Source organism: Microtus oregoni, unplaced genomic scaffold, assembly GCF_018167655.1.
Source record: "Microtus oregoni isolate MIOR12 unplaced genomic scaffold, Mior012 000021F_ref0000039, whole genome shotgun sequence".
Classification (NCBI taxonomy): domain Eukaryota; kingdom Metazoa; phylum Chordata; class Mammalia; order Rodentia; family Cricetidae; genus Microtus; species Microtus oregoni.
The window spans coordinates 31,176,098-31,248,186 of NW_024543080.1; positions in this window are offsets into that span (position 1 = coordinate 31,176,098).

Sequence of the window (72,089 nt, forward strand, 5' to 3'; positions counted from 1 at the left end):
GTAGAAAGAAGGAGCTGCTAAGTATTGATATGCAGGAAACAGGAAGTAGACTGTGACACTGGAGTAGCTTGAACATACAATCCTTATGTAAGACCAAAGATAAGTCCCAGCATCCATGCAAGATTGCTTACACTTGTCTGCACCTTGAGGGATATTTGATGACTTCAGACTCTATGGGTATTTGCACTCATGTACACATACCCACAGACAGACAGACAGGCAGACATGCAGGTAAGTGCGTGCACACACACAGACACAGACACATACACACACACACACACACTGAGGAAATAAGAGTATATTTTCCTATTTTTCAGATCTATTTATTGTGTTTTTAATGTATGTTTGTTTTTGCCTGAGTATAAATATGTGTACCATGTATGTGTTTAGTGCCTGCAGAGATCAGAAGAAATTGTCTGATCCTCTGAAAATGTAGTTACAGATCACTGTGAGTCATCACGTGGGTTTTGGAATGTAAATTTGGGTCCTCAGCAAGAGTAGCAATTGCTTTCAAACATTGAGCCATCTCTCCAGTCCCACAAAAATGAAACCTAAAAATAATCATTTATCACTTAGAGTTTTTAAATTAACTATGTATGTTGTTATTTTACAAAAGTATAAGAATACAGATCATAAATATTTTTCTTTTTACCTACTATAATCTATTGCTTACTTTAGATTGGTGAGTTTTGTGACATTATGAAATTGTTAAACCAAACTTGATAAATTAAGACTAGACGAATTGAAAATGTTCCCTACGAGATTTCCAGAGGGCATAAATGTCCCTTCTTGTACTATAGCACTCAGTGTGAACAATTGAAAAGAATATACAATTAGTGTTAATTACCACTGGGATAATAATATAGTTTTTGACAGAATATGTACATGAGAGAAATCTGGACTAATTCACAGAAAGTTGCTTTCTGTCACTAACTTTATGGAAATCCAGAAAAAATATATAAGACAGATTGAATAATTATCAGAGGTACAATTTACTTATATGTGTCAGACAAAATAAAATATTTAAATAATGTCTGTTAATTATTACTGAACAATGCCATAATTATAATTTTAGGAAATATGTAGAATCAACCATGATTAACCTGTATAAGTGTGTTCAAATCATGTATTAAACTCTGTATCTGGAGTAAGAAGCATGATTGGCTCATCAATAATGAAAATAATCAACTACTCTACACACTATACTTCATCAATAAGCTTCTTAGTACTCCAAGCTACTTAAAATAAAGAACCTGCCCCCCACACATACACACCATACACATACAAAAAGAACTAGCAAAGAAGATTTGCTGGCCAATCAAAGCAAACACTTCAAGAAACTTTTTTTTCTGAGAAACACATGAAATGCTTTTAATTTGACATTATTTATCTTTCAGTGATTGCAAATTTCCTATAATCTTTATAGCTAACAATTCTGGTTTTATAAATACATTGTTTAGTTTTAACTACTTTATGAAAGTCTCAAGAAGCAAGGTGAGCATTATAGCTGTTGTTGAAGGCCAGGAGTCAGGTGAGAGAAGGGAAAATGTTCTAAGGAAAGGATAAATTGGTAAAATTGTACAGAGAGCTTACTGGTGGAGGAAGGCAGAAAAATGAAACTATTGGAAAGACTGTTTAATTTGGAATTGGACTTTTGTATGCATTACAAATATGAACAAAATGTAGGAAGACTTAACTCCACATGGGAAAAACACAATATTTTATTATATAAGCAAACGATTTAGTAGTATATGAGTAACCAATCATATTTTTTCAGTAATTTAAAGTGTGTTTAAAGTTCCATAGCACAATAGTAGAAGAAATAGATGAGTGAGCCATCTATAGCTGCTGTGGGAGCACATTCTGCTCCTTTAGCCAATAGCCTTTAAGATACCATGCCCAAGTTGACCGGTATTTTAGCATATGTTCCTTCCTTAATATTGTATATGATGCTTGTAATTCTAATTAAACTTGATATCTGTTCCTGTATATATAGTTTCGTATTGAGTTTGGAACTCTCTTATTTAAAAAAAAGGGCAAGGTGCTCCTTCAGCCAATAGCCTTTAAGATATAACTACTGCTGAAACAGCATCTTCACTGTCATCTTCCCTATATCTACTGAATATTTGCAGTTTGTCTTGGACTCTTGATTATTTTATATTAATTTGCTTATCTATGTCAGGAAAATGTTATTGTGCTTTTATAGTATAATTATTGACATTATTTTTAAAAAACATAAGGAACCAAAAGGAATAATATTATTTTAAAATATTTTTATATTTGTTTATGTATTTATTTTGTGATTGGGGGCATACATATGCCACAGCACACAGGTAGTGCTCAGAGGACAACTTGCATGAGAAGTTTCTCTCCTTTCATCATGTGGATTCAAGAGGTGAAACTGAAGTTGGAGAGATGAGTCAGCATTTGAGTATTCCCACGCTTGCACAAGACTAGAGTTTGGTTTCCAGCATCTATGTTAATTCTAACTCCATGGACTCTTACTCCTTCTTCCAACCTCGATACAGCACATACACACATGTGGATGGTGTGCACACACAGACAGACAGACAGACAGACACACACACACACACACACACACACACACACAGACACACACCAAACAAACAAATAAAGTAAATTATTGAAAAAACAGAAATGGAGCACAAGATATTAGGTTCAGCGGCAGGAGCTTTTATTCACTAAGGCATCCTTCCAGTTAAGGCATAGCATTATTAAAGTTATTTTTTTTTTCGAGGGTTTGAGTGTAGGCTAGGCAGACAGTTTCTTGTCAAGTGAAAGTTAGAGGATGCCAACACCCTTTTAGGGATGAATCTAGAAACTGAAAAAGATTCATGGGTTTGACTGACTAGAAAAACAAAAAACACTTTTGTATAGTTCTAGGATTCTAAAAATTAAAGAAAATCCTAGTCAGTCAGAAAAAACCTAAAAAGTAGTGAGGTACATGAAGATAAGAAATAAAATTCATCTGCTCCAACAACAGGCTTCTTGGAGAAACAACAGCAGTGTAAGATGAAGAAATTACAGTGTCAAAGCACTAGTGGGATTGAGGGAAAACTGTCAATCCAGTGCTGTGTGCCCTTAATAATTCCCTTCCAAGAAAGAGAGTGAAAGAAAGAGATAATACATTTCAGATAGGAAAAAGCTAACTTTCCCGCCAGTGAGCTGTCATTGAACTAACTTCTAAAGGACGTCCTTTTGAAAAACCAATTACTCCAGATCAGGTTTTAGGTGTTTATAAGGAAACCTGAACACAGGTTTTGGTAGAAAGAAAATTTATCAACACTAACATTTTATATAGAGAAGAAAATAAAATAGTCTTAGAAGTTACAAAAAGAAATACTTAAGTGATAAAAATAGAGAAATAGTGAGAGGAAAATGGATCAGAGAGCGAAAGAATCAACCAAAATACATACAGAAAATTACACAAGGTGTAATTTTTGTTTTACAAAAATTTTGTATTACAAAAATATCATCTCTTAAAAGAATAAAAATATTGACTATTCACTTAGTGAGACTACAAAAATAAACAAAACCAGTTATTCACTTATTTATTATTTAAGTTGTGTGTGTGTGTGTGTGTGTGTGTGTGTGTGTGTGTGTGTGCAAGGGCATGAGTATATGTGTGTAGACCAGAGATCAATGATGTTACCCTCAGGTGTCATTTAACATTTTCATGAGGCTGGATCTCTTGTTAGCATGAAGGTCACTCCTTAGCCTAAGGTTGTTGGCCAACAATTCCAAGGCTGCCAAGGTCACCATCTCTCCACCACTAGAATCACAAGCATGAACTTACATGAGCTGAAAGTTTCTGAAGATTGAACTCAGAAGCTCAGGCTTTCAAGGCATGCACTTTACCCTATGAGCTAGCTCTCTAGCTCCCAACTGGTTTTGAAAATCAAAGAGAGGAAAGAACTAGAGCATGTGGTTAAGTACAATAGATAAAATAAAAACCAAGGTATTAGTTAAAAATAATAACAGTAGCCAGGGAAGGACATAGAGGAAGTAAAACGAAGAGAGGGTGTTTAATGAATACACACACAGTACAGAGAAATAACTTCTAAGGTTTTGTAACAAGTAGGATATTCTGTCTCATACCTTTAACTTAATGTATCACAACATCCAGTGGAGAAACTTTTGAATGCTCTTAACACACACACCGCCACCACCACCACCACCACCACCACCACCACCACCACTGTTGTTTAGGCACTGTAGGGGCCAATTATTCAGATATGATCATGACATATTTTGGATTTAAATATTGAAATATAATACTGTATCCTCGAATGTAAAACTAAGTGTGGTATTTTGAATGACAAATGCCTTCCTAGGTGCATGTATTTGAATACTGGCTGAATGTTTTTGCCTATGTTTGGAGATATCATGAATTATTTAGGAGGTAAGGTACTTCTGAAGAAGTAAATCACTGGGGTTTTACAGGTTTATATCATGATCCCTCTTTCAGTTCACTCTCTTTGCTTCATGTTTGTAGTTAAAGATGTGATCTCTCATCTTCCTGCTCTAGACGCTTGCTCTCCGAACATTGTAAATTCCCCCTCTAGAGTGATAAACAAAAATCACTTCTTTTATCCATAAGGCACTTTGAGTCAAGGTACTTTTTCACACCACCAAAACAAAAGTCTAGAAAGAGACTAGTGAAGAAAGTAGAACACAAAGGCAGTAACAGGAGACTATTTTTAGGGGCACAAATTCAGATGGAGCACATTTTGGAGATAGAAAGTGATAAAAACGACTTCACATTACAATTTTTTAAAAAATTGGGCAGATTGTATGGGTGAGGATTCAATAATTCAACTGCTTATTGAGCAGCATAACAATTATACCCAAGGAATGGAACACTTTATTTAATTAAGCACTTAAACCCATGTTTATCATTCTTAGAATAAAATGTTATCTAAATTACTTACATAACTACAGGATTATGGATTTAAAGTGTGTTTTTAGAGATGTAGTTTCCAATCCACCCTCTCTTTTTATCAGAAAGTCTCCGGTTTCCATCTGAATAATGAGGATACTGTTCTAAAAAAAATTATCCAGAGTTAAGAACAATAAAAAAAAAAACCCAAAAACTGAAAATCATCTGCCCTATTTCTTGAAGATTTTGAAAGCAGAACTCTTGTCTTCTATTCCAATTTTCTTTTTAAAATCATAGGAAAATGGATGGAAGTAGAGAAATAACAGGAAAGCTTTGGAATCACCTCAAAGTTTGGTCCAGCAGGTTAAGATAGTAATGATGTTATTTATTCACCATAAATAACAATTACAGAGGACACACCATTGGGATGAAGATGTGTTGGGTCCTGGAGGAACTGCAGAGGCAAGTGGAAAGTAGATATTATTGAGATATATTGTATACATATATTAAATTTTCAAAAATTGAAAATATCTTCAAACACTAATGAAAATGTTATGTTTCATGAAGATGAACACTCTGAGTGTTAACTCTAACATTTAAAGAAACTACTAAAATAAAAAAGAATCATTAAAGCTCACCTCATGCTATGTTTTTCTGTAAGAACCCTACCTACTTGGAGCTAGAGAGATGTATAAGTGTTTTGAAGATGACCTGAATTTGATTCCCAGCACCCAAATGTTGGTGTACAACTTCCATGATCCCAGCTCCAAAATGTCTGATTCTCTTTTCTGAAAGCTGTAGGTACCATGTACACAAGCACACCACAGAGAAATCACTTGTATACATAAAATAAAATTAATAAAATATTTACAAAGATCATTGACTTGACAAAATAAAACAAAGGGATAATATATTGCACATGTGTTTGCACCTCCAGATATGGAGTTAGAAAAGAATGGATTTGTAAATCTTACTCAAACATAATGCCATTGTTTAAATGTTTCCTTATGACACATTTAAGCACAGCTGCAGAAGATTGAGACTTAAACATGACTGAAATGCCTTCAGGGGTATAAAATAGATGCAAGCTTTCAATATGGGTTAACTCTCTTCTTAAGTATTATAGAGAAAATACTATGCATTGATTTATAATATGCAAGTTTTATTAAATAATAATTCTTTAAAATATTTCTTGTCTTAGATACTGTCCAGATGTGTCAATTGTCCCTCAATCTGACATAATATCCTTTCACATGTACCCACTCATAAGTAGTTATTAAACATAGAGCAAAGAAAACCAGCCCACAAATCACAGTCCCAGAGAATCTAGACAACAATGAAGACCCTAAGAGAAACACATAGATATAATCTACATGGGAAGTAGAAAAAGACAAGATCTCCTGAGTAAATTGGGAGCATGGGGACGTTGGGAGAGGGCTGAAGGAAAGGGGGGAGGCAGAAAGGGGAGGAGAGAAAATGTAGAGCTCAATAACAATCAATTAAAAAATCCTTAAAAAAATAAAATAAAAAAAAATCCTTTCTTTTTTCTATTTTTTAATTTATTTATTTATTAAAGATGTCTGTCTCTTCACCGCCACCGCCTTCCCCCCCCCCAATTAAGTCCCCCCCCCCAGCCTGAAAAGCAATCAGGGTTCCCTGTCCTGTGGGAAGTCCAAGGAACCCCCACCTCCATCCAGATCTAGTAAGTTGAGAATCCAAACTGCCTAGGCTCCCACAAAGCCAGTGTGTGCAGTAGGATCAGAAACACATTGCCATTGTTCTTGAGTTCTCAGTAAAAAATCCTTTCTGTTGCTTATTGCTCAGTCATCCCTTTTGTGTCAAATGACAGTAATAGCATTATTAGCAATTATTTTACTCATATATATTTTACCTGAAAAAGTAAAATTGAGACAAGAGAAGTAGGAGAAGGAGGGCAACCGTAATAATAAACTTCTAAATACACATGCCACTGAAAGCATCACACAAGGGTTTTTCTGTTAGTAGACCCTGCTGCTTAAGGTTGTATTTCACCTTATCCAGGGAGCTTTCTAAGCTCAACCTAATAATATGGATGACTTCCTTCATAGCAGGACGCCCTTGCTACCCTATCTGGATAGTGTCTCCAGGCCTAGATACCTGCCCTATTGGAAAGCTGTCCCTGAGTCTGTGTGCTTAAGTGTGATTTTTGATATAGTTCCATGCAAATGTTCACACCCTGATATCTACATGACTATTAGGTATTGTTTTCTAGCATGGTAGGACCATGCAGTCAAACACAAATTAGGTAACACCCCACCTGTTGTTGGAGGCTGCTTGTTTGTTCACAGCTGCTCAGCCCCAAAATAACCACATAGAAACTGTGTTAATTAAATCACTATTTGACCTATTATCTCTAGCTTCTTATTGGCTAGCTCTTACATTTTAATTAAACCCATTTCTCTTAATTTGTGTATCACCCGTGGCTGTGGCTTACTGGGTAAAATTCTGTTGGGCATATGGCGTCTGTCTCCCAAGAGGTTACATGGCTTCTCCCTGATTCTGTCTTCTTTCTGTGAACATTCAGTTTAGTTTTCCCCATCTAGCTCTATTCTGCCCTGCTATAGGCTCAAAGCAGTTTCTTTATTCATTAACCAACAAAAGCAACACATATACAGAATGACCTCCCATACCACCCACATATATATTCATATATATATATATATATATATATATATATATATTCCTATATACTCCACCTATATATTCCCCTTACTCTGAAATAAAGTTATGTTGTAACACTGAAGCAGACTTCTGGAAGGTTATTTCTGTGGTACTCACAGTTCATACAAAGCCCTACATGCCACCTCTGCTCCCTTTGTCCTCATGGACTGGTGGCCAATGAACCTTGAGGAAAAGGGAAAACTCACACTTGCGGAGAGCTTGAGGAATTAAAAATAGCTCTATAAAATATATCTTTCACAAAGTCAACTTTGTAAATGCACTAATTAATATCTTTCTATTGTCAACTGCTAAGTCTGATGACATAAATACTGGGAGAAATAATACTAAAGCCAGCCTTTTACAGTTGTCAAACTTTTATAAAGCATGCTTCTTTTGATATATTCAAATTTGTGAAAATCCATAAATATAATTCATATTTTCCAATTAGATAATTTCTTCTGTAAACCATCAGTGGATTTTTAGTTGAATTAATGAGAAAAGCTGACCTAATTTCATTTACCAGATGTTAAAATAAAGTTTCATAAGTTCATGGACAATTAAATTAGGCATTTTGTTATATAACCATTTATTTTCTGTATAATATCATTTTAATTAGTTTCAATCACATCTTGAATCTAGATTATTCTAGAAAGAATTACTTGAGGGTTCCAAATTGTAAGAACACCTCTTAGTGATGTATAGCAGATATTTTGTTTTAAAATTTTTATATGAATAATATGTGAGAGAGATTATTATACTGTTCTTTTCAAGATTTTCATCAAAACATTGTAGATTGTAGTTAGCAGTTGCCTGTGACTATTTGACATCATAGCTATAGATTCTGTGAGGCACCTGTTCTCAGGGTATGAAATCTCATTCCCCAGTTCAAATGTCTCCTGGGTTTAATAACTTACTTTTAAAAAAAGAGTATAGTAGAAGTTACATAACCCTCTAGACTAGCTTTTTAAAAGGCTGCAGTTTCTGTCGTATTGATATCCTCTCATTTTCCTTACCTCCAATGGCAGGCGCCAAGTGAAGTCAATGCTAAAACAGTGGAGAATACAGAAATTGGCTGGTGGCCAGAGAGAATACACAGTGAACATGAAGAAAAAACCCTTCCAATCAAGACCTTAGAGTCAGAATCACATGAATGAAACTTAAAATAGATATTTGTGGGCTTAACAATGTTTATGTGACTTTATTTGGGGGTAAGTTCTTTAGTTAAACCTTGACACAAACATGACCTTGGCCACAAACCTGACTGTAATATCAGGGTGACATTGCACCAGAATCCTGACTTTCTAACCCATAGAGACAATGAAGGAACAACTCACTTTTGTTGGTTTTAAACCATAAACTTATGTTAATCATCCAACAGTAAGTAATTACTATGTTGAATGGTTTAAAATGCTAAGGAAGACAACAATTTCTGTTGTATATTTCTACTTTTTATTAAAGCGAGGCTCTTGACAAACACTAGTATATTAACAATATAACCATTTCTTGGTTTGGTTCAACAAAGCACATTTTTTTTCATTAACTTTTGTAGAAAACAAACATTATTATTCAGGGCATCTACTAAGCTACACCAGAGGCCAACCTGCTACACTCAAAAGTCATCAGAAATCTTTTTGACACAAATGATATTATATTTGCTAGATGTTTAATAATTGTTAATGAAAACTAAAAGTAACATTAAAAATTGGGATATTTTGGTTGAAATTTCCTTTCATATCTGACTTGCTATAACACTGCCTTAAGAAATAAAAACATGCAATTGCAATCAAACTCAAGTGCACTCTCAATAGAAGAGACACTGTAAAAAATTAACTAGAGAACTTTCATTGTGACAAAAATAAATAAAACAAATAAACAGAAAACAATGTAACTTTTTCAAATCTATAAACTTTTAATTTTTTTATCTAAAATAATAAAAGCAACCTCCAAATTATGCCATCTAACAGAAATGACTAACTTGCAGGCATGCTAATGAATGAACACTTCAAATTACTCAAAGATACCCTAATATTTAGAAAAAAAATGTACTTATGGACAGTAGATTAAAGAAATTATATAGCTATTATTTAGTGATGAAGGACTCTAGGAACTTGTAAACTTTCCTTGAGTTAATCATAAAAGACTATGAGAGATTAAGGGATTCAAATATAAATTGAATAATAAAGTTGATAATGCAATTAACAAAATACAATTAAAATGCAATCCAAATCTTCCTTGCTTTTATTTTGTAAGATTTATTTTTTTTAACAAGTAAGGTTGCTTTATACTTGATTTCTTCACTATGAGTTTACTTTTGATTCTAGAAAATATTATTAGGAACAAAGGGATGATATATGGCTATAGTAAACAGTCAGTTTCCTGAGTTAGCATGGATTTTATAAGGTACAATTAATGTAACTTAAAAGTGTTAAAAACCTCTTACTAAGGATTTCATTCATATCCTTGTGTTCTTCCCAATTCATGACACTTATTCTTCATTTTTATCTCTACTCAGCATTTGGAACCTTAGTGACTTCATGGAAGACATCATATTGAATCTGAGTGATAGAAGGTTTCATTATGATAAACTTGAATGGCAAGATTTGTTAACAGAAGTGGGCTTCCTTTGTAGTGAAAGATTAAAATCTAATCTTTGGCAATGACGCTTAAGTAAAATTGTTTTATTCTTTATTTGTCTTCATGTTGAGGAAAGACAACCTTTTTCAAGGGACTGAAATATTTATAGAAAATCAATATATTTATTAGTAATGTATCTTATAGTGATGTTCAGTAAATTAATAAAAATAGCAAGATGATAATAATATGGATTTCACAGCTTTTTTTAAGGCACAATTCTTAATTCTCTTTAAAGATATTTCAATTTTAGAAACATTTATAAGGAACATAAATAAAATAGACTTAGTCAAGTCATCTGCACTATTTACTTTAGAGTTAGTCACTGAAGTATCAAAACACATACTGGTTATGATGTAGCAGACACTGGGGAGTGAATGATTGGGACAGGAATTGCGCACAGCAATATATGGAATCACTGAGTGAATTGAAGATGCTATACTTGAGAAGAAAAGTTTCATAAGAAAAGTAAACATTCTTTTCAATTATCTCATACTGTCTTTAGAAACAGAATTTCTACTTTCTATGTGTAGTTCTAAAGGAAACAAACAAGGCTACAGGACAGAAATTTCAAGAAACCGTTCAGTATTATAAGGACCTGCTTTTAGGTAATGAGCAATGTAGTAAACACAATTCAGGAAACCATTTGCTAACCTTGAACTTAGGGAAAGTGATAGAACAAAAAATATTTAAGGTGCCTTCTTTTCTTTGATACTGTTTCTTTGCAATCTATAAAGCAGTCAGATCTTGTATATTCTACATAAGAATAAGATGTATCTACAGGTTTTTTGTGTGTGTGTTATAGCTATTTTATAGAAGTCTGTTAATTGTTATTGTTTTGTAGGTTTTTTATAACGTTGCTCATAGTTCAAATTAAATAATCTATTTATTGAATTTAACAAAACATTAAGTCAACATAAAAATAACAACTTTCAAGACAATTTTCATATTTTTCAGATGGATTAGCAATTCATATATTTTAAAAGTAGCTATTTGATTACTTAAAATCATTTACTGGATAAAAAAAAATGAATGCTCTTTCTATAGACTGCTTGCATAGTCCTCTCCCCAAAGAGGACTAGGAATTAAACTAAAATTAGTATCACTAAGCATCTACTAATCAGTATCCTTCAAAATGCATTTAGAAAAATAAAAGTCAAAATAAGTACTTTTCTAGGATGTATTATGCTAAATCCACATTAATTCTGCTTCCAGTTTGTGAGGATTATTGAAATAGTTTCTACTCAAAAGCCAAAATAGAGCTAAGAATGACAGGGATATTATGAAGCTGGGTCACAATGACAAGAGAAGAGTAATGATATTTGCTTCTACCTGTTTTATTTGTAAGTATGTTGATGAAATGGAGACTCAAATCATATTTAAGGCGATTTAAAGGTTACAGTTTAAGATACTGACAATCAAAATGTAAAGCACTGTGGTTTCCAGTTTAAAGAGAGTAGCACACTATAAGCTATCTCACCCTGAATTATGAAGATAGAGTTAATAGTGGTCAAGAGGTGTTCATGATGTCTTGCTAAATATTATGACTTGACCTTTGGTAGAAACATTACTGATGTACACATTTGCATTTGGTCCAGAGACTGGCAATGGCATTCCTTCCCATGGATAGCATGTTAAACTTGAAATTCCATAGAAATGAGGAAAGAATTAGAATCTCCTATTTCCCACTCCAAGCACAGACTATTTCCATTCAAAATATTGTAACACATCACACCAATCAGTTCATATAGAATGCACAATTAAAATAAAGAACACGTGTGGATCCTGATAGAAAACAAGTCTTTAGTATGAATATTTGTGGCATGTTTCAATACTTTCCCCCTTTCCATTGTAAATGCTAGAATGAGTGGGAAGAAACAAAGCCTTCCCAGAGACAACAGAACTTAGAAAATAGTCCCAGACCAAATCTCTGAGTGGGGAGAAACTGCCTAGAAGAGCTAAAACAATTCTGGCTGCATAAAAATCAGGGCAAACAAAATCAGGGCAGACAAGGATAGGACTAAACAGAAGCAGCTTGTGTAAGATTGGAAGACAGAGGAAGCAGTATCAGAGACACCCAGAAACATTTCATGAAGTCAGAGATAGATGGTGAGAGTTATGTGTGTATTTTTCTATTGATTGTGGGGGGTGAAAGTGGGATTTTGAGAGTCATGTGTGCGTGTCTTTCTACTGATTATTGGGGGTGATAGTGATAAATACACAAAATTTATCTTGATAGTGTTTGAAATTTGATAAGGGCAGAAGTAGAGACAGACATCTCTTTGTCAGGTACAGAAAGGTACAGATGAATTCACATATAAATTTACAGCTGTAAAACCGAAATCCTTCAAAAATGAGTTGCTCAAAACAAACAAGCAGACAGACAGATAAAAATTCCTGGTATTTTAATCAAAGCAAAAGTTTATTTTTTGTAAATAAAAATGTAAACATGAACTTTAAAAAAAGCTCTCACCATAAAATTTCTCTCCTACAATAGACAAAAGCTATGATTTATCATTTTTCCACAACTTGGAGAGAACCACAAACCCACAAAAATGTCAGGAGCTTGGGAGTAAATGTCTAATCAGCTCAAGGAGAGCAAGATAAACCTTGCTAATCTCACACACAACACTCAGCAGGAAAATAAATTCAGGAATATGGACTCATTTTGACAATCCATGAAAGGTATCATCATGCTGCAATGGAATTAAACTATAGATAACTACAGAAGCATCTTAAATTACTCAGAAATTAATGATTTATGTCTGAATAGTATCTTACTAAATAAATTTAAAATGCTTCAAATTACATTTTTAAAATACCACAAACATGATGATTTCCTCAATCTTTTCAGTCTGGTCCAGTAGATCTAGATAAGTGGGAAAGGGTTAAGCAAATCAAGACACGTGGATTGTGATGCTTGCATCCAGACTGTTTTCTTCCTGTTGTGTTCTTGCTTATGGCACTGAAAAAGAAAGCTAATATATCCTACAGAATCAAAAGAACAATATTGACCTAATAGAAACTTCTAGATACCTTGTAGAAGATATATAATAGAAGGAAACTAGGGCCCACTGACTCAATATATATGATGGAGGCCACACCCTTGTACCTTGAGAGACTTCAAGGAGTCATAATCCGCTAATTTGAGGGTTAAAGTCTAGACAAGTTAGTGAATTGTTTTGTTCATGATGGGAAGCAGGAGAGGAGTTCCTTCAGTCAAATCTCTGTTGAGTTGATTCTAAACACTTCTGACTACTTGAAGCTTCCACCTATTGGAGACCTTGGTGCTAGAACCAATTTTTTTTTAAGTATCCAGTTTTTGATTATATAAAAAAAATCACACTTTGAACAGTGAATAAAAGTGGAGATTGTGTAGTCTAGTCATATCATAAATAGATAAATATATTTAATAGCACGTTGTATTTGGCCAAACTTGCACATTCGATTCTGTAAAAATTGGAAACCACATATAAGAGATTATTTTAATCAGTAAGATAATATATGTTATAAAAATGTGAAAATAGATGCAGCGTCTAAGATATTCAGCATCTAGACAATATTCCACTTTGTCAATGACCAAAGTAGAGTGAGATTTCCAGGGGAAGTGGCCTGTTTCATCTGATTTTAGATGTTCTGTTCTTCTTTTAGATATACTACGAAAAGAAGCAATTTCCACATGTAGAAAGAGACAATTTAGGATGTCACCCTGGAGCAGAGAGAACTTGACTATTGCCACTTTTTCAGTAGGACTTTTAAAGCCATGTGCTCTGAATGATCAGTGGAATCAATAAAAACATTTTTTTTTTTGCTTGAAAGAACCTCTTTTCAAAAAATATAAAATGTGTTCAGATGCTGGATAGAATCCCATAATTTTTCTTAACTATTATTATTAAAATTGTACTTAAAAACTTCTTCAATGGCACACAAGCCAAATAATGAGTAAAAGGCATTATGATAATACAATGATACACTCCTAAAAGGTGTTTGATGATCCTTGAGTATTTAGCTTTCTACCCTATTATTGTAACTACTAGCTTTGTATAGCCTACATAAAATAGGGGAGACAGGTTGTCCCTGTCTTTCAGGAAGAACCCTTGCTTTTCTTTGTGTGCCTATTGACACTATAGTAAGACAATATAATACTGAGAAGTGGTCACCTACATCTAATGAGCAAAAGTGAGGATTTTGAATAAAAGAACTATGTTCACTCATCACAAACAGATTTCCATAAACCTCGAATCTGACATCCATGGTAGCCTGGGCTACAGGGATTGATCCATGTATTGGCAACTCTTAATCTCAGGGTCGTGGGTTCGTGCCTCTCGTTGGGCATCAAGTGTATCGGCGTATATGAATGCAGAAAGATTGTAATAATATATACAGCTTTAATGGAAGCAGAGAGGGAAATCAGAGAAGCTTCACCTTTCACGATAGCCACAAACAGCATAAAATATCTTGGGGTAACACTAACCAAGGAAGTGAAAGGTCTATTGGACAAGAACTTTAAGGCATTGAAGAAAGAAATTGAAGAGGATACCAGAAAATGGAAGGACCTCCCTTGCTCTTGGATTGGGAGGATCAACATAGTAAAAATGGCAATTCTACCAAAGGCAATTTATAGATTCAATGCATTCCCCATCAAGGTCCCATCAAAACTCTTCACAGATCTTGAGAGGACAATAATCAACTTTATATGGAAAAACAAAAAACCCAGGATAGCCAAAACAATCCTATACAATAAAGGATCTACTGGAGGCATTACCATCCCTGACTTCAAACTCTATTACAGAGCTACAGTAATGAAAACAGTGTGGTACTGGCATAAAAACAGAGAAGTCGACCAATGGAATCGTATAGAAGACCCGGATTTTAACCCACAAACCTATGAACACCTCATTTTTGATAAAGGAGCTAAAAGTATACAATGGAAGAAAGAAAGCATCTTCAACAAATGGTGCTGGCACAATTGGATGTCAACCTGTAGAAGAATGAAAATAGACCCATATCTATCACCATGCACAAAACTCAAGTCCAAATGGTTCAAAGACATCAATATCAGTCCGAACACACTGAACTTGATAGAAGAGAAAGTGGGAAGTACCCTACAACAGAAGGTCACAGGAGATCCCTTCCTAGGTATAACCCCAGCAGCACAGACATTAAGGGCAACATTGAATAAATGGGACCTACCAAAACTGAGAAGCTTCTGTAAAGCAAAGGACACTGTCACTAAGACAAAAAGGCAACCTACTGACTGGGAAAAGATCTTCACCAACCCTGCAACAGACAAAGGTCTGATCTCCAAAATATATAGAGAACTCAAGAAACTAGACTTTAAAATGCTAATTAACCCAATTAAAAAATGGGGCACTGAACTGAACAGGTTCCCACAGAGAACAGGAAAACAGAAGGGGTGGCGGGCTCACACTTACCAGATTTATATGTAAACATTAGCCCGAGGCGAACACGCCCCCTAATGTGCTGGGCTTATCTCTACAGATCCCATTTAAAAGAGAAACAAAGTCTGGTGGTGGTGGTTCACACCTTTATTCAATACTTGAGAGTCACCTGACTTTAATCCCAGCACTAAGAAAGAGGAGACAGGAAGGGATGTGGCTGAGCAGAGAGAGGAATGTCAGGCAGAAGGAGACAAGAACTTCAGTCTGAGGACTTGTAGAGAGAGGATTGTCCATTCAATCAAAGGATTCAGTAGAGATAAGAGCTAGTGGCTGGCTGTTCTGCTTCTCTTATCCTTCAGCATTGATGTCTGACTCGGAGTGTTTTATTATTAAGACCAATTTGAATTCTCACTACACACAGTTGTTCCTTTCACTGGTGACATGATTCACAGAGGCTACCTAAAAGAAATAGCATTTCCTCTTTGAGAAATGCTTGTACTGTGAACATAATCCTATCATAATATTGGCAATATCTATAGATATCCATATTCTCAAACCTTCAAGGCCTTAGTTCACCCAAGTTTCCAATATATTTAAATACTGAAGTAAAACTGTTGATACCTTCTGTCAGCATGACTTTAGAATACTTACTAAGAAAAATAGACATTAATATTATGATTTCTTTTTTATTAGTTCTTTAGGAATTTCATATGTCTTTTGATTGTATACATCTCCTCCTTCTTTCCTCTAAGACCCCCCTTACCCACCCGACTTTGGGTTCTCTGATTTTTCCCCTCTTTAAATCCACTAAGTCATAATTGCTGCCTGTGTGGACTTGAATGTGTGGTGGACTTAGCATGGACTGCATTATTAAAGACAGTTGACTCTCCCTCTCTAGGTTGCTAACTATTGCCAAATGGCATATGGCATATGTTAAACATTTTTATTTAGTGAAAGACCCTTCTTAATGATTTTTGATCAAGTACTGGAAGTTTGCGCCAAAGATAAGCTGGTACTACTACTTTTACAGGCATAAAACTGGGAAAATTTAAAGGTCTCCTTCTCCAGCTTCAAAACACTATGTCTACTGGGAAACTGTTTGAAAGAGCAGCAAATCGCACCATACACAAAAGAACACAGTGTGTGATGGCTGCCACCTGTACAAAGCCCAAATGCTTTGCCTGAATGGCTTAACAATAGCCGTCAATGACAGCAGAAATACTGAACAGATTTTACGGACTCAAAGCAGAGCTAGCTGATAAGAGCCACAATTATACAAGAACAGAACCAGCGTGCAAAGCCAAGAGGAGAGTAACGCTTGCGAAAAGGAACGAGCAGCCACCTCTGAGATAAAGTTGTGAAAGGCAAGCAAAGGTGACTGAGAGCATTTAAAAATACATGCCAAGTGTGGAAATGTAATGATGATGATGGGGAAACTTGTAATGGGACTTCAAAGTCACCTTTCCCCTAGTCTTAAATTTAAAACCAGTGCTATCCTCCATTGTTCACTTATTTCAGTGCACCAAATGCTACATTTTAAAGTGATGGCTTCAGGGTCGCTTCTTTTATTGTTTTCATAAAGTAAGTAAAGAACCTTAGATCCAATGACAATTTGCTACTTCATAAGCAGAAATCTGTTTTGTTATAAAAGGGTGAAGTGGTCACCAGAATGAACCATAAAAGTGCAGGGGCCACAATGAGCAACAGCCCTGTTTTTAAGATTTAAAGTATATCACCTGCTCTCTCCAGAAGCAGTGTCTCCCAAGAGGCTACCATTAACCAATGAGGTGGGAAGTGGATAGGCATCCTGAACCTACCAGGATGCTTCTGGTGGCTCAACCGGAGTTCTTCCTTCAAGCATCTCGTTCTGTCATGCCAAAGCTGCGTCTGTCACTTCAATTCTGTATCTCTTCAATTATTGCCAGCAACCTCATTATTTTCCTTTAGAGGAAATTTTTCTGTTGGTAGAATCCTTGCATTGGAGTGCAGTGTTGATCATGTTTACTCCGTTAAACGAAAGCATCTCTTCTTAAATATGCATTTCTTTTAGACTCCTTAACCAAAGATGCTGAAATTCTAGGAAGAAACAAGTCACTAACATAGGAGAAATATCGTATCTTCTGATGACTTCTAAAATATCTCACAAAGCAAAGACCAAAGTAAAATAAAATGGAAGCAATAAAATGTACATAATATATTGTTAGGAGAAGAAAGACTTTAGAAGGGGGAAAATAATTATTAAAATAGAATTATTTATAGATAAAATTATAGAATTAAATTAAGTGCTTTTATTCTTTATTTGTCTTTTTATATACTCTGTTTACTTAACTGAACACATTAATATTTGATATGATATTTGGGAAAAATTTTAAATATGTCTGTACTACCTCAACTAACTCGGGGAATACTGTAATAAAATTCAGCCAGTAGAGGAGAGTTTTTGGATTTCTGCATGTCTACTGTCTTCAAGAAATGATTAGATCTAGACTCTTGGCTTATTTCTTCCACATGTCCAGTATAGCTCTCCTCTCACCCCAACAGGTCTTGCAAGTTCAAATTTCTATCCCCCTTCTAAGGTGAGTCTAATCCTGATTTCCTTATGCTAGATTTCCTCAAGAAACTTTACTTTTCCTATTCCTTACAGGACACTCAGCAAGCACTCAAGGATTCTAGTCTGCTTCACAGGTGACCACAGGCATGGGGCACTGCAGCCAGAAGGCAGGCCCTTCACCAAGACTCCTCTTTGGAAATAAAGAAGAAGTAATTATGAAATTCCTTGCTCACTATCATTCATCTCTCTGTATTCCAAAATTCTTTTTTTTTGTTTTTTTTGGATTTTCAAGACAGGGTTTCTCCGTAGCTTTTGGTTCCTGTCCTAGAACTAGGTCTTCTAGATCAGGCTGGCCTTGAACTCACCTAGATCCGCCTGCCTCTGCCTCCCGAGTGCTGGGATTAAAGGCATGCGCCACCACTGCCCGGCTGTATTCTAAAATTCTAATTTTATAATGGAAGAAATATACTTCAGAATGTTAAGCTACACATGATTCTTATAAATACAGTTTGCCAAAACACAAGCGTCTCATCGAGTTCTCAGCTGAAGAACTTTTCCACTACAGCCTCATTCCAAGCTTATAGGAAGAAGTGTATGCAAATTCCTAACTGACAACTGGGAGGTATCATCCTCATCTGATTAGGGAGTGTCATCCCATATGTCTCTGTGGTTTAATGCCTATTCTGAATGCTCACTGTGAGGAAGTGCCTGTGATTTATACAGCTCATGGTCTGTTCTCTCTGATAAGAACCAGATTGTGATTTTTTTTCCCTGGGTAATTTGATCTTCTCCATTTAAGTAGTGTAGGCACTTCCTCTTTGCTGTTACTGGTACTTTAGATACCACAAGTCATGGCAGGGTCCATTGCTATCCTAAGTTTGAGAAGTCTGTAAAGTAGATGTCTACTGACATTTGATTTGCAATGAATCTCCACCAGTTTTAAGATTAAGCTCACTTGGAAAAGCAACTTTACAATGAAGTACACAAACATCCTATACTATTATTGCCTTCTTCATGTATGTCCATAATTAAAAGAGACAAAGCATTCAACTTCCTCTTCTTGGTGGGCAAATGTTTTTTCTTTGGTTCTCTCCTCTCCTGTTTGTTCTTCAGTGATGACATCCTCCCTCTTTTGAATACTCAGTTTCATGACATTGTGTTTATTGGGAAAGTGAGATGGGGAAATGAAGGAATGATACTAGATAGGTAGACCAAAACTTGCCTCCATTGTCTCATTATTTTATTTTTTTTCGTTGAGTCAACAATATATTCTATATATTTATTTTCAAAATTCTTGGTAATTATCAAATAATCAAGAGTTAATTCTTGCTATCTTACTCATTGCATTGATATGAAAAAATGTCTTCAAATCTCTCTTTTTTTTCTTCCTTCTATATTTCACAAAATAGCCATGCAACAAGATGGTGAAATATGATAGAGATGTAGAAAAATAATTAACAGCAATAAAACTAGAACACTGACTAAGTCAATCATTTGAAGCACTTTACTCAACATTCTAATTCAATTCATTTGGTATTTAGAAGTAATTTCAGATGCCTGCTTATAATTTGTGATTGGATGGTAGGAAGCCTTATTAAATTTTATGAAGTTTAGTCAAGCAGAACTAATACAATGATCTTCCAAGAGAGGAATCCAGGTTTAAGTAACATTTCAAACTCGAACTTTCGCATACATTTTTCTTAACTGATGAGCAAATCATAATTCAACTCTCCTCAAAGTTATGTTTTTTCATCGACTTAGCAAAGGCTAGATAAGGTCAGGAATAATAACTGAGAATGAAGAGGTATAAATAACAGCTTGCTATGAGACTTTCATGATTTTGTAGGATAAAATCCTCACAGAGAAGGGGCTGAATGTTTCTATATGCCTCTATCTTATTTAGCAAAATAAGAAATATACATTTGTAAAGAGTTTTTACTTTTTTATTATTCTAGTGAGAATGGAAACAAACTCATTGTTATAAAATTTAAATTACTACAGATAAATAACTTGAACCTCTTAACTTATACCATCATGAAAAGAAACTGATTATTTCCCCCAAAGTAACACAGTCAGAGCACTTTGTCCAAATCACTCACCAAAGCCTTTATTTTCTCCCTTAAGGGCAGCTTGTTCTCAATGATGGTGAGAAGTTCTGATTCAGAGAACTGATGCCACTCCTGATTTCTTTTTCGTCCCTGGTTCCCATTTGCTTTACTACTTTGGAGCCCATTCTCTTCCAAGAGCTCATCGGCGATCTTGTTCATTTACCTTTAGTGGATGCTTGTGTGTTCTTATTGATTTCGGTTAACTTTCCATTCTCTACATCACAGAACTTTCTGAAGGAGCTCTTTGCTATAATTTGGGTCACGGTCGTGTGCTTGTGCCGACGAGGGATCCCCAAACTTTTGCAAACACAAATCCAGCTGAAGCACTTTTCAACATCTCACCTCATGCTGTCCACAAATTGAGTTTAAGAATATTCCTGCTTGAGGAAGGTTTCTTCAAATGAAATTATTTGACTTTCTTTAATTCAAGTCACTTGTGAGACTTTCCATGCTTCCAAAGCCAGTTAAGAAACCAAACCATCATTAAACATGAAAATTAGAAATGATTCTCTGTGGCTTCCAGGAGAGAAATAACTAAGCCCTGGATTTTAAGTGCTATTTAAAAAAAAAAAATACTTCCTGATTATATTGTTTTGCTTTAATTGGAAGGGCATATACTGAAGTGAACTATTTTGATTTCTAAAATGACTTTTAAAAATTCAATTCTACTTTGAGGAGTATGTGTGTGTGTGTGTGCACGTGTGTGTGTCTGTGTGCATGTATTCACGTGCATATACAATACCTGCTATGTAGTACTGTATATACATATGAGTCTATGCAGGTTTACATGCACATGTGTGTATGCAAGTGAAGGTTAGAAGTCAGCACGGAGTGTCTTCCGTTGATCACTCTCCACCTTTTCGAAGACAGAGTCTTTCATTGGAAACACCTATCTGGTTAGTCTGACTGGCCGGAAAGCTTCAGGAATCCACCTGGATATACCCAGCTCCAAAACTGAGGCTACTAGCACATTCAAACCCAGCTTTTTGTGTGGGTTCTGAGGATTTCAACTCTGGTCTTCATGCTTGCATGGTAGGCATTTCAGCAACTGAGTCATTTAGTGCTATGGTCCCTTTTTTGAGGTCTTTAACTATCATCAACATCTATGAATATAAGAAAAATGTACAGTCTTCTTTATTACCAAATTCACATTTATTAAACTTGTTAGTTATGTTAGTCAAACCTTATGTGCTCATTGCTTTATTTGCCATTTAATTTATAACTAAATGGAAGCAGTTTTATACTGAAATTAAGATTGGTAAATTTATCAATTTTTCAAGAGATTTCATGAAGTTTTTAAAATTAGCTTATCTCAAAAGTCAATTAGATCGTCCCATTTATTCAATGTTGCCCTTAATGTCTGTGCTGCTGGGGATATACAAAGAAAGTGGTCTCCTGTGCCCATGTGTTGTAGACTACTTCCCACTTTCTCTTCTATCAGGTTCAGTGTGTTCAGACTGATATTAAGGTCTTTAATCCATTTGGACTTGAGTTTTGTGCATGGTGATAGATATGGATCTATTTTCATTCTTCTACAGATTGACATCCAGTTATGTCAGCACAATTTTTGAAGATGCTCTCTTTTTTGCATTGTATACTTTTAGCTCCTTTATCGACAATCAGGTATTCATAGGTTTGTGGGTTAAAGTCTGGGTCTTCTATTCAAATCCATTGGTCAACTTCTCTGTTTTTATGCCAATACCAAGCTGTTTTCAATACTGTAGCTCTTTAAAAGAGTTTGAAGTCAGGGATGGTAATGCCTCCCGACGATCCTTTATTGTATAAGATTGTTTTGGCTATCCTGGGTTTTTTGTTTTTCCATATAAAGTTGATTATTGTCTTCTCAAGGTCTGTGAAGAATTTTGATGGGATTTTGATGTGGATTGCATTGAATCGATAGATTGCTTTTGGTAGAATTGTCATTTTTACTATGTTGATCCTCCCAATCCAAGAGCAAGGGAGATCCTTCCATTTTCTGGTGTCCTCTTCAATTTCTTTCTTCAATGCCTTAAAGTTCTTGTCAAATATATCTTTCACTTCCTTGGTCAGAGTTACCCCAAGATATTTTATGCTATTTGTGGCTATCGTGAAAGGTGATGCTTCTCTGATTTCCCTCTCTGCTTCCTTATCCTTTGTGTATAGGAGGGCAACTGATTTGTGCAACTTGTTATAGAAGCCCAGGTAGACTAATGATATTTATTCCATATCCCAATAGCATCTATAGTCTTTGTTCATTCCAGCATCAACTGAAAAGTCTGAACTCTCATCTAAATGTTTAAATCAAATGTGGGTCAGGATGGAGTTATGATTCATCTAATGCAAACACACCTCCAGCTGTGAGCCTGCAAAATTAAACAAGCTATCTGCTGCCAAAACACAACAGTAGGGTAGACACTTGCATGCCAAAATGGAGAAACAAGAAAGTGGTAACAAGAAGTTCCATGTTAATCTGAAACACGGCAGGACAGACAGTAAGTATCAAATATTACAAATTATAAATAATCACTGTTGACCTATATCCTGCCGTTCAGACACCAGATCAAGAGAGTGAATTGAAGGCTCCACATAGCACCATTCACATATTTTCCACTGGATACAGTTCATGTCGAAGCTCTTACTTATTCTAGCCAGATACTTGTAGATAGCCTGGCCTCACGTTGCACACTATGCTCTACTATGCTACATTAGCACTATGGCCTTGACACATCGTTCAGATAAGCATTGCCTAGTGGGTATCTTCTGTGATAATTTCACCCTCTGGCAGTCTTCTGTCTAGTTCCTGTCTCAGAGGCTCCAATTGTCACTGTCCTTCAGAATCTAAGGTAGTAGCCATGTCCTGATAGGTAGCGACTGAATTTCATGCCACACTTGGATAAACTGTTTCCCAGCTAGAAATTGCCAAGAGGGACATCAATAAATACAGGAAACCAAAGGCTGAAAGCAGAAGAAAGTATCAATGTCACAGAAGCATTAATGACTACTCCATTAAAATAGTATATTACTCTGTAATATACTATTGGACCATAATGGTAATGACATCCCTAATGGTCTCTGAAATGCCTTTTTGGGGACTGTGATTTGAATGTGAAATATCACCAATAGGCATATGTGGCTGAAAAGTTGGCTCCAGATGTCGGTAAAGTTTGGAGAGTTGTTGGCATAGTTTGGAGAGTTCTTAGAACCTTAAAGAAGTAGGGAATATCTGGCAGAAGAATGACATTGGTTGGGCCTTTTGGGGTTATGTTGGAGGTTATTAGACTATACCTAATTATGGTATAGCCTATTTTTTCTGACTTTCCAAAGTGTGGTGCCATTCTGACACCATATTTTCTCTATTACCATGAACTGAATTTCCCCTGAGTCTGTTGGAATAAATGAAGCTTTCTTCCTTTATTTTCTGTCAGGTATCTTGTCAACAGTAACACAGAAGACAGAAGAAATTAATGCAAAGACCAAGGACCATTTTTTATTATCTATACATAGCACCTAGACAAACTATAATTTTTAACACTCCATTGCTCTTTCTCACATCTAATAATATGGAAAGAATTTTAAAAATGACCCAAATCTGTTCATTATTTTGATTTGAAAATCCATTGCTTCCAATTTCTATCACTTGTGTTCAATTATATTATGAAATGAATGTGACATGCTACGTGAAAGCCAGAGCAAAAAAAAAAAAGGCAAAAGAAAGGTATTAAAGAAATCCAGATTGAAAAACAATTATGCTAACCACTAAACCACAGAACACCACCAACAAATCTAAATAGGAAATATGAAATGTCCTTGCTTATTAAGGACATGATTTTATGTAGAAAACTGCACCCAAATGATATCAAACCAAAGTCTGAAACCTCAAAATCAGTTTAGCTATGTTTTAGGAAACAAAACAAACATGCAAAAATTGACACTGATGAAGGATATTAAGGAAAGCATAATAAAGTGTTAAGATACACCACGTTTGCAGATTGGAAGGACTAATATTGTTTAAATGCCCTTGCTACACAAAGTGTTTTTAATAAAATTATGAAAATACTTGTCTCCCACAGGTTTATATATTTCAACAATTGGTCCCTGTTGAAGGAACTATGGTTGAATGGAGCACGGGCTGTGTTCCTGCCACCCGGCTCCTGGCCACCGGCTAGCTTTAAACCCGAAATAACAACATACAAACTGTATTCTTTTAAACACTGCTTGGCCCATTAGCTCTAGCCCTTACTGGCTAATTCTCATATCCCGGTCAACCCATCTCTAATAATCTGGGTAGCACTAGTCTCACTGGGAAAGACTCAGCATGTCTGACCTAGCGGCTAGCTTCATTGCGTCTGCCCCAGAGAGGAGAGGAAATGGTGTCTTTCTGAGGTGTCTTACCTCACTTCCTCTTCCTCCCAGCATTCTGTTCTGTTTACTCCACCCACCTATGTTCTAACCTATCAGGGCCAAGCAGTTTCTTTATTAATTAACCAATGACCTTCCTCCATCAGGTCCCAGCTGGTGGCATTGTTTGTGAAAGTTGTAAAATCTTAAGGAGGTACAGCTTTGTTAAAGGAAGTATGATGGAGGTGGGTCATCTTTCTATCTGTTGTTTCATTGGTTAAGTAATAAAGAAACTGCTTGGCCTCTGATAGGACAAAAAATTAGGTAGGCGGAGTAGACAGAACAGAATGCTGGGAGAAAGCAGCTGAGTCAAGAAGTAGCCATGGTTCTCCCACTCCAGACAGACGCAGGTTAAGAACTTCCCTGGTAAGCCACCTCGTAGGCTACACAGATTATTAGAAATGGGTTAGATCAATATGTAAGAGCTAGCCAATAAGACGCTGGAACTAATGGGCCAAGCAGTGTTTAAAAGAATACAGTTTCCATGTAATTATTTCGGGTATAAAGCTAGCCGTGCAGGCTGCCGGGTGGCAGGACGTAGCCCCGCTGCTCCTACAACAGAAGTACATCCTTGGTGATCAGGTTTGAGGTTTAATAGCCAGACCCTAATTTCTGTTCTCTCTCTTTCTTTCTATTTTCTATGTGAGGAAGAAATGGGCTCGATATACTTGCAGATCTCTAAGCTATCCTCACTCCTGTTCTTTCTTTCACCATCATGATGGACTGTAGCCACCTGGAACTGTGAGAAAAACCCTAACTTGCTTTTGGGGGTATTTTATTACAACAGAAAAATAATTAATATAACACCAGTAACATCATTCATGGAACTAGCAAAAGCAATGCTAAAATTTATATAAAGCCATTTTATTTAAAAAGTGCCCATTTTTTAAATGAAAAGCACAAATTTGGGGAATTTGTACCACTTGACTTTGTTGGTGGGAAGCTGTTTGTTTCCCAGCCAACCAGAATCTTGAATTAATCACATAGAAAATCTGTATTAATTGCAATACAGCTTGGACAATCACTTAGGTGTGTTGCTAGTTAGTTCTTATGTCTTAAATTAAGCCATTTCTATCAATCTGTATATCCCCACATGGCTCTGGCTTACTGGCTACATTCTGGAGCATCTGTCTCCAATAGTGGATACATGACTTCCCCTGACTCTGCCTACTTTCTCTCAGCATTCAGTTTTCCTGCCTAGCTCTATTCTGTCTTATTACAAGCCAAAGCAGCATCTTTAATCATTAACTAATAAAAGCAACACATAGACACAAGGATCTTCCACATTATTTCCCCTTTTCTGTTGAAATAAAAGGGAAGGTTTTAACTTTAACAATGTAAAATTATATATAACAAAACAGTTATCAAACACAAATTACAGTTACAATATTTAGTCTTTTACATTTGGCAAATTAAGGAAAATACTCTATCATCTTAGTGAGTCTAAAGTTTTATAGCTAATCTATCTTTTCTAATTATAACTATTTTTCTTCAAATCCATGAAAGACACCGGAAGTATATAATATTATCTAAGTAAACAGGAAGTGAATTGTATGTAACTTCCAAAACTCTAGAATTGACAGAGACATCTTGCTGCCTTGACAGTCACCCAAAGTTCGTCTGTAACATTGGGGTACCCATCTTCAGCCTACAGGCCCATAATATCTACAAGGCTTTTTCATGAAGCAGGCAATTTGAAGATCTGTTTTGTCTTATAATGGCAAAGTCCATCAGTTGCTTTTTTCTGTGTCCTGTAAAACGACAGACTCTTTCATGAAGCAGGAACCCCAAAGGACTGTCTCACCTTCGGGGAGTTCAGCAGTCATTTTTCGATAGGTCCTGCAAGTCTAGTCAAACAGTTCAAACAAGCGCAGTTTCTTGCCCAAATGTCTAACAAACTCCATGAGGAGCCTCTTCAATGCCCATCATCCTCTTGAAATAGAGGGGTACTGCCAGGAGCAGGTGTGTCTCGTCATGAAAAATCTTAAGTTAATAATTTCAAAATTTCAAATGGCATATCTTCAATTGCACTATAGTATTATAATTATCAATGCACTTGTGTACTGGAGATTCACACTTCAAATGGCACAAGCCAGACACAGAAAGACAAGTACTAAATGATAGCACTCACGTGGGAAACCTTAACATACTCAGTGTTGAGGATATTTGATACCATTGAATGACAATGTGTCTCTGTCCTTCCTTGCCTGCTTAAGACACCTTCTGATTGGTCTGATAAAGAGCTGCATGGCCTGTAATTGAGCAAGAGAAGATAGGTGTGACATTCAGACAGAAATATGAACTTTGGTAAGAATCTGAGGTGGGAAAGAGTCAGTGTAAATTGAACTGAATGTATGAAGAAGATGTATTAAATGAGCCACAAGGCAGAATATAGATTCATATAAATGGGTTAATTTAAGTTTTAAGAGCTAGTTTGGAACAAACTTAAACTAAGTCCAAGCTTTCATACTTAAAAAGTTTCCATGTCATTATTCAGGACCTGGAAGTCCAAAGAAAACTCAGCTACATTCGGTGTCCAACATAAAAACACATTTCTCCAAGCATATGACTTGAGATATCCTAGAAAGGTTCCAGACAAGAAACTGGACATCATTTCCTACCAACCATAATTTCTTAGACAGTTCTGGTGATCATATGGCATGTTGTTCCCTTGCAACACTACAACTCCCAGAATCCCTCTGGACTCCAGCGCACGCAAGCGCGGGACACATTTCCCAGAAGCCTTTGCATCCTCTGTTAAAAGCAAGGACAAGCCGCGAGTTCACCCCTTCTTGTCCCTTCCCTTTGTCCCTTCCTTTCACTTTTCCTAGTGTGTTTTCCCCTCCCATTAAAAGTGTACCACGTGGGACTGCCGCGTGTCTGTGTCTTTCCTCGTGTAACCCTCGTCTAACCCGCAGGAATTAAGAACAACATTTTGGTGCCGTGACTCGAACAACATTTTGGTGCCGCCGCATCGACTTGGAGATCTCTCCATCCGGTGCCCGAGGCTTTTGCCTCTGGGTTTCACCAACAAGGTCCAAAGAACCGACAGCCTTCGCTCACCACCACCTGTTCCCACGGCCATTTCCACCGCTTCATCCTGATCCGTGAGTTACCCCGGGTTCACTTCCTTCCCCCTGGGGCATTCAAAGACTGTCCGGCCGGCTTTCTTTGCGCACCTCGGGCTAGGGCTAGGTTGCTAACCCGCCTCCCCCGGTTTTTGCCCTCGGCCGAAATGCTCAGTCCGCGCACCCGGAGTTCGGTGCTCCGGGCTTTTTCTCTTTTTTCTTCCTTTTTTTTCTAACTTTTTCCTGTCCGCTTTCAGGCCGCTCCTTGTGGCACCTCCGGGCCCTGTGCCCTAAAGAGCTTAATCGCCTCCTCTCAGCCTGGACTTTCTCTCCCGTACGGTTGCTGGGCTCAGGGCAGTTAAGTGTTAACATGCCCCAAATTCGCACGGACGCCTGCGTTTTTGGCTTGCCGTGTTCGCGGTACTATGTTGGTACCTTTTTGTGGCTGGGCTGCACTTCGGCCGTGGGCTCAAAAAATTCTAAACCGGTCCCCCCATCTTCCCCGCTCGGGCAGCTTCTGGAAGCTCTCCAACCCCACGCCCTCATTCCCTCCATAAAACTTTCCAAGTTAACACGGCTTTGTTCCAAGACTTGGCCTAAATACAATTTACAGGGCTCCATTCGCTGGCCTTCCCAGGGATCATTTGACCCTGACACTCTGCGGGAGCTGGCAAATTTTTGTCACCGGACAGCTAAATGGAAGGAATTAATGTACATGATGGCCTTCTTTTATATGGCTCTAAAAACTGACCCATCTACCTCGTCACACTGTTCACCAGCTCACATGTTTTTGGCTCTACCCTCCCTCCAGGAACCCTCCACTCCGACCATGGACCCCGATGACGACCCCCCGCCTCCCCGAACTCGTGACACCACTCCTTCCCGCCCTGCCCAATCGGGGGCCACCTCCTCTATCCCCCCTCCTTCAAAAGTTTCTTTTAGGTACAAAAAGGAGTCGCCTACACCTTCTCCCCACGCCTCTGAACGCTTCATTCCTAGGTCTCCAGGAGTTCTGCGTAAACATCCTTCTGGGTCGCCTTCCCGTTCCTCTGAATCTCCCAAAAAATCTCATTCCCCCTGTCTCATATATCCCAGCCTTTCCAATCCAGCTTCACCTAACTTTTCTCGCAGCAGGGCTCGACTGCGAAGACAATTAACGATTTCTTCCGGTCACAGCAGGCAGAGGCGGGCCGAATCAACTTTGGATTCTTCCGTCTCACCTCCCCGCCCCACCCCTCTGCCTTGGTCTTCCAAGACCCCCTCAGGCGCTAACCCCACCCGCCGCCTGCACCTAATTTCACCCCTCCCCTTACGCGCTCGCCAGCTGCTGCCGCAGCAGCAGACCCTGATCAACCCAAACCAGCTACCGTTCTGCCCTTACGAGAGGTAGCTGGGGTCGAGGGCCCACTTCGGGTGCACGTCCCCTTCGCCTTATCGGAACTTTCACATATTTCTAAGCTACTAGGGTCGTATACGGCTAACCCCACTAATTTCACAAAAGAGTTTCAATATTTAACTCAATCTTACAGCCTAACTTATCATGATATTTATATGATTCTCTTTAACAACTTGCTTCCTGAGGAACGCCGACGGGTCTGGGAGCAGGCGAGACTGCATGCTGATGAAGTACACCAGACTCAGCCTTCTCATCCACCCGGTGCAGAGGCGGTGCCCGAACAGGAACCCCACTGGGATTACAACTCCCCCGGGGGCATTCTGTCCAGAGACAGATTCTTAACCTGCCTCCTGGTGGGATTAAGAAAGGCGGCTCTCAAACCAGTCAATTATTCTAAACTTGCAGAAATATTTCAGGATACAAACGAGAATCCTTCCGCATTTCTTGACCGTCTCACCAAAGCTATGCTACAGTTCACAAACATGGATCCAGAATCCAACGAGGGCAGACAGCTCCTGATGTCCCACTTTGTCAACCAGTCCTACTCAGACATCAAGGCGAAGCTCAGACATTTGGAGAAGGGTCCCTTAACTCCACAGGCACAGATCCTGGAGATGGCCTTCAAGATCTACCACTCAAGGAATGACAAGGCCAGAAATCATTGCCACGTGATCACCGCACCCGCCAGGCCAGCCAAGCAGAAAAAGAGGGCTATGCCCTGGGAGTTCTAGGCCATCAAGTGGGACCTTCCTTCGCACCTGTAGCTTACCTGTCAAAGAAGATGGACCTCACCACTCGGGGCTGGGCACCCTGCATACGGGCCTTGTCAGCTGCGGAACTTCTTATTCGTGAGTCAAAAAAGCTAACCTTCGGAGCACCTACTACGGTTTTCTCTCATCATAATTTGTCTAACCTCTTAACTTACAAAGGCCTACAGACCCTACCTCCTTCTCGAGTTCTTTCACTTCAGGTGGCGCTGGTGGAAGATACGAGTCTCACATTCTAGTGCTGCCCACCTCTCAACATTTCAAATCTTCTACCTCAACCTGGTGCTAATGATTCCCCATCCCATTCCTGCATTGAGGTCCTAGAGGACCTACTGCCCCACCCCTCACATATACAGGAGGGCAGTCTGCCCCAGGCCACTCACACCTGGTACATGGACGGCAGCTCCTTTCTATGTGACGGGACACGCAGAGCAGGTTACGCCATAGTGTCAGACACAGAGATAGTCGAGGTAAAGCCACTCCCTGCTCATACTACCAACCAGCAGGCTGAGCTGATAGCCCTCACCCGTGCCTTTCAGTTAGCCGCCGGCCAATCTTTAAATGTTTATACAGATTCTAAATATGCTTTTCATATCCTGTTGTCCCACGCGGCCATCTGGAAGGAACGCGGGCTTCTCACAGCAAAGGGAGGGTCTATTACCAACTCAGAGTATATTATGGACTTGCTGAGGGCCTCCTATCTACCTAAAGCTATAGGAATTATTCACTGTCGTTCTCATCAGTCTGACAGTTCTATTGTTTCCAAGGGAAATAATCGGGCTGACAGAGCAGCTAAGACAGCAGCTCTTAACTCAGACCTGCCTCAGTTACCTCAGGGAGTCCTTACAGCACAGCCTACAACGTCACAGACACCTCCTAACACTCAACAGATCCTGTCCTACCTGCACCAGCTTTTTCAATCCTAATGAAAAAGCTCTGCTTCATTTTGTAAAAACACATATCAAACCCACGCCTGAGGACATCAGGTTTCTAAAAGCCACCACTGCCTCCTGTCAGATCTGCCAAAAGTCAGATCCCAGGACTAAATATCGTAGCTTCCCTTTCCCTACCCACCAAGCAAGGGGCTCCCTTCCGGGAACTGATTGGCAGCTGGATTTTACTCATATGCCCACAGTCAGGAGGATTAAATATCTCCTGGTTCTGGTGGATACAATGTCTGGGTGGGTTGAAGCCTTCCCCACCTCTAACAAGAGGGCCCAGACAGTCTCTGATATTCTCCTCTGAGAGATTATTCCTCGGTTTGGACTCCCAACTTCTCTCCAGTCAGATAACGGTCCAGAGTTTACTTCTCAGATTTCTCAAAATCTGTCTAAAGTGCTCGGGATCCCCTGGAATTTTCATATACCGTACCATCCTCAGTCGTCAGGTAAGGTAGAACGAACTAACCGCTCTTTAAAGGAAGCCCTCATTAAGATGTCACAAGAACTCCACCTCAACTGGGTAAGGCTCCTGCCTTTAGCTCTTTTCCGACTCCGAGCCCTTCCAAGGGGCCCCCTCCTCATCTCACCCTTTGAACTCATGTATGGGCGGCCGGTCTTAACCCCCGGCTTCTCATCGGAGACTTCCCCCCTTCCTGACCACCTGCTCACTCCCCTCCTGTTCCACTTACGCTCATTACAATGGGACTTCACAGATCACTCACTACCTTGACCATGTGCTAATACATGTCCGCCGCCAGTTAAAATAGGGGATGAGGTATTACTCTCACCCCCAGGCCAGCGCCCTTCACCCCTTTCCCCTAAATGGCAGGGCCCTTTCAAAGTAATTCTTTTAACTCCCACAGCTGCCAAGCTTAAAGGAATTCCTCATTGGATTCACCTGTCACATCTTAAACCGTTTATCTCCACAGCTCAAGATAATCCTTCATACACGGTGACTCAAACCGGACCCTGTACTCTTAAGTTCCAAAGGACGCCAGATTCAGCCCCCCTACTACAGTCTAAGGAAAACAATGGTCCCGATCCGTCGCTGTGTTAACACACCCTCCCTTCTTTAAATTCATAAATAACTGTCTAGCTGTCATTACAGGTACCCCCATCAAATACAAAGGCAAGTGGTAAGCAGATTCTCCTCTACAAAACTCTTTTACGTAACAGGCCAGCCGCTGACTGCAGCAGTGGCCCCTGAAATGTTAAGAGATGTATGGTTAGAATCTATTTCTTTTAAGACAGTTTCCTTAAGCTCCGGGATGCCAGCCCAACGGATCAAACACAAAGGAATAAGTATCACTTAATTTTGTTTTTATCATTTCTTAACCCCGGACATCCTAAGACCCTCTCCCCCCCCCTTCACCCCAGCTCCCCAAAAATTCCCCCCCCTTCTTTTAATTTTTTTTCTTTTACTAATGCAACTTTTGCCTTCCAGCATCTTAATGATGACCCAGCTACTCAGGAAAAGCCACACAGATTTCTTCAATCAGCCGCCTCAGACGACAGCCAGGACTTCGAACATCAGTGACCGACTACACCAGCCAGCAACCCTGGATATCATTGACCAACTACACCAGCGACCACAAACGCCAATGGGACATTGCCAAGATAATCGGACATTCCCTGGACCCCTCAACGCCCAAAGTCAGCAGGAAGCAGCCATGAGAGACTGGACTACGCCCCCATTCCCTACCCTTTAAGGTTCCCCAATTTTTTTTTAATCAAACCAAAAGGGTGAAATGTTGTTCCCTTGCAACACTACAACTCCCAGCATCCCTCTGGACTCCAGCGCACGCAAGCGTGGGACACATTTCCCAGAAGCCTTTGCATCCTCTCTTAAAAGCAAGGACAAGCCACGAGTTCGCCCCTTCTTGTCCCTTCCCTTTGTCCCTTCCTTTCACTTTTCCTAGTGTGTTTTCCCCTCCCATTAAAAGTGTACCACGTGGGACTGCCGCGTGTCTGTGTCTTTCCTCGTGTAACCCTCGTCTAACCCGCAGGAATTAAGAACAACATGGCATAAAGGGGCAAGGCTCCTTTAGGAGACCCAGCTGTGCAGCCTAGCATTTGAATGGAGTCTGTGAACAACTGGCAAGCTGGATGGTTGAACAAAAAGAAAAAAAAAAAGCCAGGTCCAGACAGAGAAAACTTGAAAACTTCTGAATAGATACAATATGCTTTAAAATGTGCTTAGGTGCTGAAGAAAGAAAAAAATTGGCATAAATGATCATAGAAAATATATTGTAAAAAGAAGATATCTGCAATGGCATTTGCTAGGGGCTTACACAAAGAAGTTTTGGTAATCTAAAGATGGATATTGGTATGATAGAGACATAAATAAATTTTCTGCAGATCGGTCTAAGAAGATGGAGCCTGAATAGTTCCTGTCAGACAATGAAATCCTAAGAGTTCACGAAGGGTGAAACTAATGGGAGTTCACACTGAAACGCAGAAGAAGCTGAAGTCTGATATCCTTGGGTGATGGGAACTGCAATAGTTACAAATGTTCAGGAAGGGAAGAATAGAGCTTTCATACACTGACTAGCACTGTTTTTCTATTTTTATTCCACCACCACATAGAATGGTGACTCCAAATCTCAGAGGGCTTTCTCCTCATTTAGTAAATGTGCCTTTCGAAATGCCGTAGCAAACACTCACAAAGGAAAACTTCCAAGGTTCCAGACATATCTTGATCCAGCATTAGTTTTGGTTACCTTGACCTGGGTGGCCTTTGGGCACTGGCAGTCTCAGGATGCAGAGGAATTGGGAAGTTTGATCTCTAAGGATGGTGGGTAACTATGAAGGAAATGACCAGAGAGACTCTTTGGGGGACAGTTTATTTACTGAAGTCATGAGGCTAACTTCTATAGCTCCAGTCAGTGGGGAGGGGAGGACAAAGAACAAGGGAGGAAATGCACCCAAAGTGCACAGACCTGACTGAAGACAGGCAAGGACTAGCTACTCACCAATTCAAACATGAAAGAATGTTGGAGGAAATGCAGGGCAGAAGTGCTGTGGCAGAGGCAGGGATTTTCCAAGCTTATCAGTTCTTTTCGCAGACTATCAGTCCCACGATTTCAGAGGAGCTATTCTCTGGAGGGGAAACAAAGTTCAACTCATCTAATATGGCATGGCCTTTGTTTCTAGAGGTGAGTAGGTACAGGCCTGATATGGGTAGGGAGTGGCCCCACTTCTACCATTCTGTGATGGTGTCTCGGGCATGGGAAATACTTGACATCCCTTCTCTGTGTAGTAGGAGACTGTTTGCTCCTGGACGCCCAAAACTAAAATAATCTCTCAGAATCTATATTATTTAAATCACTGCTTAGACAGTAGCTTGAGCATATTGCTAGCTAGCTCTTACTGTGGCAGCCAGTCATGATAAGCTAAGTATGGCCAGGTCACCCAAAGGAAATTTTTTACTTCCAACCATTATCACTTTCCACAGTAAAACTCTGCCATCCATAAATGTAATAGGAGGCCTGAGTCTCAGTAGTTTGCCTCAAGGCAATACATGGTTGCAGAAAGAACCACAGACTAGATTCTCTAAATTCACCCAGAACAGACCATTCAAATGAAATGCCTAGCATTCCAATCACTGTAGATAGGACCACCTGCCAGTACACACCCACCAGGACATCCCTATACAAATGTCAGCCAATCAGATGTCCTGACCCTCAGAAACCCCTCACCCCACGTTTACTGCTATAAAAACATAATTCTAATTGAGCTCAGAGCTCTCTGGTTATTCCAATACGTTGGGCATGCAAAAAGACCGAGTTTGCAAACTTGATTAAAATAAAGGCTCTTTGCTTTTACATATGGGACTTGGTCTCCTTGTTGGCTTTTGCAGGGACTTCATGGATTTGGGCATAACACTTACATCTAGAGTTAACCCATTTCCATTATTTTATATTATTTTATATTTTACCATGCCTTCAATTCTAGCACTCAGGAGGCAAAGGCAGAGGAGGATATAGGCAGATCTCAATGATTTCATGACCAGCATGGTCTATATAGTTAGTTTCAGGACAGCTAGAGCTGCATAATGAGACCCCGTTTAACCAAACAAATAAACAAATAAATAAAAATAAAATAAATAAGCAAATATAGTTTAAAATTAAAAGAACAGTCAGCACTACAAAATATATAATACAATTTGCGACCACTCAGATTATAAAATGGACAAAAAATATGAACAGTTATTTCTATGAAAAAGTTATATCAACCACAAACATGAGAAAAGGAATTTAATTTAACACTATTATTTTTTTCTTTAAAGATTACTGCTGTGAATAGTGTTAGTCCATACCATGCATCCATCATATTGAATACCTTTTTAAATCACCAAAATGCTTGCAAGATGTAGGAACAGTCACAAGAGGTAGCAATGCAAAGTGATACAGAAAATACTCAGAAATACACTTAACTCCGAGTGTATATCTTATAGATTGTCATCATACTGAATTAATTATTAGGTTATAAGTCATGGGTTTTCAGTAAAATCTCTGAGAATTAAATAAAATGTAACTATTTATTAAGTTAATAAGGAATTGGTACCTAAATTTATAGATAAAAGCATAATCCTGAGTTGGCAAGATGACTCCATGGATAAGAGTGCTTGCGGCCAGACCTAATGACCAAACCTAATGGCCAGAACATATATACTTAGTGATAGAGAAGCATTCCTAAGAAATTTTCTCTGACCTCCACAGTACTAGCACCATAATGTACACATACGCACACACACACTCATGCACACACATGTGCACAGCATATACATACTATACAGATTATATAAATAATTAGCATATATATAAGTGTTAATTTTTAAAAATATATTTCTAAAATGAAAACTTGAATAAGTTTTAAATAAATTTTGTTATTTGATTTTCTTCAAAAAGAAAATTGCTGGCCCTGGAGAGATGGCTCAGCAATTAAAAGTCCTTGATGATCACTAGAGGCTTGGGTTGGCTCCTAGAAATGACAGGACAGCCTGCACTATCCTGTAACAACTAAATCTTTAAACCTTAAAACACTGGAAGAAATTAAACAACCCCAGAAAGTTGTTTTCTGGCAGTCACACATACGCTGTGCACACATACACTCTGAGATACAATTACACATACCCAATAGATAGATAGGTAGATAGATGATAGATAGATAGATAGATAGATAGATAGATAGATAGATAGATATTAGAAAGTTAACAATGAGAATTTCTTTAACCACAGGGGTTCAGTATATAGCATAATCCATTGGGGTCATTTACAGTAAGTATTGTTCCAATATAATCTTGAAATCATGCTCCAAACTCCAATAATAATCTCTTCATTTTTCAGGCACCATATCTTCCTAAAATCACATGATTAAATCTAGTAAAAATGAGACCTTGCTTCTGTGAGGAAAACGTTGACAGATACCTTCCTTGTGGTGATCTGAAATTTCTCATTAGCTGCACAGCTAATAAAACCATTGTGTGGAAACAGGCTTCTTTTCCAAGGACTCCTTGGAAGGCAACTTGTATTACTTTTTAATGCATGTCGGCCTCTCAGTGTTCTCCTGGCAATGGCTGTAATATAAAAATATAGATTTTACAAACAAAAGCAGAAGCTTAGGCTCATTTTTTGGCTTTTTATTAGTTCTGTCAAATACTTGACATGTGCTATAGGAAAAAAAATCTATGCATTTTCTTGAAAAGCCTATTAGCTCAGTCCATCCACTCAGAAGCTTTTATTACTCCATGGGCATGATTCCTCATAGCATGAAAGGTGAATGTAATATTTCATCATAATGTAAGATCACATTTTTAAATCATTGAAAGTAATTTAGTGAGGCTTAGAGATGGGAGAATGAAGAGTCAGATACTGAAGAATTTTATTCCAAAATCTCTTGGTCCTTAGACACTATCTTTCTCTTCCTATAACTATTTTTTCTGTTCTATTAGGGTTTCGCTCATCTACCCACAAATTCATTTAGGTATATTTTCTTCAATAATTAATTAAACATGGTCTATGTATTAACTTTCCCCTGTTTAGTGAAAAACAAAGGAAACAATTTAGAACAGTTCAATTGATAATTGGTAAAGTAAAAACTATGAAAAACATTTAAAGCAACCCCGTAGAACCACAAAATTGGCCTTGGGAGTAGAAGAGATTGCTTTCAGCAAAAAACCACATAAGTTCTCTTTGACTATCACCAACTGTCATCATCATCTAATGACACTTAAGCAATCAAAGTGATATCAGGAAGCTGTTAAAAATAGAATTTGGGGCTGGGAAGGTGGCTCACTGGTTAAAGCACTTGTCACCCACATGATGGATAAGCATAGGGGCCTGCCTATCATTTCAATGCCTAGATGTAGAGTCGGGATCCCTGGAGCCGACTGGAGAATCATCACTTGCCTCAGAGAAGAAAACTAGGGCAATGAGCTGCCAAGATATCTCAGTGCGCTTGAACCCAGTTACCGAACTTCGGGATAGGGGGCTGGAGGTTAAAATACACAGACACACACAGACAGAGAGACAGCAACACGGGTCATCCTTGAATTCCCCAAGAATGCCCCCTTTATTGTGTTCAGGGGAAGATTATTTAGAGATAGCCACGCCCCAGCCAAGCCCACCAAAAACCACTCTCCTGCCATCAGGAGCTCCTGAAAGTCTTGTGCTCAGAGCAGCTGTAGGCACTCAGATCAGAGGTTACAAGAAATTCAGGATCTGGGGTCTCACTGCTCCCAACACTGAGCTGATTTATGTGAGACTACACAGGTCAATAAGCGGTGGAGTCAGGGTGGTAAGCCTGAACTCTGACTGAGGAGTCTGACCTCTTACCCTTCTACATTTGTTATCTTTATGATTTATGCTGTGATCCACAGCACTAGGAAACACTTAAGTTTGAGGTGTTTTGTTTTATTGTTTTTAAAATCTGTACTCCTCTTTCTTCCTGAATAGAAATGAAAGTCAGCCTCACTTCTGGTAAGAACTCTGATCAAAAGCCTGACCATCTGCAGAATCAGGAACAAGGACTTTCTGCACTACAGAAGTGTACTGATCAGTGCTTCTGGAAACAAAGGCTTCAGAGAGTGAAGCATCCCACTCTGGCCTTGGGCCACATGTTATGGGCCAGCCTAGCAAGCATAGAGGGTATCATTCTAAATCTTCTGAAAGAAAGAAGGGGGCAGACACGTCTCCTGTAAGAAGCAAGAGAGGTACAGCTCATTGTGACACTACACATCCCCCAACAAGAGAATGTTATCACCACCCAGCTCTCAAACTTCCCCCACTGACCTTGAGCGCCTCTGGCTGGTCCCACCAGACTGGGAGGTTTCATCGAATAAAGGACTCACAATCTTCTCAGTCATATCCATGAGCACAGTAAAGTTGGGTTCCACAATGAAGTCAATAAAGCCTACAAAGATAACAGCATGCTAACGAGGATCAGTCCTGGTTTTTCACGAGAAACCAATTACTCTTTTCTTCACCAATCCACCAAACAAAGAAAACAACACCTCTACAAGGGAGCTCCAAATCAGTCAAGAACTAGTTGGTCTCATTCTTATTGAGTGTCAAGAGACAATTTCATTTCCCCTATATAATTCCCTTAGGACTTTTTAATCAGTGATTCAATTGAAAGCTTAAAAATACAATTTAACACCTGCTATATAATAAACAGTGTGATGTGTTTATTATTAAAGGTTGAAGACGAATAATGCGAACCAAAAGTCTTCAAAGAATTTATAAGTAAAATTTAATGGGGACAAAAATGAGCCATAGAGTTTCTGCAGGGCCAAAAGAGGAGCCCAGGTGAAGGTGCTTAGGAAAGAAATGGAAGAGAGGAGATGTTTTGCTCTTATAGAGACCAGTGAACAGTTACGTGGAGGTTTTGTGTTTGAGATAAGCTCTCAAGGATGGGTACTAAAAACAGTGTGGCTATTCACTCTGGACAGAGGGACTTTCAGAGGTTGAAAAGTATGCAGGTGATGACTGTGCAACCACTGGGGTGAGGGAAATGCTCTGAACTTTGAAAAAATGTTCGGGGAGGCCAGTTATCCTCAGTTATGTCAGGGAAAGGAAGCTCTTGAGGTTTAGAACCAGAGAATTACTGGGCCAGCCTGACAAAATCTGCAAAGCTTTGTGATAATATGTTGTAATAGTAGCGGCGGGCTATGTTCCTGGCACCCTGCTGCCAGCACGGCTAGCTTTAAACCCGAAATAATTACACAGAAACTGTATTCTTTTAAACATTGCTTGGCCTGTTAGCTTTAGCCTCTTACTGGCTAGCTCTTACATATTGATCTAATCCACTTGTAATAATCTGTATAGCCCACTAGGTGGCTTACCAGGGAAGATCTTAACTTGTGGCTGTGTCAGGTGAGAGAATCATGGCGACTCACTGACTCGGCTTCTTTCTCCCAGCATCCTGTTCTGTCTACTCTGCCTACCTAATTTTCTGTCCTATCAGAGGCCAAGCAGTTTCTTTATTACTTAACCAATAAAACAACAGATAAAAAGATGACCCTCCTCCATCAATGATATATTTAAATGAGCTTTGATCCAGCCCATACAGCAAGAAACATGGAAAGGCAGTGAGGAAGGCTTTCCCTGGACCCCCTTCTCCAGATGCTGCCAAAACTAAGTGCATGCCTTGAAAGATAGTCAGGCTTATAATGTTCTAAGCAGCAGCAATCATCAGCCTCACATCTTCATCATCACCATCAGCAGATTCGGTGAGAAAATTGGGGATTATTTTTTCACTATTTAATTTTTTAAAAAATGAAAACAATCTTTTTTTCATTTTACTTATCAATCCCAGTTCCCGCTCCCTACCTTCCTCCCATTCCCTCCACTGACCCCTCACCATGGCCCCCATCCACTCCTCAGAGAGGGTAAGGCACATTACTTTGATGAACATCCAAGGCCCTCCCTACTACATCTAGGCAGAACAAGGTATCCAGCTAAAGAGAATAGGTTCCCCAAAACTAATACATGCAGTAAAAAAAAAAAAAAAATTCAGGTGCCTCTGCCAGTGGCCCCTCAGTCTGCCCCAGCCATACAACTGTCACCCACATTCAGAGGGAATAGTTTGGGCCTATGGTGTTTCCTTCCCTGTCCAGCTGGAGATGGTGAGCTTCCATTAGCTCAGATAAACTGTTTAAGTGGTGTTCCCATTATGGTCTTGACCTTTTCGCTCATATTCTCACTCCTTCTACTCTTCAACTGGATTTTAACTCTAACTCTGTTTCCATCAGTTGCTGGATAAAGGTTCTATAGTGATATTTAAGATATTCATCAGTCTGACTACAGGGAAAGGCACCCTCTCCTCTATTGCTTAGGGTCTTAGCTGGGGTCATCTTGTGGATTCCTGGGAATTTCCCTAGTGCTAGGTTTCTTGCTAGCCCCTTAATGGCTCCCTCAATCAAAATATCTCTTATCTTGCTCTCTTCTTTCTCCTTACTCCATCTCAACTATCCTATTCCCTCAAGTTCTCCTCCCTCCACTCTGAACCAGCTGGAACTGGTTTGAACTGACCTGAACCACTCCCAACCGGTTTGAACTGGTCAGAACCGGTTTGACCCGGTCTGAACTGGCCGGAACTGGTTTGAACCAGCTTGTACCGGTCGGAACTGATTCAAAATGATTGGAACTGGTTTGAACTGGTCTAAACCGGTTTGACCCAATCAGAACCTGTCCGAACTGGTTTAGGTCGGTCAGAAGCGGTTTGAACCGGTTTGAGCCGGTCTGAACCAGTCAGAACCGGATCGAACCCATTGGAGCCAGTCTGAGCCAGTTTGAACCAGATTAAGCCGGTGTTAGCCAGTCAGAACCTGTTTGAACCAGTGTGAGCCAGTCGGAACCTGTTTTAACTGGCCTGAACTGGCTGGACCCGTCGGAACCGGTCTGAACCAGTTTGAACTGGTTGGAACAGGTCTGAACCAGTTTAGACCGGCCTGAACCTGTTTGAACTGGTCTAAACCAGTCTGAACTGGGTTGAGCTGCTTAGAATGGGTTTAAACTGGTCGGAACCAGTCTAGACTGGTCTGAACTGGTGTGAACTGATCAGAACCAGTCTAGACTGGTTTGAGTCGGTTAGAACCGGTTTGGACCAGTTTAGACCTGCCTTAACTGGTCTGATCCGGTCTGATCTGGTTTGAACGGGTTTGAACCAGTCAGGACCGGTCTGAACTGGTCGTGGCCGGTTTGAACCGGTCTGAACCTGTTTAGACCTGCCTGAACCAGTTTGAACTGGTCGGAACTGGTCTGAACTGGCCTGAACTGGCCTGAACCAGTCTAGACTGGTCTGAACCAGTCTGAACCGGTTTTGACTGGCTTGAATCAGTCTGAACTGATTTGAACCAGTTGGGACTGGTCTGAACCAGTTTAAACTGCTCAGAACCGGTTTAAACTGGCCTGAACCAGTTTAGGCTGGCCTGAACCGGTTTGAACTGGTCAGAACCTGTCTGAAACAGTCTGAACTGGTCTGAACCGGTTTAAAATGCTCAGAACTGGTTTGAACTAGTTTTAGCCAGTCGGAACAGGTTTGGACCGGTCCCGGTCAGAACCAGTCTGAAACAGTCTGAACCGGTCTGAACCTGACTGAACTGGTTTGAGCCTGTCAGGACCAGTCTGAACCGGTTGGAACCGGATTGAACTGGCCTGAACTGGTCTGAGCTGGTTTGAACCTGTTGGAACCGGCCTGAACCGGTCTGAACCGGTCGGAAACGGTTTGAACCTACTCAAGCCGGTCAGAACTGGTTTGAACCAGCTTAGACCGGTCTGAGCCAGTTGGAGCTGGTGGGAACCGGTCTGAACTGGTTTGAACTGGTCTGAAGCGGCCGGAGCCCTCAGAACCGGTTTGAACCTGTTTGAGCTGGTCGAAATAGTAATATTAAGAAATATCCTTAGTTTTTCCATGAAAAGCAAGTTCAAAATTACCATCATAACATAAATCAAACACACATAGAGGCTTCTTTATATTTCAAACTCGTTTTTTTTTTTCAACTTGGTGAAGATTTGCAGTTAGTTTTTCAAGCACTGCACTTATATTTAAGAAATTTTTAGTGGATTCTAAGTATCATAATAAAGTTCGAAGACAGTGAAAATTAATGATTCCTGCTAATAAGAGCTTCATAACTTGTCATCAGCCAGTGAAGGCTCCAGGATGATTTAAAGAACAAACATGCTCATTTGGTTGTACAGATGGTGGTATCTGAAGTTCAAATTAATTTTTCTTCTGTTTCTTATCTGTTATGCCTATGTAATATTTCTCCTTAACTCCATGGTATGGAAATAGGAACCTTAAGCCGTAATGTTTCTGATTTCTTGAACTAACAAACTCAGACTTGGACAACTGAAATTTTTTTTCAAGCCAAAAAAATAATCCTTTTTATGGGAAAGGATAGCAGACACAGTGACATAACTTACAGGGATAAGCTTAGTTCCATGACCTCTAAAAGAAATTTAAATAGTGATATACAAAAGACAATAGAGAAAACACTAACCTTATGCATTGTCTCTTTATGTAGGACTGTGTGATTATAAGTATATTTGTTTGCTTTCTAGAAAAAAATGTACAAAAGAATGAGTTACTATTTAATAACCAGGTATGTGTATCCAGAGTATGTTAAGCAAATTATTTCTTAATTATACCTGTTTTATGCAAAATACATCTTAACAAGAGGCTGGAAGGACCATTTAAGTCACTTGGCCACCAAGAATTGCTTTACACTGACAAGGATCCAGCTACCTTCGGCCCAGGCTGCTGAAGGGATCCACACATTTTTAAGCATCTTCCCTTATGCTTCCATTCTCTCTCATAGTATGCATATTTCTACAGGCTAGGAAGTATAAATTAAGGGATCTAGATGGGAACCAGAGACTGTTTTCTTTCCAGTTCTAACATAGCACAATGCATATAGTATTCAAGCTAACTACTTAGAAAATGAACCATAGTCAATTAAATATGACTTTGTCAAGATTATGAATAAGAGTCAAGATTCATTCCAGTGACCTCAGAGTTAGGAAATTCAAGAAGTAGTCTTGAAAATTATAAAGTGTTCTATATCTGAGTTTGCAATGAGAAAATCACTCTTCTTAGATAAAGCATATTAAATCCACATGAGGTATAGAAAATGTAATTATTTTATCACATAGCTGGGCATTTAAGTCTTACTGCCCTGCCAATAAAATAGATTGTTTCATATGAAATATGTAGTCAACTGGAGCACCTTTATGGAGAACAGAAATTGTTTCCTTAATGCTCCTAAAATCAGATTTTCTTCTAAAGTTGAGATTTTTTTCAGCTTATAAAAGATAAGGCTTTCATACCATACCTTATCGTGCGTCTACTGAAAATGCTGCTACTGAAGTATCCAAATCAAAGCCCAGAACTTTTTGGCAGCAAAATGACTTTTACCATGTTGATGCGACAACAAGCAAACAAAACAAAGCAAAACAAAAAATCACAGTACTCACTTCAAAGGGAGTAAGAGATAGTTTATTCTGAAGTCAAATTTGAATGACCATGGCCCTGGACCCCAAAATTAATTTACGTATTGAGATTAGATGCTATTAGATGCCTAATTAAATACTATATTACAACATGGGAGTAGTCCGATGGATTTTATACAAAAAGAATAAAGAAAATTATATATTAAGACGTTGTAAGAATACACTGGTGGAAATATCATATGAGTACTGCAGCACTCGGAAGAATCCCAAGTGTAGACATCAGATGCCACCTGGCAGCATTCATAGCCCTTCCACTGAAGGAAGAAAGGGTTTTGCTAATACATTCCAAGGATATTTATCTGTTTATCAGAATGGTAGGCTGATCCAGAAGTAAATAAAGCATGACTCTGTGGGAGGCTAAGATATCCCCAAAGAAACTGTAACAGTTATCCATCAATAAAGCCCCAAAGTACATAGTCATAGATGTCTGTATCACATGGTCATCCTAGGTGCACAGCTTCCTTCCAGCTCTTGTTTAGACTACCACATGGGAAATAAAGACTGTTGTTTGTCTCATCAGTTAAATTAGTTTTTAATGTATCCATGTATTTGTTTTGCCAAAGGAGTAAAGTGCAGATGGAGTTTTTATCGATAAACAACAGATCTCCAGTTAGTGGGTTCTGAGATTGGCTAGAACTCTGTACTGATCCCTACTGCATGGGAACAGAGGTGCATTTTATCTTCAGATGATGTATGCAGAAACTGACAGATAAAGCGAGCCTGAAAACCCAGCTAGCTGACGTATCACAAACATTGGATCAGCTGGACTCCGAGCTCTCCGTGTGGTCCGAGCTCAGCTGCAACACCAACGGCCGCCTTATTAGTGGCTGTTCCTCTCCATTGTTCTTGGCAATTGCTTCATTTTGAAGCGTCTCAGTACTGGATAATTGCAGGAATTGCATTTTTCTTACTACCTCTCTGTTGGTGACCTCCTCTAGTCTGAGGGCTTTAAGGCAATCAAACTCTGTCTGGTTCCTTCTGCACCCTCTCTGAACTCAGACTCATGCAAGCTGCTGCCTCTCCACTTGGATGACCAGGAGACATCTTTCAGCATGACACTTGCAGTACTAAGTGTGCATCACCCTAGACCATTGCCTTCCTCTCACAGTCTTCCAAAATGGTCTGAAAAGTGTTTTAAGATACGAATAGTTTCTCTGTTCTTTGTTCTCACCAGCATTTATAACCTTGTACAGAGCTGTTTGCCTCATTTTCCCACTGAGATAATTGGGAAGGGATAAACCTATAGCTTATATTTCTAGAAAAGAATTTTGCTTTACATTATGTAAAATCAGAACATTGGGTTTGGGTGTCACAATTTGTAATGGCTGCTTTTTCTAATGCTTCTTGCTAAGAAGAGAGGACCTCTATTCACAGAGAACCCTTAACATCTCACAGAAACCTGAAATCACCATCCTTATATAAAGTCTCTAAGTATATTGCTCAGAAACCTAAGTCTATGAGCCTTTCTATAAATGATATTAAACTTATAATCATTTATGTGTGAAATAGCTTGTACATATAAAATATCTTCCACTTCAAAGTCCACTGAGAATGGACTTAAGAAAGGTTTTGACAATGCTTTGATAAATAAATATTTTACTTAAAATTAAGTATTTTGCAATGAAATTCTTATCAAATATCTATTGTCAGATTGTTGAGATTAATATTTTCTTGGTACTTTATAGAGATGCTTTCTGACTAGCAGAATAACAGCCTGTAAGAAATGTGTTCCTTTGTAGGGGGCACCTGAAACATGAGGGTTCCTGTCTCATAAATGGTATTATACCTTTATAGAAGGGTTTCATATTGGGACTCAAAAGATAGTTCAGAGGTTAAGATCACTGGATGCTTCTCTAGAAGACAACATTTCAATTCCCTGCATCCACATGGCAATCCACAGCATTTTATTCTTCCAGTTCCCGGGAACCTGGTGTTTCTCTTCTGGCCTCCTTGAGCACCAGGGACATGTATGTCTGTATCGCAAACATACATGTAAAGGCTGTACACAGTCTTGACCACTTCAGTCCACAGACTTCATTTTCACAGCTCCTATTATTGACTGTCTTTGTGGCCACATCCCCTGTGCCTCAAACTGCTGTCCTGCTTTGGTTTTGTACAGTCTTGGATCCCAGTGTTCTTCCCCTCTTGTTTCTGGCTTTCCTCTGATTTGGTAGTCTGGATTGATTGCAGGGCTTTGCTGGTCTATATAGAAATGGTTTTCTCTTCCCCATGCCTATATCTGAGTAACTAATGATTGACTTCAGATGTTTTAACATTTTCTGTACCATTTATTTTTTGTCTAGGAAAAAAAAACCTCAAGATATCATCTAACCAGAATTTTATTTTTCAGAATATCCATCTGGATGTTTCTTCTGATAAAATACAGTGATAAGACGCTGAGTTCACCCAACAGAAATGAAATGTAACTGCACATTTAGATCTTAAGAATCCAACTTGTATTTTCTTTGTCCATGTTTACCATTATCAAATGTGGTTCAAGAGATCCATAACAAGTTAGTCTGTTGAACTAGCAACTGTATGCAATTTTCTTTCCTTTTTTATTACTTTATTTTTGGTTTTTTTTTGTTTTTTTTTTTTTTTTCAAGATAGGGTTTCTCTATACAGCCCTGGTTGTCCTGGAACTCTCTCTGTGGACCAGGCTGGCCTCAAATTCACAAAGTCCTCTGACTCTTACTCTTGACTGCTGTGATTAAAGGTGTGGGCCTCCACTGTCTGTAGGCACATTTTTTTGTGTGTCTAGACTGTTTACTAGTATTTGAACACTTGAACACTGATATTAGAATCACATTAGTAAAATTAAGAATATTCACAATAGACTATAGTAGTTTAGATAAATTAAAAATCCTAGCAACAAACTATGTTTTTTAGAACAAGAAATATTGAGAAAACACCAAGATTTTCAAGGGTACCTTCTGCTTCTTCTTCCGTAGCTTCTTAAATACTGAAATTATTACTGGAATTATAGATGTGTGCCACAAAACCTTTAATTATTCAATTTGGGTGAATCCAAATACATTCTAAAGGGAAAATTTTGCATCCCTTAGTTAATAGCTCTGGTGTCAGAAATCCTCCTGCAGTACTGGTCATAGAACTAATTAAAAACAAAACCCATCGAGAATTATAGGTTGTAGACATTGTGGAACTCATTCAACTGCTTTAGTTTCAAAGTTAGTTGCCAGTTTATCAATAAATTCTTAAGCACTGGTAGTTTTGTAATCCTTGCAATTGGTCCAACATTTGATTTTATTGTGCCTGGTAAATGGTTTTGAGGATAAGGCATACTTTCTTCAAAAATCTTTGAAACTTGTCACTATACCAAAAATGACATAAGCATTCTATAAATAACCTGGGTTGGGAAAAGCAAGTTGCTTTACGGTGGTATGTGACACCTTACTTCTGTGTTATATACAAAGCAACAAATGCCAAACTGACTTATTGTTTGGAGTCCATCATCAATCTATCATCACATTTTTTTTTTGTGGGTGGGAAGAAGGAGGAGGAATATTTTCACGGGAATACTTTAAAATCTTCTAATTTATGAAGAGATTCTGAATATACCAAAATACATTGAAATTTTTAAATGTCAAGCTCATTTTAAAAATAAATAACAAATTTATTATTTGTGGCATACAATGAGATATGGGTAATCTTTCTTCAACGAAATTCTTAAATGGAAATTATTCAATTCTCATCAGCTATTATAAGGAGTATTAGAAACAGAGATACTGTGTATCGTTTCCTCTAAGTACAGCAACTTAAAAGTCTATAGAATGAGAGCAGGGCCAGGCGGTGGTGGTGCAACGCCTTTAATCCCAGCACTCGGGAGGCAGAGGCAGGCGGATCTCTGTGTGTTCGAGGCCAACCTGGTCTACAAGAGCTAGTTCCAGGACAGGAACCAAAAGCTACAGAGAAATCCTGTCTCGAAAATCAAAATAATAATAATAATAATAAATAAAAAAAATTAAAAAAGAATGAGAGCAGGACCCCGAGAGTGACATCAGTGCAATGAACATACAGACATGCTCATCACTACCTTGCCTTCCAGCCATTCTTCTAAAGCCACACTCACTTTCCATGTGCATCCTGTATTGACACTTAATCTTCACACGTGCTACTATGCTCTCCATTTCCATGCATTTAATTCCCAAATGTTCTATAACTAGAACCACAATAATATAGTTCTGTAAATAGAACCATGATAATCGTCTTTTAGTGTTGGATTTTAAAAATAAACATAATTATCTCCAGATTTTATCCAAGTTTTTTCTTGTATCAATTGACTATTCTGTTGAGTAGTATTTTGTATAGATATTTTATAGTGTGATGAAACTTACATCTGTGGAGGGACATCCAGATTGCTTCCAGAGTTGACAATTGCATGTGAAGCTGTTGTAGGCATTTTTATATGAATTTTGCATGAATATAAATCTTTGCTTCTCTGAGATTAAAAACTCAAGGGTGTGATTATGAAATCATATGATAGCTGTGTGTTTGTTAGGATGCTGCCAAATTACTCTCCAGAGTATCTGTGCCATGTATATTCCTTCCAGAGTGTATAGTAAAACAATTCTCTACATCCCTACAAGTGTTTGTAATGTTTTTTCAGTTCAGCTAATGTAGTGTGTTTAAATTTAATGATTTTATAAACAATGTTGAACATTTTTCCTTTGATTACTTGCTGTCTGTACATCCTCTTAAAAGTGTCTAGTTATACCCTGTCTATTTTATAACAGCATTGTTTTATTAATAGTTTATATTTAGATATTTATCATTACTGTGCAAATTTTATTTCAGTCTGTACTTTGTCTTCTTATATTCTTTTTCAAGTGGGTGGTGTGTGAATCTGTGCATATGTGTGTGTGTGTGTAGTCAATGGCAGATCCTTTGTGTAATATACAAATAGGCTCAATCCACAACATCCCTGATGCAAAGACAAATAACTGCTCCCCCCAAAAGAGGTCTCATGAGAAACCTACATATGTACTTAATTCTTTTTCCCTTTGAAAGTAAAATGTAGTTTCTCACTTCTCCTTCCAAAATATTTTGTGTCTTAACTTTTCCAAGTTTGACTATGATATATCTTGGCATAAATTTCTTCACATATTTTAAGGTTTACTTATCTCGTTGTGTTAGAAGTTTTATTTGCATTTTGTTATAATTTTGTTATTATAGTTCTTCTTTCTCTTCCTTCCCTAGCCAAAACTCTGGTGACAAATATTTTAGATTTTTTTGTCTACATATTTACATGTTTCTAAAGCTTTCTTTGAAGAATTTTTACATTGGATTTATTTATTTTATTTTATGTGTGTTTTACCTGTTTACCTGTACACACACACACACACACACACACACACACACACACACTTACTACTTGTGTGTTTGGTACCAGTGGGGAACTGATAAATGTATTGGATCCCCTGTAACTAGAGTTACAGATGATTGTGGGCCACAGTGTCAGTGCTGAGACTCAAACCTGAGTCTTCTTCAAGGACAGGACATTAAATGTTTTTAAACACTGAACCATCTCTTCTGCACCTAAAGAGTTCTTTCCTCTTTATGCTATTTTATTTTATTAAAAAACTATGTATTTTCAGTTTACATGTCAAATCCATTTCCTACTCCCTCTTCTCCTCCTGCTCCATTCCCTTTCCCCTCCACCCCCATCCTCTCCTCAGAGAGGGTAAGGTTCTGGGTAAACAACAAAGTCTAGCACACTGCTTTGAGTCAGGACCAAGGCCCTCTCCACTATATCTAAGCTGAGCAAGGTATCCCTCTAGAGAAAATGGGTTCCGAAAACTCAGAATAAGCAGTAGGGAAAGAATCCCGGTCTCACTGCCAGTGGCCCCACAGTCTGCCCCAACCATCCACTGCCACCACATTCAGAGGGCCAGGTTTGGTCCTATGCTGGTTTCCTAGCTGTCAGGCTGGAATTAGTAATCTCCCATTAACTCAGATAAGCTGTTTCAGTGGGTATCCCCATCATGGTCTTGACCTCTTTGCTCATATTTTCATTCCTCCCACTCTTTGACTGGTCTTTGGGAGCTCAGTCCAGTGTTCTACTGTGGATCTCTATGAATGTTTTCATCAGCTTCTGGATGTAGGTCAATATTGTAATGGGGATACCCATTGAATAAGCTTACCTGAACTAATGGGAGCCTACCAACTCCAGTCTTGATCTCTTTTCTCATATTTTCACTTGTCACTCTCTTTGACTAGACTTTGGAAGCTCAGATAAACCTACAAATAACCTAGATTCCCCCCGAATGAAGAATGGATAAAGAAAATGTAGTACATTTACACAATGGAGTACTACACAGCGGTGAAAAAAACAATGACACCTTGAAATTTGCATGCAAATGAAAGGATAGGAACTATGGGGAAAAAAACCATCCTGAGTGAGGTAATCCAGACACAGAAAGATGAGCATGATATGTACCCACTCATAGGTGAAGCAAAGGATAAGGAGCCTACAGTCTACAACCCCAGGGAGGCTAAGTAACAAGGAGAACCGTAAGAGAAACATACATAGATTCCCCTGGGAAGGGAAAATTAGGCAAGATCTCCTGAGAAGATTTGGAGCATGGAGAAGAGAGGAGTTCTAGCATATTTCTCCAATCTACTGCATCCCAGCTGTTATACTGTATGATTTCTCTTGCTTTGCCTTCGCATGACCTTACTCTTTCCTTCTCCATTGATCCGTTTCTGATCTCATATGTTATGCTTATTTTCTGTCTATTAAATTTTCATTTCAAAAAATGTATCTAATCATTTTTGCATTGTATGTTCTCTCAAGCATACTTTTTGTTTATTTAATGATTTGTGTGATAGTTACCATAAATCATTTGTAGACAATAACATCTCTGTCAGCTGTTCTTTTTGTCCAAGTTGGGATTTTTTTTAAGGTGTTGTTTTGAGATTTTTCTATAGGAACTATTGTTTGTGCGTTAGGACTGTGGATTTTACTAAAGCACCAGTTTTATCTGGCTTCCTTTGGTATCATTGTGGCAAGACAATAGTACGTGCAAACTATTACAGGCAGAAATTAAGACTTTCCACTAATCATCTATTTATCTCAAATTAGGAGAGATTGCCAGTGGTACGTATACAGAAATGAGAGTTTGGTATCCTAACTGTGCTTGATAACACCTTCACTGGAGATGTAGGAGTGTCTCTGTTCTTCACATCATTGTTAGAATCTCAAGGGAACACAAAGCTCTCCACATCACTGAGTACGGGTGAAAGTGTGATTCTCTCAAAGTGCTCACCAACACTGCAGAAAGAACATAAGGTGCCATGTTACATGAGCAGTTTGTCAGATGGTTATCATTGACCACAAGGAAGAAAGCTTTAATCCTGCTTACTTGATTTGAAGGCAACTGCACCCCAGTGGCCCTTTCTTAACACAACCTCAGAATGTGGTTTACAGAGCTTTCTATGGCCTGGTAAAGACAGATGTCAACACTTCTTTTTGAGACTGTAGCGAATGATTTTTGTTCTGGGCATAAAGGTTGTTGACATTTTTAATTGAATATTCCCTCATATTTTATGATATACTTTTCTTGTAGCCCATTACTTCTGTACCTGTTAAGAGTTACTAGTTAGCAATACTTCTGACCTCATGTTTGGGAAATGTGAGCAAAAGCCCTCACAAGAAAGTCACTGTGAGGTTAGGAATCTTACGGTGCCCAGACTGTATGTTTTCTTCTCCATCTTCTAGAGTCTTCTACATGTTTTATATAATTTGGGAGGTTTCTGTATGAAGTAAAACTATGTCTATCCCATCTTCAAAAAGCAGAAGTTGATAAAGATGTGCAAGCAGTAAGAAAAAAATTTAACAATGCATTAATGTACAAATAATTATATCTTTGTTATACATATATTTCTCAAATACTATTTAACGTCAATTAATGGCGAAGCAATCTGAGTCTTTGATTCTCTCTTCCCATCTAGTATTGTTACTTGGACTATGAGTCCATGTTCTTTTTTCAAGTCTGACCTCTGTCCCCATGATTCTTTTCAGTACCTATGCTTCCTGAGGACTTTTGGCTCTTCATTTCCTAGCATTCTTGGGAGGTGACTCACAACTGCCTGTAACACCAGCTTTGGAGGAACTCATGGGCTCTTCTGGTCTATGTAGACATCTGCACCCACATAGCCTATACACACATACACATACAAAAAAGAAACCCCTAGAAACATCAAATGTTGATGAGCTTATGGCACAACTACAAGCATTTAAATTTATTGTCCCTGGGAGTGTAACATTGTTAGGAATTTAAGGGAAACCATTTTGTGTAACTTGAAAACTGTTTTGTATGGCTTGGAATAATGTAAGGCTTATTAGATAGAGCCAGTCGTAAGGATATGAACCAATCCTAAGACAAACTTTGATATGCTACTGAACAAGCCCTAAGGTGACATTGCTGTATTAGTAAGGTAGACTTAAGTTACAAACCCCAATAATACAGCGCAAAATTAATGTCCATTGGAATAAGGCAAAAACTGGATCTTTGAAGATAGCACCTGTGATTGTCACATTCTTGAGACACATCATCTCGAATTTTTTTCCTGAAACCAATCCACAGAGTGGCTTTAAGACTGGAGATTTGACTCTAGAGGGGTTCCCAGGTCCAAGGAGATGTCCCCAGCCTGTTCCTTGGGCAGCAGAGGAGAGGATGCTTGAACTGGTCTTGTCCCATAGCCGCACTGATGAATATCTTGCATATCACCACAGAATCTTCATCTGGTGATGGATGGAGATAGAGACAGAGACCCACAATGGAGCACTGGACTGAGCTCCCAAGGTCCAAATGAGGAGTAGAAGGAGGGAGAACATGAGCAAGGAAGTCAGGACCGCGAGGGGTGCATCCATCCACTGAGATGGTGGGACTGATATAATGGGAGCTCACCAAGGCCAACTGGCCTGGGACTGATAGAGCATGTGATCAAACCGGACTCTCTTAAGGTGGCTGTCAATGAGGGCTGACTGAGAAGCCAAGGACAATGGCACTGGGTTTTGATTCTACTGCATGGACAGGCTTTGTGGGAGCCTGGTTTGGATGCTCACCTTCCTAGACCTGGATGAAAGGGGGAGGACCTTAAACTTCCCATGGTACAGGGAACCCTGACTGCTCTTAGGACTGGAGAAGGAGGGGAGGAGGAGCGGGGGAGTGGGAGGGAAATAGGAGGCGAGGAGAAGGTGGAAATTTTTAATAAATAAATAAGAATATTATTTGTACTTAAATACCCTCATTATCTGTTTGAAATAGCTCTCTGAGACTCTTCAATGTCTTGATTGTACAATCTCTCACAGAATTCCCCTCTGTCATCTTCACTTGCTACTTACTAATGTGACTATATTGACTCTTGTATAATAAACCCAAACCTAGTGAGGACAGTTTTTTCATTTTTTTCTATTTATTCAGAATTTGGAACAATAATTAACATAAAACATACATAGGGTGTAAATGGATGAAATGCTGATTGCATTTCTGTCAGCACCATTGTAAATTGGCAATATTCTACATGGGGTTCCGGATGTTATCTATCTAACTCTTTTTAGAGATCTACAACAAGCAAGTGAATGTAATTAAAGCAGTATGCGCAGAACATTGTAAAAAAATCATAGGTTATATTCTCATGAAAGAGGGTAGGCAGAATTTAACTTTCTGGATGTGGGTTGCTTCACTCTGTATAGCTTTTTAAGTACGCATTGTATAATCATAAATGTAATGATTTGATTTTATACTGTTTCGTCAATGTGGCCAAACCAGGTAGAGTACTTTTGAAAATTGGCATGTGTTTCTAATCAGATAGTTGAGGATAATGTTTGTTTGTATAATTCTGTTATAATAAACTTTAAGGAAATTAAAAAAAAAAAAGACTGTCCACACTGTGGCTCTGGCTTCAGCAAACTTCAAGTTTCTAGCACCATGGCCAAGTTCACACATGCCTGTCTGTCACTATTAAGTCACTGGTCCATGCTCTCAAGGACTTTCTGGAATCTCCATCAGTGATATCTACTGGTCAACCACAGCTGAAGCACCTTACAATGGATGTGGTTCAAGCTTGCAAGCTCCTGAAGGATTCTCACTGGGGGAGGTTCCTCAGTGGAACCCTGCAGCAGTTTGTGCCTGGCCAACTATTTCTGATTGATAAGATATCTGATTACTTGAGATTGCTGTAGCATTTATAATAGCATGGTTGTATAAGAAATATTTGTGTGAATAAACCAAGTGAATTTGAAAGGCAGAGAGAGACAGTGAGGCAGACAGGCAGATAGACAGATGGGGAGGCAAACAGACAGAAACAGACATGAGAAGTCCATCAATTTGTCTTCTGTGTTCTGAGTTACTCTCTGATCATTCTGTTTCATGCAGGCAGGGAGTTCTGGAGTTGTCTGCCCAGAGCTCATCAACATGGTCTTCCTTCTATTTGCTTTACATATTTGGGCTCAACTCTGATTTTTCTTTCAAGAGAAGTTGTAACTTGTTGTGTCTGTTGATGCTTCTCAAGTGGAGTTGGACTCACAAGCCAAGTAGGGGTTAAGTAGATTGCAAGTCTTCCTGATGACTTAGGGGTGGAGAGAATAAAAGTTGCAGAGCACGATGCCCTTCTGGCAGCCGGCGAAAGCTAGGGCACCAACTCTCATTGTGTATTCTGTAAGAATCTATTCTAGCCATTAAATCTCCAGGAAAGTCACTGAAGTTCAAATTTATGTGCAGACTTATCCCATAAATTGGGGAGATACACAAACAAATTCAGTCTTACTGCTAAATCAACCCATATTAAGAATTAATGGTGATATCGTTGGAAGATTTACTATGTAATTCAACATACCATTAAAACCCCATTTATTTCACTGCAGAGTAAATGCAGATATGACTTATAACCCAACAACTAATGGTACTTTAAAATACCATTAAGTGTCATTCTGGGTGTAAAATACACTATATCATATCTGTTCTCCTGTGCAGTAGATGTTTCAACAAATATGGATTCAAGTGTACTTTCTTCTGTTCTAAGTTTCCTGATATCAAGATAATCTGGAAATAATTTAAAATAACATTTTACTCTTAAATTTATTCATGTATTATAGTTTTATTTTGGCATCTCTAAGTTCATGTGGTAATAATATTACCATATTTTGCAATTTGGCCATCAGCGGTAGTTTCTTCTTTGAGACAGATGCTGAAAAACATGTATATATAGACAGCAATAACTTGCAATATCAATCTATTTTTAATTATAAAATTTGTTAAGGAGTTGTACTGAGATCAAAGACCATTGTAATATAACATCTAGCTAAATATTAGGTAATAGTAAAATGAACAGAAAAAAGTACAATTTATATGCATATTTATATAAAATTCTAATGTAAATTCTTTAAAAGTATGAACTCAATTATTCAATAAACATCCATGATAAGAATAATTATCTTCATTTTAGAAAAAAAGAGCATTTTGAAAAGTTAATAACTAATCTTAACATAATCAATTATAAATTGTCATATGTAACTCATTGTTTACTTCAATATGTTTTATATTGAACTCCCACAAGGATTAAAAACCAATCTTTTTGTAACCTTCTGTTATGGCTTATAGCCTGATAGTAGAGGTGTACACTGATGATTTGATTCAGAAATATGTATCTATGCAGATAAAAGTTTCAAAGACAGGGGTAAATTGATTCAGCTTGAACTTAATAGAATAACTTAGGCCTTCAGCTGCACCGTATTTCCAAATAGAGTATGATAACTGGTTGTTCTCTCTTTTAAGCATTTTTCAATGGATGAAAAAATATTAATTCCACAAAGAATAGACTGGCAAAAACTAAAAAGCAAGCATGGCTTCAACACAGAAAATTAACGGAACAATAGCTTTACTAAAACCACTCAAAGGAAACATGGAATCCAAGTTCAAGACAAAAAGTAAGGATAAATGGAAACATGGAGATGAGGGACAAAAAGAAGGAAATAACAAGAAGTGATATCTTCAAAGTTGGTAATAAGGATTTAAGCGGTACAATGAAAACCAGAGTCAGCAGTAAATGTCATATCTGAGAAGACGGCGAAATCTGTTACTGGGAGAGTGAGATACATTGGACAATGTGCATTCTGTAAGAGAAAATCATTCATGATGTTGTGGGAACTCATTCTGCCTATAGCCTGGGGGCACAAGCCCTAGGGTGTAGTTTTGTCTGCTGTGTGACAACTCATAAGCTTGGGGGGAAGGTTCTCTTTGTCTCTCCTGCTCTCTGGCTCCCTTGGATGGTAGGAGCAGAGCAGGTGGCTTGGTGTTGGTGTTCTTTCCCCAGGGGAAAACAAATGTGATGGACTCTAACATGTCCTGTATCAGTGAATGTTTACCTCTATTATACATCTAAATTAATTATTTTGAACCTCTCCCAGCCTCTCATGGATTCTAACTATATCTGGTACTCAATGTGGGGAACATACATTTGCGAGGAAATTCAAACTTCCAGCTGCAAGCATGTGGATCCGAAGTGATAAGTGATATGCAGATCCCAACATTTCAACATGCAGAAAACAACTATGTAGATGAAAATAAGGTCCAGACATATCCTGCCTACCTGTATTGTATTGACATTTTGGAGTTATTAAATGAATATTCTTCTTTCAGACAGAAAAATAACGGGATGCAATACTTTAAGTGTGTGTTTTTCGTTATTAGTGGACAATGTAAGAATAAAATGCCCATATAGTCTGAGGAAAGCATTGTTAGTTAGTATATAACAATGACTGATGACTCAGTGAAGTTTCAGTTCATCAAACATGCTGAAAATTCCAATGTGTGAGTGTTTAAATGTATGGGACTACTCAAATGTGTGTGCACTTGTGACACATGTACTAAGAACTCCATATTGAAAAAAATAACAAGGAGAGACGTACAGTCCAATGTGATCTCTGCATAAACTTAAAGGACAACATCAGATATGTAATGTAGAGACTGTTACTTTCCCAGAATCCTGGGTTAGGGTAGTAGGAACTCTGAGCAGGAGATAACTGGCAATATTTGTCAGTTTTGTGACATCTGAAGGTCCCTGGTGACTAAGCTAATACTGGTTGGTGGTAGGAATAAGTGGGATCAGCCACGTCTTTGTGAATCCCATCCAGCAGCACGCTGTACTGTTTATGCAACCACACGACTGAATAGAGGACATTGTCAGAAGTAGACATAAATCAATGACATGCAAAATGGCCAGAAGACAAGCAAATGCTGGGAATCAACATCTCAGCAAGGCATAGTCCCAGAGAGTACCCAGCTAAGCTCCTTTATTTTACTTGCCCAATATTATTGTATAATAAGGCTCTCCAATTTTGCTCACTTCCACAAGACACATAGACAATCTGTTTTATAACAAAAATTTGTCATTCTTTTCCATTTTAGAAATAAGATTTGTAGTAAACCTTAGTCCTATGAATCTGGGAAAAATTAAAATGTTTGAAATATAAGACTAAAATTCCAGTTCATTCAATTATTAGTCTTTCTCTCCCTCTTACTCACATCTCGGCATTTTTAGGGGGTCTGAGTTTCTCTGAAAGATATCACTTGAAGGTTAATGTCTACAAGATGATTTCACTTCCTATGAAAAGAGTCTCCTTCATGGGACTGTATACTTCTAGTCATCTTTCATGGTATCTATGATGTAAACAATAATTGTTTTCTGGACAGTCTACATAGTCTTTTGTGATATGCGCGTTTTTCTTTAGAATGTTCACTCATAAAAAGCATGTTGTAACTACATTGACTCGCATTATCATCTCGCATTCTCCCTCCACTCCATCTCAAACTTTCTTCTTCCCAACTCATCCAACTCATACTTGCAGAGTATGAATTTCTTTTCCTTACTGACCCACTAAGTTTAATTAAAATTGTTTGTATGAGTCTGGTTAGGGAGTTATTTGCTGGAGCATGGTTATACCACAGAAGAAAATGATTCACCTCCCTTGGCAAACATTAATTGCTAACATAGTTTCTGTGGAAGGGGTGGAAGATTCTAAAAGAATAGGTTTTTCTGCACCTTTTTGAAATACTCTTCATGTTAATTATTACCCTCTCGTTCTCTTGTCTGAGTTTATGTGGTGAGGTGAATAAGAAATGTCCCTCATAAGATCTAGTATTTGAACACTAGATTCCCAGGTCATGAAGACGTTGTGGAGAGTTTAGGAAGTACAACCTATTGGTTAAAGTACACCACTGTGAATTGGCCTTGGGAGTGTATGGTCTTCCTGAATTTCTAGTTCCTGTTTCCTTGGGACATTTGTGTCATTCTCCTCCTCCTTCCTCTTCTTTCTCTTTTTGCTTGTGGTTAAACAATTGATCTGTCTAAGCCTCCTGCTCATGCCAATCTAGCTACCCCTTGCTCTCACACTGACAATCCAGGATGAACCAGTAAACCAGAGAGAACTATTAATCCCCAAAGTTTCCATGATTTTGGTGTTTTATAACGGAACCAGAAAAGTAACAAACACACAGATTTGTACTAGAGACTGGGATGTTTGTTGTGAAAAACATGGCCTGTGTTTTTAGAGGAAGGTAGAAGACATTGGAACTTCAGAATGGAAAGGCAGTAAATGCTCTAAGCAGAGTTTAAATGGTTATTCTTGGATAAGCTTTGGGGATAATAGTGCTAAGAACAATGTAGACCGTGGAGGCCCCACTCAGAGGATTTTTAAGAGGGAAAAATTGAGTCTAATTTGTATAGCCATTTTAATAGTATTTTGGCAAAGAATCTGGTTGTTTCTGCCCATAAACTGAGAACTTGTCTGTGGCTAAATTTAAAAGTGCTGAACTAATTACATAATTAATCAAGAATGTAAAGTTGAGGCTGTGGTGTGGTTGTTACTGCTAACACATATGCAGTCCTGTAATACAAAAGAGGAAATGGGACACAAGTAAATATAAAATGTGCTGTTTGGAAAGAAAAGGAGCATGATGCAGCCTAATGCTATAGCCAAGGCATGTATTAGATGACAAATCACAATTGTTATGATTATCTATAATCATTAGGACAGGATTGCCTTACCCTAGAACAAAGGACATGCGCCCTCATGGCAATGCCCCACAAAGTCAAGCTTCTGTGGTGATTTAAATTAGAAACCTCCCTGTCCTCTCTGGCATTTGAACCTTTGGTCCCCAGGTGGTGGCACGATTTGGAAAGTTTAGGAAGTGTGACCTTACTGGAGGAAATATATCACTAGGGGTGGACTTTGAGGTTTCAAAACCTCATGCCATCCCCAATTTTCTATCTCTGATTCCTACTTGAAGTTAAAGATGTGAGCTCTAAGATTTCTGCCCCTGCTGCTGTGCCTTTGTTCTGCTATCATGGACTCTAACTTTCTGAAACTATTAGCTGAAACAAACATTTCCTTCTGTAAGTTGCCTTGGTCATGGTGTTTTAACACAACAATAGAAAAGTAAGTAAACAAATTCCAACTTGTGAAAGAGATCCTTAGGTATTTTCTTTTCCCAGAAATAAACTTAATAAATATGTTGTTGCTAACATCATTTGAGAGGTTCTATTGCAAGCTGTCAGTGAAATTTAGCGGTATTAAGCACATGGTGCTGACTTTCGAGGTATGAAGGATTTGAGAATGAAAGGGTTACCAGTTCTTCATCCACCGTTTTAGAGAGCTCCTGGCTGGGGCTGGGCAGCATGTGTCCCTGTGTTAAGGCCTAAAAAAATCAAGAGATGTAAGAAGTTCGCTGTGAGAAGCAAGAGTGTGAAACCTGGGTTGTAATGGAGTACATAAGATAGTGGAAATTATAGATCCATGAGCCATTTGTCAAGAAAATCTATGGCGTGGAATGAACTCAAGAGAGAAACATGTTTCAGAGAGCAAATCCGGAGACATGGAGCCTTTGAAGCCTTTTGAAACTATAGTCCCAGACATCAGACATGGAGCTACAGGATTTGGTATTTTCCATGCTGGAGTTTAGCCATCCTTTGCCCCAGTATTTCTTTATTATGTTCTCATTATGTATCCTCTGATTGTTTGCCAAGCCACAGTTTGTAGCTTGATTGATGGCATGTAGCTTGATTTTGTACTTTATGGGAAGTTTCTTATTTTTCCCGTTTATTGAAAATAGATTATTTACTTATACATTATATCCAGACTTTTAAGGGAAGAAGGATTTAAGAATAAAAGGGTTATGAATTCTTCTTCTTGAACTTCCCCCCTCTAGTCATCCCAGCTCCTCTTCCTTCCTTTTCCCACCACATCTACTCTCTTCCTGTCTCTTGTTATAAAAGAATACACTTCTAGGAGATAACAATCAAATATGAAAAGCTAAAATATAATATGATAAAACAAAAAATCATATTGAAGTTTAATTTGGCAACAAAACAAAAGGAACAGACTTTCTAGAGCAGACATGAGAGTCAGAAAACCCATTTATTCTCACACCCAAGAGTACCCCAAAAATATTAAACTAAAAGTTGTAATTTATAGACAGAATCTGTTCTAGACTTGTGTAGGCCCTGTGCTTACTGCCTCAGTGTTAGTGAGCTCATATGCTCCTTGCTTAGTTGATACAGAGAACCTTGTTCTTTTGGTCCTGTCCTCAATCTCCTCTGGCTTTTATATTCTGTGTCCTGTGGGGTCTGAGGAGAGGGAACGGATATAGCCATTGCATTACACTCTCTCCATGTAATGTCTGACTGTGAGCCTGTTATTGAAGAAAGCTTCTTGGATCATGACTAAATAAGGCACAGATCTATGAGTATAGCAGAATATCAATAGGAATGATTTTACTCATTCCTTAATTTTTAAATTTGTTTTAGACCAGGTGCATTTGATTTTCTACTAGGTCTTTGGGCTATAGAGTTTCTGGTTTTTTGTTACCCTAGCAGTGCCAGATAGGGTTTCCTTTGCATGGATTAGGCCTTAAGTCAAAGAAGACATTATTTGACTACTATTACAAGGTTTTTTTTGCCACCATTGCCCTAATATATTTTGCAGGCACTCAGACTGTAGGTCAAAGGTTCTGTGGTTGGATTTGTTATTTATGTTTCTCTTTTGGTGTGCCTGCACAGTACCTTTGTATACCAAATACACTAAGACATAGGGGCAAAGGCTCCATGTAGGCACCAGCTTGACTTTTCCATGTTCAGTGAGTTGTGTGGATATTCTTTTTGGCAATGGAACTTCTGTTGTTAGTTTGTGGAGAGCAACGCATTGTCTTAGCAACACTCTGGGTTGTCACAGATTTCCATGTGACCCACTTGACGAATAGTTAAGGGATTGCCTTGAGTATCAGAAGAATTTTCAATTTTAAGCAATATTAATAAATGTTGAAAACTATGATGACTTCAAAATTGTACTAAATGCATTTTACATTATGACTTGACCTTGAACCTCTGGGATCCATGGAGTGGAATTTGGTGGTTTGAATGAAAGATGTTCTGCATGAATTCAGGCATTTGAACAGTTGGTCTATACAGCTGGTAATACATGAATTACTTTTCTGTGGATGTAATGAACCACCTTGACCAAAACACAACATATAGAAGGGAGGATTTATTTGGATTTACAGTTATAGAAGAATAAGGGTCTATAAAAGTGGGGAAGCATGGTAACAAGCAGTAAGCATGGTGACATGAACAGAAAGTTTGAGATCACATTTTAAACCATAATCAAGACACAGAGAGAACAATTTATGAATGACATGAGGTTTTCAAAAGTCAAAGTCTGCCCCAATAATATACTTGCTCAGAAAGACTGAACCTCCTTGACCTCCCCAACAAATGTCACCAACTATTGACTAACTGTTCAAATATCTGACCCTCTGAGGGACACTTTCACTTAAACTACTAAAGGGAGGTCTAAGAGACGCAGCTTTGATGAACAAAGTTTGTCCCTACTGGCAGGCCGTGAGACTATACAATCTTCTCTTATTTTCTACTTCAAGCCCTTTTCTTTGTGTTTATGAGTAAGAATGTGATCTTTCATTTTCTTGCTCCTTCTGCCATGTCTGCCTCTTGCTGCCATGCTTCCCCACCACAATGAACTCATATCTCTGGAACCATAAACCCAAATAAACCCTTCCTTTTATAGGGTGCTTCAGTTATGGTGCTTATCATACAACAAAAATGTGACTAATACAATATTACAACTTGAAGTTGTTATGAACTACATATGTTCTAAAAGTTTTGCCCATGGGACTCAAGCAATTCAAGCCTCACCGGTGATCTAGACTCAGTCTTAATCAGATGCTCAAACCCCATTATGGAGAGAAAATTCATTTATCATTTATCATGTCTAGAGACTTAGAAAAATTTAGAATTTGCATTTATTTACAATGAGCTCCTTTTAGATGCTGGTTTGGATTGTGGTTAACTCTGATTGATTCAATAGCACTGATTTAAATAAACCAGTTTTTGCCTCACTGATTTTCAATCAATTGATATTCATACTTCTACTTATTAGGTGTAATGAGTCACAATGGCTAATTTTTATTCTAAATAAAAAGAGGGCTTTTTTCCATATTTGATTTCATTATTTTCTTTACTTTCACTCTATTCCAATTAAAATTTCTGTCAATTAAGAAATACTGTAAATGTGGGAAGTAGCGCATTCACTGAAATTGCAACCATTTCTACTGTGCCGTGTGTGGAAATCAATAATATCTCTGTGGAATGGCTTGCTGTTCTGAAGTTATGCATTTTAACCACAGTTTTCAAAGAATTCTGCTGCTGTGTACCTGTGAAGAATATTTCCTGAAAAGAAAGTTACATTACTTGGAAGCGAGCTTATTGTATTACTCACATTAAGAATTTCAATCAAATACAAAAGACAGAGGGTCGGGTTAGCTTTACATGTGTTAATAAATACAAAGATAAAACAAACCTGTGATTTGTAGAACATCGTGACAGAAAAGATCTGTTGTACAAAAACATCTTTCCAAACAATGCCTCACTCCTCAATCTTTCATTATTATCTCTCTTTTTACAAGTAGTACATTTCAGAATAGGAAAAGCAAAAAGCAGTGGTGTACTGACTAAGTCTTTTTTGGCAGAAGATGCTAGTAAACAAAGAGAACATTTAACTGTAAACATGGTGGTCTGACATTCAGGTTGCAGCTCAGGATGTGATGATAGCAACAGTAACAAGAAGAACTATAATGAGTTACTCAGCATACTTTCTGCACAATGCTCTTCTAGAGCTTTCTTGTGTTTTCAAAGGTTTAGCTACCTGTTTAAGATCCATTTCCAAACATGCAGAGCAATCTCTGCTGTGATTTACTGTGTCTTTTCTTTGTGCTATGTGTTTGAAGTCAGTGGTGACAGGATGGGAGATTTGCTCAGTGTCACAGTGTTGACTCACCCTACAGCCAGCGGTTGGAGTTTGATCCCATGTAGTCTGGTGACTGAAAATATCAGTTACTAAATAATGTTTCCTGACCCTGTCTCAAGGCCTCGTGGTCCCATCGGCTTTTCTACAAAGCTTCTGTGAAGTTTTTTCCCTTCTAGGTGCTTATTACTATCTGAAGCTACTTCTGTGACTGGGCAGCCATGATGGAATCAGTTTCAGTCTGTATACATTGCTATAACAAAATATTTAAAAAATGAAACATTTATAAAGAACATAAATTTAATTTTTACATTCTGGATTTCCATCATTCAAAAGCATGTCACCAAAAGATTTGGAGTCCACTGAGGGACTTGATTTCTGCTTCATATGCAACATTTTCATGTTGTCTGTTTATATGTTGGAAAGAACAGATAAAGGGACAGGAAGACTATTATGCTAACACATGGTGCAAGAAGGGAACACAGAAGTTCCTCTCTCAGCATTTTAAAGCCTTAAGGACTTTCATGAGCGCTCAACTCTTGTAACTTTATCAATTCCTTAAGGTCCTATCTTTTAAATATTGCCATTTAAATTCAACACATGAATTTTGGAGAACACAATCAGACTGTAGCAGAGATTCTATAAATGTGTTGTTTTTTTTACAAGTGAATGGTGCTGGAGATAATGACATAAAAAAGAAAAATGTCAGGTTTAGGAAGGCAAATACCATATTTTGTCTTATATTTGGAATTTAGAATACTTTTAAAACATGGAAGTAAAAGATGAGCTATTTTGAAGAGAAGGAACTGGCAGAAAGGGGGGCACAAAATGATAGATGAGAAAGAACAAAATAAAAATACTCAGGAGCCTTTTATATGTTATTTTTGATTTCACTTACTTTAAAATTCCATATTAAGCATATAAAACATGATGTTTGAGACATTAGCTTTATGTAATATTTACATGCAATGAAGTTACAGTGATATTTAAGCAAATTAATATTGCCACCATTTCCTAATTTTTAAAAATATGCTAAAAGTTTCTCAAATATGCTTCTATGGTAAGTTTCTATTATAAAATTCAGTATTATTGACAATAGTCACCCTGTTAAGTCTTTAGGTTTCCTCATACTACAGCACTATAAATCTGTAGTCTTGTGTCTCTTCATTCTTTCCTCTTAACTGAACTCCCTCCGTTATTTTTATTGTTTCTATATGTTTGACTTCACATTTTATATTCTTTGTGTATGAGATTATGTCATATTTTCCTTTTTAAATCTGACGATTTTATCTGTGATAATTCCATTTAGCTTCTTCATGTTATTAAAAATAATAGGATCTGTTTTTGTTTTTTTTTTTCTTTTTGGAGTACTGGACTTTAAACTCAGGGCCTTGCACTGACTAATGGACTGTGCCACTGAGTTATGCTCCTACTCAGATCTCAATTTCTAAGCTAAATTTCTGTTGTATATATGCATATACATATGTGTATATGGAATGTAACATTACAGACATATCACAATTTATTGATTCATTCGTTTGTTGGTAGACTGTTAAGTTGCTTCCGTAACTTCTCAAATTTCTCCTTTACTTGGTGTGAAAACATAAGTACATTTAACAGCTTCAGCTGATCGCAATGATCCTAAGGACTGACCTTTTCTAAGTCTGCTTTTATTGCTGTTTGTTTTGTTTGGAATCAGTGAACATTCACTACTAAACTTCACAATGCTTCCAGTCTGAGATCTTGCCTCTGATAATAACTGAGGATTTTGTTGCAGTTGTTTGGAATTTTGTTGGTTGGTTGAGGTTTTGGGTTCCATTCCTTTTAAAAGAGAGCCTTCAGTAAACTCCCTCTCTATTTTTATTTTACCTGTAGTTTTCTATTCTCTGCCCCTCAATGCATCGACCTCTGGGTGAGGTTTCCAAAGTGTGAAAGATTCAAGCATAAAAGTGAATGGGAATGGGGTAAAGAAAACTCAGCTAAAATCAAGGGAATAAAAGCTGCATGGAAATCCAGTAAATAAACCAAACTAGAAGAGATAGTAAAAAAAGTTCTAAGGGGGGATAAGGAGATTGGGAGAAAAGCATAAGCTCTGTTAGTCAAAACTAAAGATACACAAGGAGGTAGAAATCTACTAGTTTGTAAGATAAACAAATGAACAAAAAATAAAGTATATATATATATATATATATATATGATATAGATAGATGATAGATAGATAGATAGATAGATAGATAGATAGATAGATAGACAGACAGACGGAAAGACGGAAAGACGGAAAGACAGATAGATAGATATTGAGCAAAAATATTCTGCAAGTGTAGAAAATTGTGGCCCCAGAAGACAGGTTTTAATGTGAAAATCTCATTGCCAGGGATACTTCTTTAGGAGTTATTTCCACTGATATCAGCTGTTAAAGATAATTAGATGATTAAACCACCTCTTGATGAAGACACCACTTTCTTTGAATGTAGGGCATGAAGAGATCAACCTTGAACTGACCAAAATACTCCCACCCTGCTTACATATTCCAGAAAGGTACTATGCAGCCCTCTTGGCGAGAAAAGACATCGGTGACCTTACCCAGCTCTAGACACAGCATACTTCATATCATCCTGCTAAAAATATAAGCCTATTGGTGTAATACCAACATATCAGTTATGAAGGCAACCAAACACTTTCTGATAGGATATGAGGCTGCTCCACAGTTGGGATATTCTGCTTGATATTGTAAACCCAGTCCATAGCCAAAAACCAGAGAGATCTTATAGGCCCTAAGGTGACTTTCTTTTGTGTTTTTTGTTTGTTTGTTTTGTTGTTTGCTAACTTGTCATGCTATGTGATTGAAACATAAGTATTTATTTGCACTCATTGATTTGTGCTGCTTTCAACTTTGGTCAGGAAAGCCTCATTTTGCCTTGGGTAGTGATTAATGCCCACATTCCAAATGGTTCAAAATTTCCTGAGTAAAAAAAAAGCTGACTGTATAGGTCTGGATGAGGCATTCATATCAACCTTCTACCACGCAAATCTCCAGAAACTTCATAGAAGAGTGCTCAGAAAGAGTGTATTGCTGATAGATGGGGAAGAGAACTGTGAAAATCTGACTTCCGGAGATGGCATGCCTGTTACACAAATCAACATACAACAACAGTGGTTTCCTATCCAAGACCTGAACATATTAAGCCCGTTAAAATTCCTGGTTTGATGAGAGAGGGGCCTTTGATGTCCCATCCCTCTCACAGGAGAAACTAGCAATTTGTGACTTTTGAGGGAGAGAGGGAGTATCATTCTCTGTTTGGAATGTGGCCACTGGTAGGCTGCTCATGCCCCAATGGATGTCACACATCTATATACACATGGACAGCATTTATTGGATTCAGATGTTATTAATGAAAGAAATGAGGACAATAAATTAAGAAAGAGATATTGTGGGGTCTCTGGGGTGATGTACGGAGTACTGGTAGAAGAATATGATCAATACTCACTGGATTTATGTATGAAATTTTCCGAATAAAGAAAGCATTATTTTTTAATGTAAAGAACATCTTTATGTATCTCTAGCTTTGGCAGGATATGAGTGGGAATGATCTAGAAATGTCAGTGTCAAACACTGTTTAATTAGACCAGAGATGTGAAAAATGATCATCCCAACTTCAGCTTGTGAATTTTGTAAGTTAGCATTTCATTTTCACTTTCCTTGATTTGCAAGAGTAAATAGGAAAGGATTACCCACATGCAGGAAGGATTAAATACAAAAGTTTCCAGCTTCTCAATACATGTGAACATTTTTGGTTTTGCTGGAAGTTAGCATTACAGAAAGCAATGAGAGAGATTCTGTGTGGGTAAGCGTGTGTGGCTGCAGAGAAGTGTGGAAAACACTATAAATCTAGAAAGAAATGGATGGGATTTAATGCTTGGATAAGTCTGTGTTAATACAGGGACTTCAGGAAGCAGCTCTTACTTGGTTCTTCTCATTCAAGGTAGAAGGTGATAGAATGAGCATTTGAAGATGAATCAAATGAAACGGAATCTTACTTTATAATTGGTGGGCAGCAATTTTTAGCCTTTCTCTTGCACTTCAACCCACTTTCTTAATTTCTTCTACTTTTCTACATGCTGTGGCCATTTCTTCCTATATGACTACCTCCCATCTCCTATACAACAGAAGAAAATCATAGGGTTCTTTTTACTTGTCTTTTCAATTGTCTATTGTTTTTATAACAATTCAAAAACAACATTTTTAATTCATAAATTTTTCTCTGGTGAGTTGGAATATTTTAATTTTTTAAAATTAATGTAGATGATACTTTTTAGTATGAAAGTGGCCAAGTATAGGAAAATAAATTACCAGTTGAAATATACATTGCTTCTTAAGTTCACTTTTTCATTTCAAAGAACATTTGAAGTAGAATACTGAAATCATTGTCTCCTTTAACTTGTAACTGATACTATCATGTAGCTGAAATGCAGTGACCTAGCAAAACCTCTGTGTGACCAGCATTTATTAGTGTGCTTTTGAGTGAAGCCTGGAGTCATACATCTCAAATAAAGCATTAGGACCCAAGCATTAGACCCTTCAATGATTATCATACTGCTGACTGAAGGGAACTTTAATATTTGAATTTACATTTTCTCATTTTTCTATGTAGTTAATGCTACCCACCTCAGCAGACTGTTGTATAAATAGGTAATAGTGGAGCGCTTTCAATCACTAAGGAATCCTATTAATACAAAATGAATGAAATCTATTATGTTAGAAAACTCTGCATCTAAATGACCTTGTTGACCTTGTGACACTTCAGCATGCCAATATGTATGCTAATATGTCATTTATAATCCATGTGGCTTTTGTGTTTGTTTATAAGGTGTTTGTAAAATATTAATTAGTTTTATGTATTTCAAATGATCTGATCTTTTTAGAGGCCAACCTGGTTAATGCTTGATTGCTGGTATATCAATAGTTTTGTGTCATGATGTCTACTAAGTCAATTGATTCAATAAAGACTATATCAAGATAATATATAAAGATAAATATAGAAAGATAAAGAAAAGGGAATAAACATGGTGTGGGAGTTCCTTCTATCTATATGTTGCTTTTATTGCTTAATGAATAAAGAAACTGCTTTGGCCTGTAGCAAGACATAACTTAGCTAGGTGGAGAACACTAAACTGAATGCTGGGAGAAAGAAGGCAGAGTCAGAGAGAAGACATGTAGCCCCTCCAGAGACTGACACAAGAATTTTACCCAGTAATCCACAGCCTTGTGACAATACACAGATTAAGGGAGATGATTAATTTAAGATATGAGTTAGCCAGAAATTCATTTAAGCTATTGGCCAAACAGTATTGCAAATAGTATGGTTTCTGTGTGATTATTTTGAGGGTGAGCAGCTGGGAAATACTAGTAGCCTCCTACGACATCAATGTAATATTTTTGTTTCTTTTCTTAGTCTACTATTAATTTGCATGGGTTGCTAACCTAGAAAACCTGATTTTCTATGAACTAAAAGAGCTTGTGTATTGAAGTTGTTTGGACAGTTGTGTCTAAGACTATGACTTTTGACGAAGTATGTGAAAATTTAATCAGACATGCTGTTTGTGAAGAAAGTGAGGAAGCAATTATCCTCCTACATCCAGATAAACTGATTCATAATAATATTCTGGTAGATGATGGCAAGTAGGTAAAATCAAACAGATGAGAAAGGTCCATCTAATTACACAGGGGAACAGAGCCATTTTCCTAGATAATCTCACATTTCAGAATCTGGCCTTGAGAGCATATATGTGAGCAAAGTAAAAGAAACTGAACATCTGGGCGAGAATGGGAAACCACAGATCTCTGTGGAACTATGTGCGGTTGTATTTGATAAGTGTTTGCTGACAACTGAGAAGGGATACTCAATCTGTGGAGCACAAAGTCATCAAAAGGATCCTTCCAAGAGAATGTATTTACACTTTACTCCTTGGTAATTACAGCATGCGATAGTAGAGATGGCCTTAGTAAGCTGTTAAGGAAATATAAAACTATTTGTCAACAAAGTAAATTGGTATAGAAATAGTAGAAGCCATATTGCAATAGTACACATGCGATCTACCATACACTCAATCAGTATAGTGGCAGCAGGTAGGTGAATGTAGGTTATTAGCTAGCTATATCTTTATTAGGTGGGAAAATGACAGAAAGAACCTAAGGCAACTGGGACAGGGTAATAATGCCAACTGTGCTAGATGATCACAGGCTCAAGACCCAAGACAAATACTTAAAGAATATGTGATACAGGCAGCAAGTGGTCATGTTTCAAATTTGTACACATCCATTCATGTATTTTTCTCCTTTAGTTTCCTCATTTAATTTTCCTCTTTTACACACACACACACACACACACACACACATTTTGTGCATATTGTGACTAGATAGTCGTGAATGGAATCACACACAAATGTTTGGAATATCATAGATGCCCTGTTCCATAGTGAAAAACTGAACAAAGCTTTACATTTTGTTAACCTCAATTTGTTTCATGTTTAAAAAGAAAACATGTGCCCACTTATTGAGAAACTTAAATGTGACTTCGTGTAAAACAAAACAAAACAAAACAAAAAAACTAAAGAGACATGTAGCTAGCATCCAAATGAATACAAAGTAGCTTAAATTATGTGAAATATGGTGAATCATAGCTTTTCAAAAAAGGAAATTTTTAGGAAATGGTAAACTGACAGTGGCTCAGCTAATTTTGTTCTTTCCTAACACGAAGCTTATGACACAAGCCACTGCTAAGGCCAACTTGTAGCAGGATGTAACGAAGCTGTTTGAGAATGTGAGAGAGTGAAGTAAGAGGACTAGAGAAGCCATTAGGAAATTTCAGTTGGAGTCTGGACTTATGATGGAAGCACAGGCTGAACCAGGCAACATACAAGATAATTATTGAATGTCTAATGAAGGTTAATATTCAGGAAGGTGCCTATATGATTTTCTTTGGGTTCACCTTCTTATTTAGTTTCTCTAGGATCGCGAATTATAGGCTCAATGTCCTTTATTTATGGCTAGAAACCAAATATGAGTGAGTACATCCCATGTTCCTCTTTTTGGGTCTGGCTTACATCAAGCGATGAAATGAGACAGAGACAGAGACCCACATTGGAGCACTGGACTGAAATCTCAAGGTCCAAATCAGGAGCAGAAGGAGAGAGAGCACGAGCAAGGAACTCAGGACCACGAGGGGTGCACCCACACACTGAGACAATGGGGATGTTCTATCGGGAGCTCACCAAGGCCAGCTGGCCTGGGTCTAAAAAAGCATGGGATAAAACCGGACTTGCTGAACATAGTGGACAATGAGGACTACTGAGAACTCAAGAACAATGGTAATGGGTTTTTGATCCTACTGCACGTACTGGCTTTGTGGGAGCCTAGGAAGTTGGGATGCTCACCTTACTAGACCTGGATGAAGGTGGGTGGTCCCTGGACTTCCCACAGGTCAGGGAACTCTGATTGCTCTTCGAGCTGATGAGGGAGGGGAACTTGATCGGGGGAGGGGGAGGGAAATGGGAGGCGGTGGCAGGGAGGAGGCAGAAATCTTTAATAAATAAATAAATTTTTAAAAAAAGTATTGAATGTCTAAAGAATTAGAAAGTGGCTTAAAGTTACTAAAGTATAGTAGAGAACTGATTCTGCCTTTCACAATTTATATTATTAATTCCTGTAACTCTTCATCTAGAAGTGGGGTCTTCCGAGATTTTTTCCCCTTTCTTATTGCATGGAATTTGCTATTGTCATTATGCATATACTATGTAGGTGAGACAGAAGAAAAGAATTGTAAAAGAAAGGGGACTTAAGGCTGTAGATATGGCTCTGTGATTGAGAACACTTACTGTTTGACACCCCTCTGTGTAGGTAAATGACCCTTTCACAAGGGTCACATATCAGATCTCCTGTATATAAGATACTTACAAGATGACTCATAGTAATATCAAATTTGCAGTTATAAAGTAACGATGAAATAATTTTATGATTGGGGGTCACCATAGCATGAGGAACTGCATTAAAGTGTCACAGCATTAGAGAGCTTGAAACCACTGTGCTATATTCTAGCATGTCTTGATTTAAGCATGCCTAACTAAACTTTGGGCATTTCACCTAACATTGCTGTTTACAAAGTCAAAATCAGGAACCATGTAGTAAAGCAATAAAATGTCACGAAATAATATTTAAAATAGATTTATGACTTCATGTTAGGCTGCATTCATGGGTATCTTGGGATGTATGTAGCAATTTCTAGGTACAAAAGACAGAAAATTGGGAAAGAAAAGCTATATCAAAGGGTTATGTCAAAGGCAATAGTCAATGTTCTTGATCACATTGGATAACAAAATCAGTGCAAATATGAAAAAGTTTAAGTACAGGCATGGGTTGTTCTGTCTGTGCAGAAGTTAAGGGAAGATATTTTTGTAGGACTGGCCTATTGCTATCTCCTCAGAAAAAAACTAAAGCCTGGTTTTACGTTCTGAAGTATTTGGTGAATTTGATGCCTTATAGTAAGATTTGTTTTGGCTCAAGGTGGAAAGGTAACAGAGACAAGAAGACTAGATATAACCACATATATAACTGATCATCAGTTGATGCTGTGTACTCTTTCTTGGGCTTTTAGACTGTGCCACCATATTCTTTAAGAGACTGGACACATTTTGCTGTCACAGAACTGGGGGAAGACACCTATTAGCTTACATGTGCTTATATCTGGATAACATTAGTGTATGTTTTCTGTATGTTAATTTAATATTTATCATATATCCCTATAGTAATCATTCACTAAAAGCTTTTCTAAATTCCATGTGCCCTGACAAATTATTTTTGTGGTATATTATTTATATTTTAATAAATAAAGTTTTCCTGAAGGCCAGTGTAAAGCAGCCATACACTGCCAGGCAATAGTTGCACACGCCTTTAATCTTAGCAGCCACACTAGTTAGCCATAGAGGCCAGGCGGTGATGGTTCACACCTTTAATCCCAGCACTAACGAGGAATATAAGATGGGAGGAGATAGATCTCTCACTCAGTCTCACTCTTAAGATTTTGTGGAGACAGGATTGCCATTTCAGTCTGAGGTAGAGGCAAGAGCCAGTGACTGGCTGCTTTGATTTTCTGATCTTCCGGTTGAACCCCGATATCTGTTTCTGGGTTTTTATTACTCATGCTGCAAATTCTGGATTCCCTGCTTGGAGTGACCTTGACTTGATGAGGATCAAGAGTACACATCGCACATACTGGCTTTGTGGGAGCCTAGGCAGTTTGGATGCTCACCTTACTAGACCTGGATGGAGGTGGGCGGTCCTTGGACTTCCCACAGGTCAGGGAACCCTGATTGCTCTTCGAGCTGATGAGGGAGGGGCACTTAA